The sequence below is a fragment of the Mastomys coucha genome, unplaced genomic scaffold, assembly GCF_008632895.1.
Source record: "Mastomys coucha isolate ucsf_1 unplaced genomic scaffold, UCSF_Mcou_1 pScaffold23, whole genome shotgun sequence".
Classification (NCBI taxonomy): Eukaryota; Metazoa; Chordata; class Mammalia; order Rodentia; family Muridae; genus Mastomys; species Mastomys coucha.
Genome location: NW_022196906.1, coordinates 82122219 through 82194307, shown reverse-complemented (window position 1 = coordinate 82194307; position 72089 = coordinate 82122219). Strand labels below are relative to the sequence as shown.

General features: G+C 41.7%; 2 protein-coding genes across 2 annotated transcripts; both read left to right on the top strand.

Moving 5' to 3' along the window:
- Positions 1-19225: 19225 nt before the first annotated feature.
- Positions 19226-21365, top strand: LOC116073145. Its single transcript, XM_031344833.1, has one exon. The coding sequence runs from the start codon at positions 19341-19343 to the stop codon at positions 19866-19868; it is 528 nt and encodes a 175-aa protein (XP_031200693.1). The 5' UTR covers positions 19226-19340; the 3' UTR covers positions 19869-21365.
- Positions 21366-27998: 6633 nt separating this feature from the next.
- Tbx18 (T-box transcription factor 18) lies at positions 27999-55787 on the top strand. The gene is made up of 8 exons (XM_031344056.1): positions 27999-28729; positions 29637-29841; positions 31848-31949; positions 34877-35048; positions 43000-43167; positions 45113-45177; positions 50852-50946; positions 52623-55787. The coding sequence occupies exons 1-8, from the start codon at positions 28420-28422 to the stop codon at positions 53345-53347; spliced, it is 1842 nt and encodes a 613-aa protein (XP_031199916.1). The 5' UTR covers positions 27999-28419; the 3' UTR covers positions 53348-55787.
- The last annotated feature ends 16302 nt before the right edge of the window (positions 55788-72089 follow it).

Genomic DNA, 72089 nt, shown 5'->3' with positions numbered 1-72089 from the left:
TTCTGAAGAAGATACATCTGATGGCCAATTGTGCAGGATCTGTACAAAGGTAAGGGAGACAGCTTAACCTGCAGCAACTAAAAGACAGAATGGTCTTCACACCCTGGGAGAAGCAGAGCAGTCAGCGTAGAAGTCACAACAGAGACTTTGGAATTATCGAGACAGTCTACCACTGTGACAGATCAGACTGGGAAGCCAGATAACAGCTGAGATCTGAGGGATAGAAAGTGTCAAGCAACCCAGGCACGAGGAAAACACTAGTCCTTGTGATTGTGACACCCAAGCTCATCTTTTACTGTAACTGATTTTTCATGTGAATTCACTTGAATTGCCAACTCCATCCACTCCACCCCTGCAACCCTCCCTAAACTCCAGGATAAGTACAAGTCTCATAAGTCTTATCCTTGAAAATAACAAGCAGTTGCAATCCTCTAAAGGTTTTCAGTGGGACTCCTGACTGGGACTGTAATGCCTGATGATCAAGTTAGTAGATCTCAGGTCCTTAACATTCCCCATTCTAGAATCCCCTCTTCCTTGAGCAGTATTATGTTAATTTAGTGGAATTGGATAAATTGTCATTCCTAAGGGCACTAAGACTCCAGCTTTGTAGTATTAACCCAACAACAACATAGATTGCTCATTGTAATTAAGGTTAATTACCTCAGCTTTTGTTATTTCACCAAGTTCAGGCAGATTATCATAGCAATTAAAACATAAGTTGACAGGACCTGGAATCACCAAGGAGATAACTTTTGTTGTACCTATAAGTGTTGTCTAGGTTAATTTAGCCTCTAGGCATACTTGTAGGGGGTTATTTTGATTACATTAACATGGGTGAAAAGACTCACCCACTCTAGGTGTCACCATTCCCTAGGCTATGATCCAAAACTTTTTAAAAAAAAATGGAGAAAATAACCAAATGTGGCACTTGCCTTTAATCCTAGCACTTAAGAGGCAGGCAGATCTCTGTAAGCTCAAGATGAGCCTGGTCTGTATAGTAAGTTTTTAGGAACACCAAGGAGAAAAAAAAAGGAAGGAAGGAAGGAAAAGTGGAAAAGAAAAGGAGAAAATGAGGTGAATGAAAACATTCACCCCTCTGCTTATTTTGACTGTAAACATGATATGACCAGTTCCCCAGTTCTGTGACTTTCCCACCATAACAGACTGCAAGCCTTAACTGTGAGACAAGATAAGCCTTTTCTCCCTTAAGTTGTTTTTGTCAGGATATTTTATTAGAGCAACAGGGGAAGACAAGGAGGCTGTTTACCTCTTGGCATCTGGGAAGCAAAACAATAAAGAAATGAAGGTGCTTGGGACACAAGGCAGTTCCTCTCAGCACGTAGACAGGGACTCACTCCCTTCAACTAAGGTCTCCCTCATTGGCCTCTCAACATCTAATTTTATAATGATCCGATAAGTGAATTAATTCATGGATGAGGTAGAGCCTTTATGATCCCGAAAGCCCACAGCTGGCAGTGATGTCTTACCTATACAACATTTGGGTATTTTAGATACAGACTATAGTAGTTATTATGGAATTCCAACATCCTCTTGATACTGGGGACATGGACTTCATGGTAAAATTTCTCCTTTCAGTAATTTCCTTCAAAGAACACTGCACCATGCTCCCCAAAGATAAAAGGGGAAACTATCACTAGGGTATTTCATACCAGGATATTTCTTATTACTGTTAGAAAGGGAGTGGGGAGTTTTGTTACCTCTCAGGATACACAGTCAGCTGTTTCACATTCTAATTCCATCCTAAGATTCCCACTGTGCTGAGCTTTCTATGCCTTTCCTTGGTATTATCTCAAAGTTCTGCTGTCAGTGTCTCAGGGACATGGGCAAGTTTCCAGGTTCCATCTCATCATGTTATAGACATACTCCCAGAACACTGAATTATTTGTTTGATCCTTTGAATTCTCTTATCCCACTCATATGCTATACCTCACTTCCTCAAAGCCCCACCCCACATATTCCCTGCTTGTATTTAGGTATGTGCTGTGTAACAAAACTTTTCCTGCGACATACATATCTAGTAATCTTAGGCAACACAGGTCAGACCCAGTCCTGTAAAAGTAAGTAAAATATAAGAATGAAAACACCCAAGTTCAACATGAGTGACAGCTCAGAGCCTCAGACTCCACAGCCTTCAGGTAGGTCAACAGATTGGAGAGTGTCCTTTCTAGGTATGTCAGCTGGTCTAAACCTCTTTCAGGGAGCTTGACTAGTTTCTGCTTATTACAGGCAACTGGTCTAGTCTCAGGGTCTTCTTTGCAGCTTTGCTTTAGCCAAAAGTCGTTTTTGCAGCTTGGCTTGTCTGAAAGTCAATAGTCTTTATTGCTTACTCTGGGAGGGAGGGAACTAGTGAATCTGGTCAGTTTCTGGGACTTCCTGAAGCTACTTGTTTATCTTCTGGCTTAAGAAGAGGAAATTACTACACAACAATATGTCCTGGTTCTAAAAAGATAATGTTTCTTTTTTTAGGAAGCTTTGAATTTCTCTGTTCAATCTGTGTAGAGATCTGACACAGGCTTATTGACTAGAAGCAATGAAAAGCAGCAAGGAAAGACCTTAACTCTCTATGTAGACGTTTCTGGTCTCAAGTCAATGATAAAAACTTGTTTCTGATGATCAAGGGCTTCTAAGAAATTAAGGATGAGTGGTTCTCAGTGCATTCCTACGTCTTAGCTTTTATCAGTGACTTCTAGATACATTACCAGATAGACCCAGTTTTTAGGCTGATCTACCAGCAGAAATCCTTATTTAGAAAGTATTATTGAGCCTTTGTATTTATTTTTCTTTTTTAGAGTTGCCCTATTATGGTCAGATTAAACATCTGCACTTTGACCCAGTTGATCCTGCAGATTCAGGAAATGTAAGTTTATTTTAAGCTGCCATGAAACAGCTTTGACTCATAGCATGACACAGGGTAAGACCTGCGGGAGTCTATACTGCTTTTGTGAGGCTTCTGATGATGTAAAAAGAAGAAAGTCTAAACTGCAGTTCTTACTATGGTCATTGCAACCATAATGTTCATGTATTGAAGGCCCATTTGTACCTAGGGAAATTACCCAAGGTAGATAGATGTTTTCATGAGATGCTATAGCACACCAGGAATTGCTACCAGAAGGTTCCAACATCAATGACCTTATCTTGTGTTTTCGGCAGCTTTGTAACAAGAATCGATTGATGAGCCTGTGATGTCAGGCTCATGTGGAAGCTTTTTGGAAACAGCCTCAGGTCCCGGCCCAAGAGATCTGAATCAGAATCTGTGTTTTATTGAATCTCCAGGTGATTATTGAGAATGTTAAATACCCTAAATAATTCTCAACATATGAGGATCTTAGCTCTAGAAAATATATCCTGAGGTAAACCTAATCTGTTGCCACATAGAGGAAGTACAATCCCAACCAGACTGGAGAAACTTCAACCTTAAAGAAGAATACACTGATGATTCATCACAAATACTCAAGAAAACGCTGTCTGGAAAACTAGTCATGTGATAGGTATCCAGAGATGAACAGGGAGTCATTGCATCTTGGAACAAAGTGCCATCGGGAGAGGCATGGGAAAGGAAATGAGGCATGTATTTGCTCCATCATCTACTTCTGTCTTGCTGGGTAAAAGATAAGCCCAAAGCATTAACTGCCCAGCACTCAGACGTATTACCTGGATCTTCCATACAACCATGAGGGAAACCATGGCTTCTTTGGATCTCCTTGTTTAACGTTGGGGTGCTGGAGCCATCAGCTAATGCCACGCACTCAAGAAAGCCCTTTTTTAAGAAAAATGGAGAATGAAGTAAGTAGATAAAATGATCACTTAGCGGAAATAATGTAGGAAGTCAAAGGGTTTCTAAATTCTAATAATAATGGCAGAAAAGATAGAGCAAATTACAGGGCATTACTGACTGTAGTATTAAATATTTCACTTGAAGCCATGATTCAATCATGTATCCTACAGCTAATTTTTCATCAGCATCTTTTATAGTGTTACCAGATATAACTTTGACACATGAAATATGTTACTCTTCTATGAGATAAGAGAGAGAGCACGAACTGGCAAAGCAAAACAGGAAGACTTTTAAGGAACATCTTCACAATGAAAATATCATGGCAGAAAAGAAAGCTAAATGGGGGATGATATTGAGACTCTCCAAGAAACATCAAAAAGAGAACACGGAGATCTGCCGAAGTAAAAGATAAGAATTACAATAAAACAACACAGTAAGAGGTCAGCTTGGGTCTACCAGTAAAACAAAAGGAGTCTTGAATAAAAGAATAAAAAGTTAATAGGGCAGGGAAAAATTGAGAAAATTTTATATGTGAAGGACTTAAGTTCATAAATTGAAAGAGCCCGTCTCATGTTTCACAAAATAAACAACAAACAGATGTCCGCCATCCACATCACCTTGACATTTCAGAACACCTAGGAAAAAGAAATTATGGAACTTCTGTTGGGAAAGAGCTCTACATGTCTGACTGGAAGAGTCAGACTTGCCTAGAATGACATGAAAACCTGAGGGGAGCAGAAAATGAATATAAAGGCTTTTAAGAGGAATTCTATAGCAGTCGACTTTTCAATCAAATATAATAATAAAAGAAATGTTAAAGCTTTGAAAAGATTTTCTTTGCATATGCACTTTAACTGTGGAACAGAACTCCAGTAAATCCCGGGGAAGGAGGAGATGCAGAAATGGGAAACTGAGTCCAGATGTCAAGAGACTGACACTGAGTAAGTAAATGGAAACTTTCATGTGTTCTTCAGATCCCCGGACAGGAGATGTCACTAAAGGACAATTAGGAAGGATGAGAAGGCTGGAGGGATGTGAACACTCTAGGAATGTTTATGTTTAGCTGGGCTGAGAGGTTGCCATTGACAGGTAAGCTATCTGGTGATAGCACTGGAGTCGCTGTGATAATGTAAGCAATAGAGGCAGCTCTCAGTACATTATAATTCAGCTTTTTTTCTGAGGAGGAAGATGGAAAGTGTTTGAGTAATGGTGATGAGGAAAGGGCGGGGAGAGGGAGAACTAATTGTTCCTCTTCCACATTAAATGTCAGTTAAAAACCAAACATATGAAACACGTGTGTTATGTGGTGTAGGCCTCATTGTTGGTCTTTATAGCCTTAATTATGTTGCTATTAATTGGCATCATCTGGACCTACCTTTTATTAATCACTAGATTGGAGCATTTGTACAATCATTTACGTTTAATTACTCAAAATTCTGGCATGCTTACCTCTCTCCTGGAATTCAATTATTTAAACAGAGTCTTCAACAGAATCCTCATGTTTAATTGGGAATATTGACAGTGCAATTCTGGCTTCCCATAAAGTTTCTTAGCATGCATTCACACTTTTTACTACAGGCAGCTTTTCATAGTGTTTCCTCAAACATGCTGTGTTGATTTATGCTCACTCATCACACTAATGAAAGACATGTTAAAAGATTAATTAAAATGTTTATTTTTAAAAGTGACCGGAGGGAAATACTTTGGGAGTCAGAACTGTCCTAAATGGCACATACAAAAAGCAGAAGAAGGGTTACTTTTTGTGTAATGTGGTATTAGTCTCACTGTCTCCAAAAATGACAAGCCTCTTTTCTTGGCTTATAGTCCGTAGACAGCATCAGAGTGACAATCATTTTTGGAGGGTTGCAGAAAGTTACAAAAAGACAATCATGATTACTATCACTAAATGAACCAATTCACCCAAGCTATTTTGCTGTTATATGAATATGGCATATACTCAAATTCAGCAATTATTTATTTGAGCATCACACTCTGATATGAATGCTGTCCCATCTCCATCATGTTGTTTCATTTTCTCCTAAGAACACTGTGTAGACATAGGTTTTTTTAAAAAGTCACTTTTAAAGGAAAAAGAAATTCAAAGAGATTATAAGTCTTGGCAAAAATCCTCAGCTTCAAAGTTTCTGAAATACCTACTCCACTCTGTTGCTCACATCGCTCAAGTCGGGTGTCTTTTCCCTCCAGCTGCCCTTCCTTTAGTCCCCTTGGACCCTTTTGGTCCCTAAACATTCCTGTTGTTTTCCAGATTCCAGGTTCCCAAGCAGTGTGGTTCTCCAAGCCTGAAGCAGCAAGACTAGAATTACTTGGAAACTGGTTACGTTTTAGATTGCTCACACCTGGATCCAAACGGGGAGCAGTGGGTGTGCCTAACAGGCCATTCTAAAGTTTGAGAATCTGACGTGACCCCCTCGACCAGCAAGAAGGACGCGACCCTTTGAGCTCTTCTTAAAGCAGGTTTATTCAGGATCCTTAAAACAATCTTCTGACCCTGGGGAAAAGCCCGCACAGGCTTAAGTACTCCTGCGCCAACCAACCCCTGCAGGCTACGTGGGAAAAGCAGATAGGCCACCAATGTGCAGAAGCAACCAGATCAGCAAGCTTAGCCAAATAAGGACATGTGATTCGAGAGCGCTCGCTTTCGGGCTAGCAGAAGGCGGGAGCCAGCGCCATCTTAGGGCACGGCACATCGCAGCTCTCCACAAGAATCTCCACACGTATTTGGAAACTGCTTCCTACAATTATTATTGTTAAAACCTTAATTCTAAAGTCATTGGCCTGTTTCCCAGGGTGGAATTTGCCGCTCTGGTTTAACTGACACTTCATGATTTCACCAGTGTCTCCCTCCTGAAACTGCCTTTTGTCATTTTGTGGGACATATTTTTGTCTGATCACCACTCTGAAGGGCCTTCCCTCGTTCTCCCCTCTTACTGCCTACTGTTCAGGTCATGTTTCTGCTGCTGTGGTGTGAAGGCACAGACCAAAGCAACTAGACAAGGAAAGGGCTTATTTTGTTTTACAGCTTATAGTCCATCAAGAAGGAAAGTCAAAGTAGGAACTCAAGGCAGGAACGGAAGCAGAGGCCATGGAGGAGTGCTGCTTACAGGCTTGCTCATCATGGCTGGCTCAGCCTGCTTTCTTATACAACCCAGGACCCCTGCTCAGGGGTAATAGGGCCATTATAGGCTATTCCATACTTCCATATCACTCATAAACAACAAAATGCCTCAATGAGTTCCCTACAGGTCAATCTGATGGAGATAGTTTCTCAAGTGAGATGCCCTCTTGGCTAGAGCTTATGTAAAATTGACAGCAAAACAAAACAAGATGCAACTAACCAGCCCATCCACAGAAAGAGAGTTGCTAAAATTTCTGAGTTCCCACAGCCTTAAGCATCATGTATGTACATCCCAGGCTTCCAAGTTCCTATCTTCTTCCCAGAAGGCTCACTTCCTTACTTTGCCGTTAACTCAGCCTGTATTTGCTACAAAGAAGCAGGCACAATCAAGCAGTGCGTGGGAGGTGGAGGGGTGGGGGGGCAGTGTGATGGTTTGAATATGCTCCGCCCAGGGAGTGCCACTATTAGAAGGTGTGGCCCTGTTGGAGTAGGTGTGTCACTGTGAGCTTTAAGACCTTCATCCTAACTTCCTGGAGGTCAGTTTTTGCTAGCAGTCTTCAGATGAAGATACAGAACTTTCAGCTCCTTTTGCACCGTGCCTGCCTGGATGCTGCCATACTTTCTCCTTGATGATAACAGACTGAACCTCTGCATCTGTAAACCAGCCCCAATTAAATGTTGTCCTTATAAGAGTTGCCTTGGTCATGGTGTCTGTTCACAGCAGTAAAACCCTCACCAATACAGGCAGTGTCTCAGAAGCTAGAGGAGAAAATACAAATGTCTTTAGAGCATTAACCCTTCATGTTCAAAGGTGTTATCTAGTGATGCTTTAGAAAAGTCATCCTTCTTCCCTGAGTTGAATGTCAGAGTATCATCACCATTAAAGGCTCTCCCCTTTTCCTTCATGGGACCAGCCCTCAGACCTTCATGCTTCTTTAATTTACATGCATCATCCATTCCTTGTGAGCTATGCTGTGGTGGATTCTTTTCTTATAGAAACAGTGGCAAGCTGCAGAACATACTATAACTACACTAACTAAAACCACTCTACCTGTTTCTTCTATTCCTCTCCTATCAAATACATTTTCACAGGGTTCTCTAATTTATTTCCCGAAGATCTGAGATCTTATCTCATCTTTGTTCTGCTTGAAATTCCTCAGATAAACAAGGGGCATACCCAAACCAGTTCCCCACTGCTTGTAGAGACCAAACTTTTACCCACAGCACTTAAAGTCCTAAATGCAGCTTTAAATTTGACTGCCCACACCACAGCCTCCCAGGCCTCCCTGCTGGGCCCCAACACTCCATGTCTTATCTGCTATGCTGTCCTGAGCTGTGTCTGTGGGAGTTAGGGGGAAACTTTGTAATACTTCTTCACCTGGAGCTGTCCCACATCTGGGCTAAGTTCTGACATCTCTTTTGTCTTCTCCTTTAACACTGCCCCAGAAACAGTAGCTTTCTCCTTTGGGCTCCTAGACTATTGTATAGATTTGAGTAATAAGCTCTGCTGTATTTCATATACCTTGAGAGGAATGTGTGTAAGCTTCCAACTTGCCTGGAGAGCCCTGATAACTCACTCAGTGCTTTGCACGTTAATAGATGTTTAAGAAACAGAGGTTGGCTCTCTGGTTTAATCCACTTGGTTTCTGGAGCGCAGCTATCTGGAAGCACGGCTTATTTAAGGAGGGGCAGTTTGTTTGGCATTCTAGACAGGCATATTGCAAGCCTGAGGTAAAGCTGACATGGCGAACAGCTACAAGCAGCATCCTCCCTGGAGCACAGTCTTGGGGAAGCCAGGCTGTTCTTTACAGGGCGCTCAGTCTTTGGGATTGGGGAATGCTTGTTTATTAAAAAAAAAAAAAAAAAAAAAAACTTACAACCCCCACCTTTTTTGGATTTGAGAAATGGCATGTTTTCTTAAATATTTTAATTAAAACATTTAAGGAATTTAAATTGGTATTTACACCATCTGTAACTGGTAAAGAAATTAGCACCAAGATAAATTGTTTTTAAAATACTGAGGGCCAAGTGAAGATAATACAGGTTAATATGGTCAGAGTACATGATACACTGGAATGAAGCAATCATTATAGAACTCATCACTTCATATGAAAATACTCCAATAAAAATTTTAAGGGCAGTGGTGGCACACGCCTTTAATTCCAGCACTTGGGAGGCAAAGGCAAGGAGGTTTCTGAGTTTGAGGCCAGCCTGGTCTACAAAGTGACTTCCAGGACAGCCAGGGCTACACAGAGAAACTCTGTCTCAAACCCCCCCCCCCAAAAAAAAATTAAGATACATAAAAACGTTGATGTTTTTTAACGAGGTTTTGTTTCTTTGTTAGTCTGCTTTGTTGTGTATGTATGTTTGTTTGTCTTTTGAGACAAGGTCTTTCTCTATATAGCTCTGGCTGTCCTGGAAGTCATTGTGTGTACTAGGCTGGTTTTGAACTCACAGAGATCTGCCTCCCAAGTTCTCAGATTCAAGGAATAGACTACCCGCCCTTAAAAAAAAAAAAAGGAATCTAATTGTTACACAGACTATGAGCCATAAAGGCAAAAAACCTGAGAATGAGCACTTAAAATTTCCAATAGTTTCACATCTCTGTGGCAGCCCAGGCCTTTCCCTGTGTACTGACTTCCTTGGACAAAGGACAGAGCAGCGCTGGTGTGATTTGATTTTCATAGTGGGTCATATGATGCACAAGCAATGTGAAGTCACCTGTACCTGCAGGGACCATGTGTCAGCTCAAAGCAGAAAGGAAAATTTTAAGTTATTTTAAAAATCATGTTTATTTTGTGCTCTCTTTCTCTTTCTTTCTCTCTCTGTATGTGTATGTGTTTGTACTCAAGTGTCCCTACACAGAGGAATTTGTATTCATTCCTCTTTCATTTGGTTCAGCAATCAACAGAGTCAGGCATAGTGATAGGTGTAAGCCAGTAATTCCAAAATTTGGGAGGTGAAAACAGTAGGATCAGGAGTTCAAGGCCAACCTTGGCTTAACGGCAAGTTAGAGGTAAGTTTGGATTACATGAAACTCTGTTTCAATATATAGTGAGTTAATGGGTTCCAGGCAAGCCTGCACTAAGAGTGAGACTATCTTAATCAATCAGTCAATCAATCAATCAATCAATCAATCAATAGGTGCATGCTAGGTGTGATGGGTGGGTGATAGTTCATGACTATTATTCCAGAACTCAAATCAAACAAACAAAAAAGGACACCTTATGTTTGACAGAGTTGTTGAATAGTCAATGGTTTGCCTTTTTCAAACATTCAGTTTTAATGCTTGCCCACATCAGACCTGCCGGATGATATGATGAGCAGCCCAGTCAGTTGACTCTCAGTATTCTGCGGAGTTCACACCACAGGTGCTGCAGTTCTTTTCAAGGCCTCTACTACATTCAAGATATGACTGGAAGAGCTTTCATTTGCTCATGCCTTCCCCTGGCTCTGCACTTCTGCAGGCTGCTCTCCTCATGGCTCTACCCTGCAGGAGGGGGAGGTTACTGGAACTCTTCTCCACCTTATAGACAAACGGCACACGCCCACCTGTGTCCTGGCATTTCTGCTTTGGCAAATGGCTTCTCAGAGAGATGCAGAACCATGACCATGTGTCACCTCTCCTGTAATTAAATCATGTTTCTCATCACAAAGAAAATGCTTTCAGCAAAGTTTGCAAGAGAAAACTGGTCTCTGACAAAATGACTATTTTTTTACATATGCTTATGGTGCCAAGGAACATTCCCCAAAGACCAAAGGAACTTTCCCTCCACCCAGTGAATTGTTTCCTGTTGGAGTCTTTCCTTGGGTTACAGTGAAGGATCACAGCAGCTTGTGGCTGGATATGAGTGTAGGTAATGGAGGGGACAAGGTAGAGAGGAGTCGGGGAAAGGATGGGGTGCAAGGTCTCTGCCTTCACCTTTACTTAGCACTTATTCATCTCAAAGGACTTTCAAGTGTGCAATTTCTTGCTGTGGTCACCATTAGTTAATGCATTTTCAGGGCCCATTTTACCCCCACCTTTTTTTGATGAAAGAAATTGAGGCTTATAAAAGTCGAAGAACTTCCTGTAAGTCATAGACTAGAAGCAGTGAGCAGAAGAATAGGTCCCAGAAACCACTTCTCAGCTTGGACTCCTTCTCTCGGCCCTGGCTCTTGCATGGTTGCTTTTTGACATTTTTGCCTGCAACAGTCCTGGCCGAATAGTCTCACCCACATTTCCTTTAGGTAATGAGTTTGCTTCTAGCCATGACTTCTCTGCTCTACTCGTATAGTTAAATGGCCTTTTAAAATTTTTCCACACAGCTCATTCGACTATAAAGTCCTAAAGGCAGAGGCCAGATCTTCTTCATGTTCCATACAGTTTATAATATGTGTCTTCTGGCACTCACAGGATTCCCACCACCACCACCCATTTAATTCTTCCTTTGGCTAGAGGGGCTTCCTTTGAGTGCTCGGAATATGGCCAGTGAACACCAGCCAATCACACCAACCTGCCACACAGTTCTGAGAGTCTGGCTGAACTTCCTAGACCCACACATAAGCTCAAGAATGAATACAATGTCAGACTATTTAAATAATGAATGTGATTGTTCTGAGAAGAGGTAGCACAGAGCTCATTCTAGTCTTTGCCTCATCACAGGCAGCTTGCAATGCCCATTGTCTGCCTTAGAAGTAGGAGACACCTTCTTGTGTTTTCCGCTGTACTGATCATCTGGAGAATTTGACAGTACCCTCCTGAACCTGTGCTCAACGCTATCACCGTACACTCTAAGCAAAAAGGTAAAACTCAAGACTGTGTTGAAAATAAACCTTAACAAGAAGGCTGCAACCACTTTACAAGTGTAAAACTCCTTCCATTGGGGAGTGGGGACCCTGAAATTTCTGCCAAAACACATGAAAATGACATCAGTGGTCTGTTCTCCCCCTCATAAATGAAGCAGACCTAGGCAGAGACATTCAAGCAATGTCCGTTCTTGTCAGGCCAATATAAGGTTTGACATCTGTTAAATCATTAAAGATACAAATGGAATGTTAACCAAGATGGAGGAGGGAAGTGTTGATGACATGTATGGAGACTAAGCGTGATAGGCCAGGGATGATTAATTCCTGGATTTGGAAATCCACTAAGCCCATTGCTAAACCTGCCCGGTTCTACATCACTGGTAACACACTCATAATAAAAAGACTATGGGAATCTGGAATAGGAAGCTTTGGGGGCTCTGACATAATGCAGAGGTTGTTTCCAGAACCAGTGGATATCACTTGGTCCCTCACACCCTCGTCTTCTTACAGGCAGGCCTGTTTCAGCTCCATGGAGTATAATTTACCCTGACCTTCAAGAGAACTTTGCCCTTGAAATTGCCCCATGGGAGCAAACCTGAACACTAGAGTACAGTTGCTCTAATCCTCCCTCCCATAGCTAAACAGGAGGTTCAACTTTCTCTGTCCTGTAGACATGCTGGCTTTAGAATTTCCTAAGCCTATGGCAAGGACAAAGCTAAGTAGTTATCGCATTCTTTTATTTTCCTGTACTGAAGAAAATACATACATTTCTCATGGTTCCTCTGCAGGCACACGGACATTGAAGTTCACTTCTCATCAGGAGAAACTGAACAAGCGTCACAGGAATCTATTTAGGACAGAGGTGATGGAGAAATGATGCTTTCTCCAAACACAGGTCCTCTTTCACAGGAAACTTAGAGCTCTAGCTCCAGGTGATACAGGTACAACAAGTTAACCTCCAGATGACTAAGTCAAGGAAAGATGCCCCCAAAGCCACCAGACCCACCTGGGATATGTGGCTACTCTTCAGGAACTGCTGGATACACCGTAGCAGTTAGTTTCATGACTCATGAAATACCTTTGGAATGTTGGCTTCTCATAAGTCATCAAGACTAAAGTTTATGTGGGAAGTGTACCATAAAAACAAAGAGATGGATGTGTATTCTAGGTGAGCTAAGAAAACCTCAGGGACCTGAGCAAGAATGGAGACCAACCTCCGTACATGGATTTATCTGGACTTCCTATAGCTAAAGGCAAGTATCCAGACAGCGAGTTAGGGGCTTTACTGAAGGACGGCCACAGTGCCCCAACTCCTGTGTTAGTTAATTTTCTGTTGTGATAAAATACCATTATGAAAAACAATGTAAGAGGAGTTTATTTTGGCTTACAAGTCCAGGAGAGTCCATAGTAGTGGGGAAAGCTCGGCACTAAGTTGCCCAGACTGGAAGCTGGCTGATTGCAGATTGTATTTGGTATCTACATAGTAATTCTAGTGGAGGTGACAAACAAGAAGTAAGGCAAGGCCATAAACTCTCAAAGCCCACCTCCAGAGACATACTTCCTCCAGCAAATCTGCAGCTCCTAAAAGTTCTGTGGCCTTCTAATCACCACCAACAACTGGGGACCAAGTGTTCAGAAAAAAATGTCCTGATGGGGGATATTTCTCAGTCAAACCACCACACTCTCTGAAAGGAACCTTCATGGCTCTTCTGAGAGTAGAGCTGAAAAAACCAGGATATCCACAGCAAGAGAAGAAGGCAGGAAAGCTGGACCTTGTGAATAGGCCTCCACTCAATATGAAAGACCCAACCTTGTGTTAGGTCCTAAAATGGATAGTTTTGCAAAGACGGTCTCAGTAGCAGAAGCAACATGTTAGCTAACACTCTAGATGTGTCAGTCTTCCAAGGAAGATGAACGTTAACACCAAACCAGCTAGCCCAGGCTGATGAACCCGGCTGATGACCTGGGCTGACCATGACATGAAAAGCTCCATTAAGTTAAGTACTGGGCACTGAGGCAGGGGTACAGCTGCAGCCCTAGCAGAACCAATATAGGAATTATTTTTAAAAAAATTCAGTGTGTTCTTCTTCCTTTGGGATGTTTCTAGAGAGTCCGTCTGTCTGTCTAGAGAGTCTGTCTAGAAAGTTTGTCTGGCGGTAGTCTTCTTTTATATTCTATTAGAAAAGAGGAGTCCAGAGACACACAGTGTCAGGGACCTTTTACTTCCCTTTCCTTGACAGAGCTGGAGCTTAGAAAAAAAAATGTCACAAGAACAACAGGCTTTTTGAATGTTCCTTTCTAGGACCTGGTAGACTCACTGCTGCCTACACAGCACACCTGAGACCAGAAAGGCATAGCTCAAGACCTGTTACCTACCCTCACGACTGGAAACTGCTCTCCATGGTGCCTCTACTCTCTGCCACCATCAAGCCTGTTCCTTTCCAGCTGCACCTGTGTCTGGGCTAAGCAATGGACCAGCCATCTGTCCTGGGTGATTCAACCTCTACTTGACCAAGAGAGACTTGCATCCCTACTGTCTTGCCCAATAATAGTACACTGTTAGTTTAACCCTCTTTTATATTAAAGTAGCTGGCATTGTTTTAAAAGACTACATTTTATTTCACGAACAATATTTTTCAAAGAGGGGACACACACACACACACACACACACACACACTAAGGAAGAAGGATCTGTTTTCTTTAAGGGCATGGCCCCCTGGAAGGTCAACCATAGTTGAGGGAGTAGCCCCACATTCAAAAGTATATGGGTAGTGCAGATTAGACGTGATGACTAGTAAAATGAAAAGAAAAGTGGGGCTAGTGAGATGGCTCAGCGGGTAAGAGCACTGACTGCTCTTCCAAAGGTCCTGAGTTCGGATCCCAGCATCCACATGGTGGCTCACAACCACATGTAATGAGATCGGACCCCCTCTTCTGGTGTGTCTGAAGACAGCTGCAGTAAATTACACCGGAGTGAGCGGGACCTGCAGAGGTCCTGAGATCAACAGCAGCCACACACATGATAGCTCACGGCCATCTGTATAGCTACAGTGTACTCATACACATAAAGTAAATACAAATAAATCTTAAAAAAAAAAGAAAAGAAAAGTGAACAAGAAGTTGGGAGGTGGGGAATAAGAGGGGGGTGATCTTGGAGGAATTAGCAGAGGATTGATGGGTGAATATGATCAAAATACAATGCATGCATGTATGAAATTCTCAAAGAATTAATAACATATTATACCAAATATTGAATAAATAAATATCAAAGTATTGACTACAATAGTGAAAACATGGATCAGAATTTTGAAGAGAATTGATATAAACCTTGTCTCAGGCTTCACAGGCTTATCTCTAATCATCAACCACCCAAAAGTTAATGTAGGGTGGGATTATTATATACCTGAAAAGGAAGAGCAAGCTGGGCATGGTGTGGCATATCCGTAATCTCAGCCCTTGGAAGGTAGTGATGGAAAGATCAGGAGTTCAAAGCCAGCTTAAGCTACACTGTGAGACTGTGGTCATCCTGAGCTATATGAATGCCCCTGTCTTAAGAAAAGCAGGTTGTAAGATATCATGAGAACATAGAAGATTTTTAAGTGTCAAATTAAAACAAAAATATGCCACACAAATTAATTCAGAAGAAAGCCCGACTACTCTCAGCTGGGGAGTGAATTTAATACCACAAAATGTTGGCGCTGCCTCGTACCACTGAGATCCCCTCATCTAAAGGTGTTTGATTATTTCTTGGGATCTTGGAGCCAGTGACAAAGCTAGCGTGCCTTGGTGCTCCACTGTCATTCCAAGCCCTTCCCACTTGCCTATCCCATCACACCTTCTGCCCGGAGCTGTCTGGAGCCAGTGGAAACAAATTATCTGCTGTTCTATATTCAGAAGATCAAGGCATACACATCACCAGGCTTCTGACCTCAGGGAGTTTGCAATCTATTGAAGAGGAAGTTATACATAACTTCCTTTAATTTGAAGGTTCAGTTAACCTTGGGAAACAGACTGAAATGTACTGGGTGGGTATCTAACCCACTCTTAACATGCAAGCTTTAGCAGGAGAAGGGAGAGAAGTGGGAGGGAGAGAGTGAGGGAGGCAGGGAAACAAGGAGGGAGAGAAGGAAAGACACTTGAAGAGTGGACCTTCCCAGTCAGTCTTAGAGGGTGGTTCCAGTACTGAGAACTTGTCTTCCTAAAACTCAACCTGCTTCTTGACTCAGCATTTCAAGGTGAGGAGACAGGTAAGCAAGAACAAGGGAAAAGAAACCCCACCTTCTTCTTCCCCAGGCTCCAAGTCTTCCATCCTTAGGGGAATACTGATGTTCCTGTAAAACCAGAGTGACTCTCTGACCTTCCAGAATACTCAGATGTATCTAGCCACTGTAGGAAACTCATACTACACAGGGGGACCCAGATCACTCCACAGGCTGCCACACAGGGGCCAGGTGGGCCTTCAGCTTCGGTACTGACAAGACTTGGAAGCCAAATCTTGTTCTTATTTGCTCTGGGGCACAGATATAGAAATGCCCTTAGAATCTAAGCTCCCAGAAAGAAAATTGGAAAGTAACAGTTGAGGGACATGAAGGACAGTCAAAAGGACAGGGACAATCCCATGCTTCTGAAGCCTTTTAGGCATGGTGTGATTGTCCAAGCCTATAATCCCAGCAGGGGGAGAAGTGGGCTGCAGGGAAGATCCTATTGGAGAGTCTTTAGGTGTCAGTCTCTGGAATGTCCTTTCTATAAACAAAAGGCCTCCATATTGTAAAGAGAATTTGGAGGGAGGGAAGGATGCAGGCAAGGAGGGAGGGAGGTTAAACCCATTGCCAGGGCTTGCAGCCTGTATTCTGTTTGAACCCTAAGAAGCCAGGGCTGAATTCAAGATTGATTCCTAAAGTCTCTAGATAAACTGCATTCCTATAGAAGGGCACCTTTGATTGTGTGCAGCAAAGTAAAACCACAGTCCAGGAAGTGTTGGGTGAGGGGGGAGGGCAGGTGATTCCCTAATGGAGCAGCATATAAGACACACCCTCCCTGCTGCTGCTGCTGCTGCTGCTGCTGCTGACCTCACCATCATTGTCAATTCGGGAACCATATCTCTTACTATAGAGAAATGATTTGACTTTTCCTTATATAAAGAGGGTCACGCATTTTACTACTTTCCCTTGCTGCTAGGAAGCTCAGAGGCAAATTTAAAGTTCTCCTTTAATAAACAGTGTATGGTCCCACATGCGCACCAGAGCTCTTGTTTTCTTCTCATCTTGGCTCTGGATTCTGATTTCGATTTTATGCAGCCTTAAATTTTTACACAGCATTTACATGCTTGTTGCAAGTGCTCTCACAAAGCATCCCCAAACCTTAGCAGACTAAAGTAAAGCATGCGTGACATTAAAAATAATAATAATAATTTACCTGGGATGAGCTTTCATCTCTTGCACCCATAGAGATTCTTTAGTGCTTTGAATTCTATTGCTTTAAAAAAAATCTGAAGAAAATTCAAGATACCATCTGGCTGTCTTTAGAAAGACAGAGGTAGTTTAGGTCTTTGATCTGCTCTGCACATGGGCTGAGAGAGGGAGAGAGGACCAATCTCCCTGACACAGACAATCGTTTGCTTTATTAAACAAGTGTCTTGTATTACACACAGAGAGCATGCATTATGCGGATGCACACGGGGAAGTCAGAATGAAAAGTAGATATTGAGGGGTAAGGAGACTCAGGTTTGAAATTCACATCCCAGCTGTTTCCAATAAAGTCCTCTAAATGCAAGCTTATTTCCACAACATACACTAATGCAACTGTAACTGCCCTGAAATGTTTTATTCTTAAAAAAAAAAAAAGTATCAGAAATAACTGTGCAATGGAGAGTTCATAAGAATTGCAAGTCACCGCCCTGTAGACAGGTCCCTTTACACTTTTAGTTGTTATCATTCAGGACCTAGGCAGTTTGTCACTGTTGACCTAGTGACAAACTGCCTAGGTCCTGATCATGAAAAAGAAGAAAGGGGTGGGGGAGACAGAAAACCTCAACTATTGAAAGAAACCAAAAAGGTCATTGGGAATTGCAAATGGAAATGATGGTGTGGCAAAGGGCTCTTTCCAGCTTACTGTGTGGGGAAGTGGGAACCAAATGGATTGAGGGAACTTCACCGGGAAGTATCCCTTAGCTGGAGGGGTCTGGGGTCTTGGTCAGGCTCAGTTAAGCCTGAGGTTAACCTCCACACCAGAGTTAGGAGCCCTTGTTAACATTTGTCCAGGTTCCCCTTTTAATTTCCCACCGTCTTCCTCTGTCCATGTGGAGGCTTCCGTTTCAACACAGCTTTACATTTTTGTAAAAAAGAAAAAAAGGGGGCTGGGGGGGGAAGAGGTGGAGATTCTCTTAATGGAGGTCAGATACAATAGTTTAAAGGTCAGGGCCTTCTCTGTTTGGGATGGTTCTCCATCCTGGCCAAAGGGAGCCATCTACAGAGCTTCACTTTCAGCGGGGCTTGGATTTCTGGGGCGTCTCAGGGCTGCAGCGGGCTGCGAAGTGAAGGGTTCTGAGGGCCACCCTGTACTGGACACAGGTAGAGCCTGTGTCTGCAGGCAGTGCCAGGCAACACTGCTTCCGCAAGAGTCGGGCTTACGACTATGCCAGCAACGGTCCCCAGAGGGCGCCCTGGGCCCGGACCCTGCTTTCAGGCCAGGCCCACCCACTTCCAGCAATAGGGATGGTAGGGGGACTCCAGCGGGAAGAGGCCGGATCCGTCACTGCTGCCCCAGGCCAGGGAGGGCTGGAAACAGCCACCCAGCAGGATAGTTGACAGACTCTGGGCCACCACTTCCTTACCCCCTACCTGGATATATTGTCTCCTCACCGCCCAGCCCGCCAGCCAGGCTGGGATTACTATTCAAGCTGTATGCAGAGATTGTGGCTGGGACGCCTTTGGGTCTGGCCATAAACCCTTGCTCGAACCGCGAAGCACGCGGAGGACAGGGCACTGTCCCCTCCAGCCATCCAGAAATGCTCTGGATTCCTTGCCTTGTGCTAAGGCCCACAGGCCAAGGTGTTTTGTTTGTGTCAGGCGGGAGCGGCGGCGTGCGGTAGGCGACGGCTAAGGCACGAAATTCCCTAGGCCGATCCGCAGCTGCCTAGCGAGGGCCAAGCTCTACGGTCTCAGCCACCGCCCTCCGCGGATGGAGCTGCGGACACGCAGCCCTAGACAGCGGCCCGAATACCAGTGGCCGTGTCGCCAGGGCCGACCAGTGGGACACTTCTCTTACAGGTTGAGTTTTTACTCAGTATTCTGAACCAATTTTTCATTTTTAGGGAATTCTTAGTTCAAATGTGCAAAAGGTTCAACAGTCCTCCTTTCCCGCCCTGAGCTTCCTTTCCTCGCTTTCCCCGAGGTCACTGAGGTTGATCTAAGTAGAATCCGCAACGGACCGCACGCTAGCCAAAGAGCTCTGTTTACTAAGTCACCTCTTAGGGTAAGGGACGCGCCTTCGCCCGATTCAGATCCTCCTGATGGTTTTGCCCAGCGCTGTGAGCTGCGCGCGCCCTTGCCATTGGGCTAGGGAGGCGCCGACCCCGCTCGGAAGTGTAACCCAGGGCTGGTTTTGCCGCTCAGCGGGCAGATGGGCGCTAGTGACACGCTGAGAAGGATGAAGCCTATATCCACCGAGCCCACTGTGCGCCGGGCGCCGAGATGGCCGCGACTCCCTGCGGCCTCCAAGAACCACAGGGTCCTCTCGAGCTCCCAGGCCCAGCTCGCCAACAGGTGCGCGGTTCAAGGCCAGGGGATCGGGACCACCCTCGGACCCAGCGGGTCAAACATCCGAGAGGCCAGAAGCCAGCTTCCAGCTCTGGGTGACGGGGTGCGGGCTAAGTGGGAGCCTGATTGCAGGGATGGGACGTGTGTGTATGTTCCGGAGTGGAGGCTCCAGCAGGCAGCTCAGAGAATGGCCGCACGGAGCTCAGCTCCCCAGATGGCCTCCCCAAGGCTACCCGGCAAAGAGCAAAGGATCAAGGGACAAGGCGCCAGCAGAGGGATCGGTGGAGAGTTCCCGCGGCATCCCTTCAACACTTCCCTCTCCTCAGCTCCCTTTCGAGCCGTTTTTTGGTTTTACACACACCACCTGGGAGAACTGTTAATGGCGAATTAGTTAGGGGTCGCTTAGGCGTGGCCAGAAGTTTCTTCCCTCCCCGCCCCCGCGCATCACGCCTCTTCCACGGATGACTTGAACTCTGCATCACGTCTGTCCGATCCCTATTTGGGCCGCGGCTTCCGAGCCGCGCTCACCGCCTAGGCGCGCTCCCAGCCGAGGCGCGGCTACAAGTGGGCGCACCGCGCGGACTCTGATTTATGAACCAGAGGCTCATGAGAACCCCAACGCTTTGGCTGGGTTAATTTTTGTCATTGTTCCTCATCAGGTTGAGATAGTTTGAAGTTTTGAGGCGGCTTTTATTTATCACCCCGCACATTTGAAATACAGTGGGACATAAAAATAACTGACTCTGGGACTCTGGCGCAATGTTGGAACCGTCGGGGAATAATTTGGCTAACTGACTTGGACGTTTCACCTTCTAAACAGAAACGCAGCTCTCAGTCAAACTGTAAATCAGAATGTCTTCAGCAGTGGCGGGGTTGGGGGCAGGGAGGGGAGGCACCAAGACCAGAAAGAACGGAAACCGTAATGAAAGAAAATGCAGATATTGACCCAAGCAACTCAGGCTTCAGAAAGCCGGGCTGGATTTTTAATTTCAGGTGTGGAACCTCATCGGAAATTTGAATTCGTAAATGTTTTGCCAGTGAGATCGGTCTCCAGAATTTTAGAATACCCCAGGAAATCAGACTTTTTTTTAAAAAAAAATCTTTTTGTCCGCTTTGTATCAATACCAAGCAATGAATGATAGTTTAAGAAACAAACCAACGGAGCACCCAGTTAAGCTTATTCTGGGTCTAAATTGAGGTTCCTTTCTAGAGTTGTAATTATAAACGGAAACAAAGAGGCAGGGGATGGCCTGGGATAGGATTGGGCGGGATCACAGCGACTTAAATTTTGATAAGGAGAAATTTCTCTTGCGATTCCCTTATTCCCAACTTGCACTGGGTCTTGGGAACGGAATCTGAGAGCCTTTTCCGCGCCTTGGGGATTCCTCTCTTCTATCTGCAAGTCCGCAGCATTAGATGCTCAATTTCTTATCCCCTCTTAGCACAGAGTGATCAAAAGCCCCCGCAAAGCGGGGTCAGGAACAGAACAGAAAACCAATGCAGGCAGCGAGCTACTCAACAACTAATCACAAAGGATGCAAAATACAACCAACTAAAACTTTCCAGAAAGGAAGCATATGTTATTATTTTGCATTGTGTCTCCCCCTACCCACTCGCCCTTACCGGCGATGAAATGTTTTTGGGTCTCCGGGCCTGGGCATGGAGAGCATCCTGGACATTTCTCTTCTACTATGGAAATACAAGTATGGTTTACATGCCGCTAACCTACAGCAATAGCACCTGTAAGCACCCGCTCCACTTTCAAGACATTTAAACATGTAAATATTTGTTTAAACTCATTTAAAACCAAAACCAGTCTCATAACTCCCTTACGAAATATCTTCAAATGAACTGGAATGAGAAATCCATGACTCTTTTTTAAAAAAATCCACGCAAGTAAATTGTAACTTAAAAGATAACACAGAGACTTCTGGTAGGGGGAAAAAACACAAAAGATCACTTTAAAGTAGCTTTGAAACTGTGCTAGAAGATCCCTTGGTAGTAATGGTACTTAGTGTCTGTTGATAGTATTTAATGCGCAATTTGAATTGTTATTGGAATCGAACCTTATTTCAAAGTCATTAAAAATAATTGAGATTAAAACACATTTTGAAAGGCAAAAGGTTGGCAAGATTTTTTTTTTTTGTTCCCCTTCACAAGCAAATTGATATTGGTGCAGTTTTGGCACTTGCAAGGCTGAATTCCTAATCTGATATTTAAAACAATATCAATTCCAACCTCGAGTTGCTCAAATTCATTTATCTGCTTCAGAACAGGAACTTAAAGAATGGCAGCTTCATCTACAGGGCATTTTTTTTTTTTCTGTGTTGTGAGTGATCTTTTGCCAGAGGATAACCTGAAGTCCTTTTCAGGATAACCAGCTGGGAAATCAAACAACATTGTTGTTTGTCTTTTCATACATTTATTTTTATTTGTTCGACTTTGCCCTCCTTTACTTCTACTGACTCACGAAGAAAATTTCTTTCTCTTAAGATTTAAAACCACAAATTTTTTTAAAAAACATGTATCTCAAGACTTAAACGTACAGATGTAATACGTACCGTGAACCCTATAAAATGCGTTTACAATGCTGACTTAAAAAAGAAATTTATAACTTTCATATGTACCTTCCATGTGCAATAGGCGACCACCATCTGTTTCCGACTTCCATAACTCAGTTTTCCTGGACATCTGTAGCAGGTAGTGAGTGCTTCTTAAAGTACATTTTGTGTAATTTGAGAAGGAACCACGCTGAAGACTAAAGGTGAATATAAAAAAAAATGAAGATTGTCTTTCTAGAAATGCTAGTTACTGTGAGCACGGCCTGTGATAAGTGTTTCTGCCTCCTTTATTAAAGAGACTGAATTTAGACTGTGACAGTTTGGAAACAAGGACAAGAGTGTGCTGGGGGTTCTCCCCAGTCACCTTGAAAGCACCTTGTAGCATTCCTATTGGTACTTATCTGCCACATTTTAGCCTTTTGCTCCAGGATTTTCATTGACTCTACCTGAAAATCCAATTTGGGAGCTGGAAAAATAGCTAGGCAGATTCCAGTACTGATGACAGGCAGTGCCCCTAACTTCATCTCCAGGAAACCCCACACCTCTGTCCTAGAGCACCTGCACTCACCTGTACATACACACACTCATAACTAAAAGTAATTTTAAAGATACTTTAAAAAAAAGAGAGACAATCCAATTTGAATATATATATTTCAGTATGGCTTTTAGATATTTTCCAAGTTTTATAGTGAAAAGAGAGAGGATACAATCTTTTCCATTTTTTGACTACTTAATTGTTCACATGCACTTCTTATACAATAGAAGGCTTTGTACAATTCAAAATGAAAACGGAATGAAAGATTATGTAGACGAGTTTTTGTTTTGGTCCAGTTTCTGTCTCGTGCTGAAGAACAGGAACCATTCCCAGGACTGCTTTTCAATGTCTTAATTTGCTTTCTACACAATTGTAATACTAGCTTTCAATTAATTTGTCAAAACTCCTGTTGTTCATGTAAAAGTGAATGTCTTTTTGCCTACATGAAATAGGAATAAAGTTCCCATCCACACTTTTTGTTGTTGGTACTTTCAATAGGTTATATGGATGGGCACAAACCCCAGGTCGCAGTAGAGCATGTAATTTTTATAGAAAGCCAAGTGTAGTGGATGAAGTGGAGTGGAGTGCTTCTCTGTGAGGCCATAGGCAGGAAGATCACTTGGGATCAAGTGTGGAGATCAGCCTAGATGAGCCCCCCCATCTCCAGACAAAACAAAACACAAAACCAAAGCAGCAAATATAGAATGCTTTTTTGTTGTTCTTGTTGTTTTCTGAGACAGGGTTTCTCTGTGTAGCCCTGGTTGTCCTGGAACTCACTCTGTAGACCAGACTGGCCTGGAACTCAGAAATCCGCCTGCCTCTGCCTCCCAAGTGCTGGGATCAATGGTGTGCACCACCACTGCCCGACTTAAACATACTCTTAAATGAGGCCTGTACATGGTTCTATTTTCAATCCATTTGTTAAACTGGCAGCCACAATGTTGGTAGCCTTTGCTTATAGGGAGAAATGAGATCAATGTAAATTTAAAAAAAAATAGTGAAACTGAGACTACTGCCCCGTGACCAGAAAGTATATATTATTTTTCAGGCTCCTTCTTTGTCTTTGGTCCAAATTATTACTACACTAGTGTTAGCAATGCCCAGTCACTCATTCCCTGGCACTAACTGTGTGACCTCCAACAAGCTGTGGTATTTTAGATCAGGTATAAAAAGATACAGGTATTTCACATCTTGTACCACTCTTCAAGGAGCGTGGTTCAATAAGTAAGATAGAAAGGGGACCCCTTCTGAAAATGCTGACTGAGTCAGAGCAGATATATCTGGACATAGTTTGAATGGGGATGAGAAAGGATGGTTATTTACTGGAGCTTGGATTTTCTTCTGGATATGTTGCAGGTTCCTGATCCCTTAGGGTGAGGGAGGGAAGAAGGAAGAGGGGCTTGTATTCATTTGACCCAGAAACCATATCTTTAGAGTACAGAGGGGGCACAAGCCTGTGTTGAGAAGTCAAGATTGGGGAGGAAATTCTGGGCCCAAACCCTTCTGAGCACTGGGGGTGGGGGGGTGTTCTGAATGTGTTGTCCGAGCAGAGCGGGTTCTTGGGTTCATTGATTGGAGTCTTTGTCTTAGCTCATTGGAACTGAGAGGAAACCCGTTGTTGGGAGACAGTAAAAGAAATGGGAGTTGGTGTGGGCTGAGAGTCAGTAACAGAAGCCAGCTGAAAGGAATCCCAGCTTTGGCTCTTTCTGCTCCCTCTGGGTTTGCAGCTGCATGGTAAGGAAGCAAGTCCTAAAACACAGCCTTATAGCCCAGCCAGCTCAGATTTACCGTTGGAAGCCTTGCTAAATTTATGCGGATTATGACTTGTTTTGCATTAATCCAGATTAGAGGAAGAAGCAAGAAAGCCTGTGCCCAGAATGAAGAAAGGCCAAGAGCGAGAAGCGATTGCTCTGCTCTGTAGCCTGGTAAATTGTGAGAGGTGTTGATGTCCACGGTCCTGAATTAAGAGCTAGCATCTCCTTCTGAGATCCAGTTACAAAGCACGAAGTAATCCATCTTTCTTGCTCTCGTGTTTTAACAGTGCTCACCCCACAGTCTCAGTCTCGCCTGTTTCTGCGTTTCTCACTCAGTTAATCTTTTCGTTAATATTAAAATATCTTTTTTACATGTGTAGAAAGGATCCAGGGACCACTGCAAGTGGACCTGAGTTCAGCTGACTGCTCACTTTTTAAAAAAAAAAAAAATCAGTATATTAGGTTTCTAGTGCAAGAAATCAAACATAAAGGTTAGTGTGCTTTACCGTGATTGTTAAGCGTGTGAAGGCTGACTAGTACACAATAAAGTCTGGACAGCTTGGTCTACTTTTAGAAAACCATCAGTTGTTTATAAAAAAATAGGTGTTTTATCAACTAGATAAAATGAAACAGCAAGTCACACCTACACAGAGAGAGAGAGAGGGAGGGAGAGAGAGAGAAAGAGAGAGAGAGAGAGAGAGAGAGAGAGAGAGAGAGAGGCATCATGGAGATGGAGAGAATGTTTTCTTCATTATTTTTCTTCTAAGGGGAATGTTTCAGAACTGCATCAGGAAAAGCAGAGAGCAGATATCCTTTTTTAAAAAGTCTACCCTTTCCTTCACGATGATCCCCTCCCCAGCATACATGCATCTTGGTTATTCCCTGGGACTCTGATTCCAGCTGTACATCATCCCTCTCCCCACCCCTAAAATCTGTACTCTCCAGGATTTTCTGCCCTTCCTTTAGTTACCAGTTCGCTCAGGCTTACTCCAACCCCAGAGTGACTTTTCAGTTAAAATAGCGGTTGACAAGTGAGGGGAGAGGCCCGACGGCAAACTCTTTCAGTTCTGATCCTTCTTTAATGTAAGTAATATAATGGGAAAAGAGATTTTTCTCTCCCTGAGTTATAGGCACACACTCCTACGTTTACATGTGCTCAGGTGGACACACACGTACCAATACACTTACGGGAGTTCACAGGGGCACACAGACAGAGTCTTGCAAATGAGACCTCAGGATTTGGAGGCACACAGTGGCTGTGCATTTTCGTAGCTCTCTTGATTGGAACAGCAGGATTTGGCCTTTCCTTAAGCTTGCAGCCCAGTGGGAAAAGGCCTTGGGAAACTAAGGTTCCTTGAAACCCCTTTCCTTCTTAGCCAACTGGGGTTTAATTTCGCTCTCCAGCCCAGGATGAGGTTCTCTGACAGTTTCCTGGGAACACAGGTCATGCTCTGTGCATCCCAAAGGGGAAACCTCGGTCCTGGAGCTGGAGCCCGATTTAAGCAGTCTAAGCCCAGTACTAAGGAAGCTAGCGCCCTCATTCTGCCTTGAGAGCTCAGCACATACTTGCACACATAGGGACTACTTTTATTTTTTTTGTTGTTGGTTTGTAATATTGCTTTCCAGTTTGCTTGTTGTATGAACCCAAGTCAATTTTGTAGCCCGAGGCTCCATCTACCAGGGGTATAGTCAGAAGAAGATGTAAAGGGACAGAACAGCGGGAGGACTTTGGGATCCTGTGATCCTCAGGGTAGCCCAGAAGGCCTGTTTTAACATCTCAAACCAGTTTGAACTGTGCGGCATTTAAAGGGACAAGATCATAACTACAAAGTAGGTTTCCGGTCTGGAAATCCCGGCGGGTTTCTTGAAACTAGCCGCTCAGCCTCCTCCTGTGGGCTGGTCGAGTATGCCAGAAACATTTTAGTGACTCCACCCCCGGGTCACAGAATTTATGAATCCCCTAGACTGCAAGCCGGGCTTGCTCGAAGAACCACTAGGGCCGGCGCTCTAGCTTAGCAGCGGGCGACTGAAGATTGCTTCACACACGCTCCTCCTGGAACTTCGCCCAGGGCCACGAGTTGCCTATGTAAACTCCATAGACATTTGAATCCCACTTCATCCTAGACTCTCCCTACCAACCCAAAACTTTCCAGGCCTCCTCTTCACGCTTTCTGGTTGGCTCCCGCTTTAGGCCAAACCAGGTTGAACTTATCCTTGAGGATAAAACATCATCCAGCACATTGCTGAATTTGCGAGGTTCTCCAGACAGTTCCAAGCCAGTAAGTGACACAGGCTCCCAATGCCCCAATTAAAGCAATGTCTTCCAATTGAAAACATTTCTTGGGCATTTAAAAATCTGCATCCGCAGCAAGGACATTACTAAGTCCTTTAGGGTCAGGGCCTTGCATGCGCTTCTAGGCGCCCCCTGCTTGGTTCTATCTCTTCCCAGCAGTCCAGCCCTGAAGGAACTGTTTCTCTCACTCTGATTTAAAAACAAAATACCGGTTCCAGGGGGCGACGCTATTTTCAGAGGCCTTTTCCCTGAATGTTAAAGAGAAGCCAGAAGAAAGCTGAGGGCGGCAGTGTTTAAATGAATAATGTTTAAATAAGGGAGGAAAAGCAAAATGAAACAAAACGAATAGTTCTTGGCGTATTTTTACTGAAGATTCGTGTACATAGTGAATTTTATTCTACAAGAGATTTTTTTGTTGTTGTTGTTCACGTCAAACCCATATCACGTTAATCCTGAGAAAATGTTGAGTCTAAACAACAGAACTGCACATACATGTTTGCGGTCGTTCAATTTTAAAGTTCTGCTTTCTTTCGAATTTATTTTAAAGAAACACACCGATTCTTAAAAACCCAATATGAATATGAAGCTACTTGAACATAAAGTATTTCAAAAAACATACAGAAATTCATAAAACATGGCTTACTTTGTGAAGTTTTGAAGTTAAGCCTGTATCATTAAAGACAAACGTGGGGAATTAAAATCCCAGGGCCTACATTTTAAAATAATTACGCCTAGATAAAAGGGCGTCTCTAGAAAGGAGACACCTTTCCTGAATCGTTTATATGGAGGACTGAGAGACAATATAATGATTAATTTTTAAATCTAAAAAAAAATCAAATATGCTTAAACTCATCTCACCTAAGAAAAATCTACAGAGTAAGATTCAAGCCCGTGGTCATTCTCTCTGTACGGTGGGCATCAATGGACTCAGGAATGTTTAAATGAGAAACGACAAACTGTTGGCTGTAAATTCTTGCCCCTTCCAAATGTACTTTGTAGCCCCATGTAGTCAGTCCCATGTGGGACGGGAGATTTAACCGCCCTTGAAAGATCCTCCATATTGCTAATTGTGGATCTCTTTTCTCGGTTAAACCCAGAGGCTCAGTCTTTCCTGGTCCTGATGAGAAAAGCCTGAGAGGCAGGGTCTGGACTGGGTTGATGGGTGTCAGCAAAAGAGGGTTCAACTTTCTAGAGGCTGGCACAGACGAGCCAGATGGCGGCGCTTTTCGGTCTGAGTTTTTCCGACCTTGTAAGGAAGTGGGCGCGGGCTGAGCGGAGTCAGATCCTTCTGATTGGTGAGCCGCTTCGGTGATGGACAGCTCCATAGGACCCGCCCCCGCCGCTTTATTGACACTAATGAGCAAGTTCTTCCCACCGCTCTCCTGCCTGGAAGTGCTGACAGATCAAGGCAACAAATTTCAATTACAATCCCTAATTTGTGTCCGCAGAGTGTTTTTTTTCCTTCCCCGTGTTAGTCCTCTCGGGCGCATCAGTCGAGGCAGATCTTGGAGCAGCCGGAGGAGGTGGAGGGCTTGGGAGTCAAGAAGTGCATCATTGTGAACTCGAGGGAGAGACAGGGAAGGAAACTTGGCGACCGCGTTCCTGCTTCCTCGGATCCCAACGCCAGAGAGAAAGAGGAAACAGCAAATTTTGGGTTTTGCCCGCAGCTAGGAAGGGGACAGATCTCGGGAGGCATCGGGAGCTGCGGAGCGTTTGGTGGGGGCCAGGAGGGCGAGCGCGTGCGTGCGCCCCAGCCGCGGGTATATGAGAGAGGGGCGAGCGGGCTCGGGGCGGCGGGGATGGCGGAGAAGCGGCGGGGCTCACCGTGCAGCATGCTAAGCCTCAAGGCGCACGCCTTCTCGGTGGAGGCACTGATCGGTGCCGAGAAGCAGCAACAGCTTCAAAAGAAGCGGAGAAAGCTGGCCACGGAAGAGGCGGCGGCGGCGGCGGCGGCGGCGGTGGACGACGACGCAGGCTGCAGCCGTGGCGGAGGCGCGGGCGAGCACGGCTGCTCCGAGGCCGACGAAGACGCGGCTGCCCCGCCGCCGGCTGCCCCGCCGCGGAGCTGCGCGGACGCGGAGCGGAGCTGTGGCTCCCGCGGAGCGGCGGGTGAGTCGATCCCTTCCCGCCCCGGAGGCTTCCCGGAGCGTCCCCGCCCGGCTCCCGCGAACCTGAGCTTCGGGGAGGCTGCGCTAGCAGCGCCCGCTCCTCCCCGGCCTCCGCCGCCGAGCCCCGGGGTCAGGCGCTGAGCCGTCGTCCATCCGCGGCTCTCAGCCCTGTCCCCGGGGGCTGCAGCGGTCATTCTCGCCTCTGCGCCGGGAGGGTTCGAGCCCAGGGGTACGGCTGCTTTACGCTTCTCTAAGTTTTAGGAGCCCCCGGGGGGCGCGTGCGGGAAGGCGCGGGCTAAAGCGTGGGGACCGGATCGGACGCCCCGAAGCCGGGTGCGCCCGCCGGGGAGGCGGCGGCGAGCTCGCCCACACTCTTTGCCCTTCTCAAGGCGGAGCGCTGCTCCGCCGGAGCCCAGGGCGCCCCAGGGCGGACTTTTCGTCCTCTTCTACCCGCTGAGCCGCGAGGCCCGGAGAGCCAGCAGCCGGGAGGGTTGGCCGATTGGCCGGAGCGGGGTTTGGGGAAGTTTCCAGAAGGTGCCTTGCGCGAGGCCCAGAGGCCCGGCGGCAGCCTGGGGCGGAAGGAGGAAGGGGTGACCGGAGTCGATCCGGGCGGCGGCGGTGGCGGTGGCGGTGGCGGCGGGATCTGCGCCCCGGGACAGTGCGCTCGGGACCCCGAGTCTCAGACCACGTAGCGTGTGTCGTGTCGCCCACAGGCGGGACGCGTGGGGAGTCCGGGGACCTGGCTCTGGGACATGGGGACTCGGTGGGACCCTGGAGGCCTCAAGGCGGTTCCGAACGCCCCGCGCGGCAGGACTGCGGGCAGCTGTCCTAGGGCCTGGACCTGAGATGATTCCCCAAAGCCGGCTTGCGCCCTCACTGCTTCCCCGTCTCTACCCTCTGCTGTCCAGGCAGCTGTGAGGACGGCTTCCTGCAGGGCGCCTCCCCGCTGGCGTCCCCCGGAGGTTCCCCGAAAGGGTCTCCCGTACCTGGCCTGGCACGGCCAGGGACCCCGCTGCCCGCACCGCAGGCCCCGAGAGTGGATCTGCAAGGAGCGGAGCTCTGGAAGCGCTTTCACGAGATCGGCACCGAGATGATCATCACCAAAGCCGGCAGGTAAGCTTGAGTCTCCGGGTGTCCTGGGACTCTGGCCTCACCCGACCCTGGCCTCAGCTGCGAGCCACCCAACAGGGCCCCAGACAGTAGCCCCTGTCTAAATCTTTATTGCTGTCTTTCCCGAAGCGCTGTCGATAAAGGGCGCATCCTGGGCCCAGTTTTGTTTAAGTCTGAGAGATCTTTGTCAAGATGGGTGCTAAAGCCTTAGCGATCGATCCATGTTTTGGGTGAGGGAGTGCGAAGGAATTACAGATACGTCATGTGCATCTTAGTCTGCGTTTATTTAGGCTCTACTTATCAGTCCTGAACTAGGTAACAGAGACCTCTCCTGCTTTAGTTATTTTTTATTTTAATAGTAATTTCTTAGCATACTCGGATTTCTTTTTTTAAAATTCAAAACTTCCAGATTAGTCCCAGCACCGTGAGCCCATGGTGTATTGTGTTATTCTGTTATTAGGCTACCATGAAAAGTCACTATGGCCATGTTTAATCATGTATTGCTATAAGAATCATTACTCTGATTTTTAAAACTGTAGACACCCCCCCACACACATACACACACACGAAATCAGCCCACTGCCTTAAATTTATAGAATACAAAAACGTTTGGAAAGAAGTTAATTTTTTTTTAGACTGTGTAATTTGCGTATGGTTCATTAGTCAAATAAATGGATTTGTTGGCCACATCATATTAATTTTAGGTCGCTGCAAGAAACTTGCACTTTCAAGTTTTCAGCTCATTTAGTGTAATGAAATCTAAGAATAATATGATCCCTTTAAAGGTTCTTTAAAAAGCACACACAACTCTTTCAGGGAGTACACATGGTAAAAACCTGGGTAGCATAAAAGTATCCAAACTTATTAGAAATTACAAAAACATATTTTATTGAATCCATATGCTACCTTCTGCATTCTCGGGCGTTTTTTATTAATGATCCAAATGTGTTCTTCACCAACACAAAGCAACAGTTGTCTTATAAAGGATGTAGTTAAAGACCTTTACTCTTTATCTTACAGGTGCACTGAAAGAACACTAAAACCGCCAGCATATTAAACTGCTCTCATGTTTAGTTAATACTTATGGACTTTCCTTTCGCTGGCAGCGGTCTTTAATAGCACTGTTGTAGAAAAATCGGTAAATAAATTTGTGTTATAAGGTTAAGTTAACAAAAATGAGATTAGTTGGAGGGTCCTAGACATAAATCTCTAAAAGAAAGTTTTTTTTTTTTTTAAAGGGCAAAACTGGTGTTATTTTTAATGCACGGTAATGCGCTGCTGTATTTCTTGCTTCTGTGCTCTTTTGAAAGGGATTATGTACGTTGACTTCAGCATCTCCTTTGATACATATATATCTGGGAAGTCAAGAGAAAATGGAATTTTCGTTTGCTTTAATTAGCAATAATTGTGGTTAGAAAAGAAAACATTTTTGGGTTGTGGTGGGGGGAGGAAATTCATAAATATGCGTTGTGTTTAGTTTCTGCTTCTAATAAAGAAGTTTTACTATACCTTTCAAATTTAGAGCGCCTTTTGCACTTTACCTTACCAGGCTGCAGACAGGAAGTCCTGTCTCAATAAAGAACATATTGTTTGGTTATAGCGTGGCACATTGGCTCCTTGTGGGTTTTTTATAACCCCCTTTAAAATTTCACATTATAATATATTTTATCGCTTTCAGCAATTTGAAGTTTGTATCATTTGATGCATTTCATCCTTTGTAGAAAGGTAAATAGGCTTGTTGGTTTTGTTTCAAAAGCAACGTTTCTTTCGTGTAAAAGTCCTTTCATGTTTAAGTTGTACTGCTATTTCGGTAAGCAGGGAACATGGATACACAGTACAGCAAATCATAGTTTTAAAGCTATAGGTTTGATATATCCTCTGTTCTGAAACTCAGAGTTATGTTATCAAAGTCAGTGTTAAGCTTGTCTACATTCAAAGTGGACATTTTGGGGTTTATTTGGTCCCTATTCTTAATCACAAACAAAACAAAACCCTTCCCTCACAAACAGGCGCATGTTTCCAGCGATGCGAGTGAAGATCTCGGGATTAGATCCTCACCAGCAATATTACATTGCCATGGATATTGTGCCGGTGGACAACAAAAGATACAGGTAGGACTGAGGACTACAAGCAGAGCAGTAGCAACACTGGGGCTCTGCAGGCTTGTGCCTGTCTCATCTAGCCACTGTGATCTTTGTTTCACAAAGTCTGTAGTATTCCCAGATTCATGATCTAAACACCCATGGGGTCCTTGCAGCTCAGTTGGTGCCTTGTCCCCCAGCATATGTAGACACTCAGTGTTTGCTTAGCTTTTAATAGGTAAAGAGATGTCTTTTGTCATTGAAACTTTGAGCAGGGGACAGTCTGGCATTGTTACATTGAGTGTATCTTTAATGCTGGTTACAATTTCAGTTGGAATTTTGGTAGGAAGTGTTTAATGCCAAATCTGCAGATACACATTACAGTAAATGTTATATTTTTCCTATTTTGATCTTTTGTTAATTTTCCTGTCATAGTAAAAGTCATATATATTTTAGACTTTCTTTTGAAAAATAGGCTTACAGGTTATAAAAATAAAATCTCATAATTCATTGCAACAAGAAATCATCGTTAAACTTGTAATGGATTGTTATCCCTAGCTTACTTTTCAGGTTGGAAATGGACAATTCTTTAAAGTTTTCTATATTAGGATTTTGAAACAGAATATTTTTGTTAGGCATCAAGTAGACTCTGAAAACATACATGTATTTTTTAATTTCAAACTGCCTTTGCTTTTATTTACACAAGAAAGAGAATTAGTGATTTTCAATGACAATGCCTTTTGTTTATCAGCAGAGTTTAAAATGCCAAACTGTTTAAAACACAAAGTTTGAGAGCTTGGGAGATCAGAAAAAGGATCTTTAATTTTTTTTTTTTGTCATTTAGTATATGTCTAAATGAAATTATTTGTTTTCTACCACTTTAAAAAAACTGGGTGCTTGTTTTGCTAAAAACAACTTTTTGATGTCAGAGTATCCAGTTCAAATTTGTGTATGAGTATATGGAATACTGAAAGTGTTAAATATAATAGCTTTATTTGTGTTTTCTATTTAAGCTGTAATACTTATTCTAATTACATAAGTCTATAGGAGTTTTGCTAGCATTGCCTACTAACTAGCAGAAAGCAAAAGGCTTCGAGCTTTTCCACTAAACACACATGATTTCAAGTCCATATTCTAGTTTGAGTTTTGTGTTGAGGAAGATAACATAATTCTTAATGAGTTTCTAACTTGCTCTTTTCTTTTTCAAGCTACTATTCTGTTTCTTCCTCCAGTTTTCCCCATATACTTTAGAGTTTTTCTTTTACACAATTATATATACTGTCACAGAAAGCAACGGAATTTACATCTTAAAAGATCAAACTATAAAACACAAAATTGCTTTCCGCCTCTGCTTCCTAGGAAACATTTAGTTTCACAAGGAATACTTATATGTACAGTTTATTTTCTTAGAGTGTGTTGGATTTTGAACTATTTGATACACATAATTTTGCAAGGTTTTGATAGAACATTTTTATTTATTTTGGTAGTAACTCAAGTCTTATCTGAAGTGCAGGTTTTTTTTTCCCATGAATCTCTAAGGTTCCCATTTATTTTCCCAACTTTTCCATCAGTATTAGAAATTATTTTTTGGCTTATTCTCTGTCAAAGAATGGTATTTGGTCCAAGTTAAAAGCATTATGAAAAATTAATAATCACCAAAGCTCATAGGAATTTATTTATTAAAACCATACCATGCCAATTAAAGTAAAGTTTTTTAAATTAATTTAAATGCTTTGCTCAAACATTTTGCTTCAAGGAAAGGAATTAAGATCTACAAGGGATATGAGTTTAAAATTGAGCTCCCTGAAATGTGTAATCATACCTAAGATAAAGAGCTTCACTAAATACGGATATAAGAAAACGTTTCATGCTATTTTAAAAAGATGTGCATTTGCCACACAGGTGTTTCTGACCTGAACGTTATCACCATAAATTTTGTGCAGTATCTTAACATGTGAACAGGAGGGCAACATATCTAAATGTATAATCTCCTGTCACCATTTCAGCATCCTATTTTCTATTTTCTTAGATTCACACTGACAGATAATAATCTGATTTATACACTTGAATTTTAAGATTTTATTTATTCCTGGACATTGTATTTGAATATTTTTCTTGCTGAGTCAATTTACTTGTAAATATTAAAAAACTACAATAAGGTATTGTGTTTTTTTAACTCTGGAAAAAAAACCTTAGTTGGCAGGGCTACACGAGTGTGCTCTGCACGTTGAGTATCGATAGTTGGAAATTAGTATTTGCTAACTGAAGTGATTTTCTTGGAAGGTCAAGAAAGAGACGCACAAAAGATTAATAAGTCTATATTTTATGATTCCCCCCAAAAATCTAAATTATCCTGAATTATCCTATTCTCTGCTTATAGTGTTAACAAATTGGGGGAAACAATCCTACATGTTAAAATGACAAACTTTTTATCCCCCCCGCAAAAAACAATGGGACAGTTTTCTCTCACCCCTCCACGTTTATCCCACCAGGCTGTACAGAGCCTAAGAAGGGAAGTTATCTCTCAGGAAGCAGAGCCCTTTAAAATAAGACACTGAAGTATTTTAGATTTACCCAGAGAAAATTTTCTCAGATTTAACAGAAAATTTACTCTCACAGTAACAGCTACATAGTGTCTTCATGTCATTTAACTCTTCAGACAAAAAAAAAAAATCAGCGTAAATTGTGTCTATTGCAAGTGTAATGCGTTAGAATCACAATACATGGCATTTATGGAGGAGACAGCCTGTATATTTTCACTAAGCCATCCAAAAGATGTTTACTCTGAATTACACAAGGTCCCATAGTACAAGCTCGAAAGTTCAAAAGGCTTCTTTTGCGTGTATAGAGAAATAAGTTTGCTTTAGACTTTTAGAAAAGGGTGCACGCTTGCTCTGAGTTGGTAATTCCAAGAAGTGCACGATGTGCATTCTGATAGTCTTGTCCTTGCCTCGTAGGTATGTTTACCATAGCTCTAAATGGATGGTGGCAGGAAATGCTGACTCCCCTGTGCCACCCAGAGTATACATTCATCCAGACTCACCGGCCTCTGGGGAGACTTGGATGAGACAAGTCATCAGCTTTGACAAGCTGAAGCTTACCAACAATGAGCTGGATGACCAAGGCCATGTAAGTAGACAACCCCTCTGGCATGAGCAGCCCCATGCCTAGCTAACGATTGCTAAGATTGTGACATTCCTTTCTGTTTGACCAGTGTGAGAACAATATACGCCAAATCAAGGTCGTGTTTGTATCAGAAGCCACGGCTATATCTTCAGATGTTCCATAAAGCATTTATTAAGTTTAAACCAGATACTTGTTTTGTATTGGAATAAAAGGAACCGAGGCAGAGACATTTAAAAAAAATTATGTGAAGTCCCATGAGGTGCTAATTATTATACTTGAACTGTGCTTGGAAGTTTGGTAACAGGGATGATTTATTATGACTTCAATGCATCCAACTCTTTTCCCAGATGAGGATCACTGCAGTAATGACCTGGGCTTACTCTGTTTGTGTGTTCCATCTGCAAGTTCCCAATTGTTTTGCAACGACATCTAATGTGTCGAAGTATGTTATAATTCCCTTTACTCTTAAAACTGCTGAAACTTGATACGCGGTTCAAGTCCAGCCACTCTAAGACAGTCATTGTTAGCAGCTTGCTGACTTTAGGCAGGGTTCTGCATGATTATTTTAATATCTCACAAACTGTGGATAATGCTGATTTCTGTTCAAAGCTAGCATTTCTGTTAGGTGAACTGTTGTTAGAGTTTTGATTAAGAAGAACTGAAGTACCTTTTGAATAACACATACAAGAGAGAGATACCAACTTCATTATTTCCCAGCCAAAGAAGACACACAGGTCATTTATAAACAAGTCACTTAAAGAAAAGCTGAAGTGAACATTAATTTAGTGCATATGCTGTGGCTTGCAGCTCTCTAGATATCTCATCACCTTGATGAGAACCTTGGGATGGTACCTGTCTGTGACAAATGCAGGGTTTGCCATATAAAGTCCAGATAATGAAGTGACAATCTGTGGCCACCTTTATGATTTTAAACTGAATCAGAGAAAGTAGACCCTTTGTTTCTTCATATATTTTAGTAAATAACTTCATTTTCTTCCTCTTTATTTTTTATAAACCCTCAATTGTTATAGCTATAGTTCATTTGATTAAATTGCTGAAAAATGTCAGTTTCCTCTGTCCGAGCTCTTCTGATGGTGTATCCTTCAGAACGGGTCTGTTTCCTGCCTTTTAGTAGGAAATCTAGACTAAAGGCTATTTGGTGTCACTTACTTTCAAAACCTAAAGTAAGTATCCTTCTGAATTCTAGAGCTTAAGAATATATTTTTAAAAAGATAATTGTGTCCTAAACCATAAGCTGATTAAGAATTTATATCAATATAATCATCTTACAGTTCTAATACTTTTAGTTAAGAGTACTGTCTTTAACATAGTTAGTATGTAACATAACAAATTTTATATATAGGTTTAGTAATCTGTGATTTTAGGTTTCTAATTTTAGTAGTTTTTATCTAAAAGAACATTCCCCAGAAAATATAATATGTATGTATGTGTATACATATGTGTATTATATGTATAATGTATAACACTATATACATACAGGAAAATAATTATGTATTTGTATGTGAGAGAGGAGTTAGAGAGAAGAAAGGGACTGAGGTAGGAGAGAGAGGAGAGAGGAGTCGGGGGAGGAGACAGAGAATGAGCATGAATATTGGTTCATGTGACTGTTGGATAGTTGGCCAGTTCCATCTTTTGGAGATGTAGGAAGAATTAAAGTTATGACTTGAATCTGAGGCTAGTCTGTTATCAGAATTTTATTTTCTTCCCGGGACCTTACTCTGTTTTCTCATAGGGCCTTCAACTGATTAGATGATGACCACTTACTGTTATAGAGACTAATCTGCTTTTCCCAAGTCTACTGATTAAATATTTATCTCTAAGCCACATTTTCACATATCTCTGGCTCTCTTTGGCTAAAAATTTGGATATTGTGTCCTGGCCAAGTTAACAGATTAAAAGTAACCATCACACAATATTTGTTTAAAACATAAAAGAATAGTTCCAAATCAAAGTTGAGTTACTTGGACCTAAATACAGAATCTCACTGTTAGAAAAAATTCTAAATGCAGCAAAGTACAAAAAAAAAAAATTAATGAAGTATTCTGGCTACTTGTGAAGTTTTCTTTTAAAGTTGTAACAAGATGTGCTGTTTAATCTAGGGATATAAAGTGTGTCCATGGGGATCAGGAGAGAACTGTGAACTCAAGAAGCGAGGGCAAGGGCATTGTATTGAGAGTATTGGTGCCTGTGCCCAGCTGGACTGTAGCGGGAAGCATCTTTTCACAGTATTCATTGAAAAAATGTGTTCTTGAACATGGTTAAGCATGATCAAGGACACTGAAGCTGGCTTTGTGAGCTTCTTGAGAGCCTGCAGATTGCTGCCTTGTCTGCTGCTCCTAGAGGTACAGATGCCCCAGTTCAGAAGAGGTAGGATACCCGAAGTCCTCTGCTGCCTGAACTCTATTAGATGGGCTCAAGTAAAAGCCAGTTAGAGACTGGGAAAGCACTTGTAGTTTGTGCGATTTGTGACTCTGTTTGTGGTCTATGAAGGCAGTGCTGTTGTGTCGTGGTGGCATGGTGGGATTTCAGCAGACACTCTTGGGGACTTTTGCTTTTGTAGCCTTTTCCTCTCTGTCATTCCACCAATTCTAAAAGAAGTCATTGTCACCTCTAACTAATAAAACTATACAAGGACAGAGTTTAATTTCCCAAATTCCCTTCTTATGTTTTAATCTCTCAGCTACCCCTGTCTCCAATTTACTGTGATAAATTTGCAGTTGTGTGACTGAAGCACCCTGTGGCGCTGGGAGTGTTACTAGGTTAGCATAAAGAAATCCCAGGAATCCAAGTCTTGTAGGCATTGACTAGACTTGCTACCACAAGAGATGATGTGATTTTTCCCAAAGTAACTTTGCAGCTTCTCAAATACTAGACTTGTTTCAGAAAAGAAAATTAAGGAAGATTCAGAGTGGTAGTGTCCCTCAGAGCCACAGCTAATCCTTGAATGTTGGGAAAACTTCATAGGTCCTTTTAACCCTTGGGGATTCTGGGTGGCCTTGTGTTAGCTCTGGTACAAACCAAGGGTGGCCTTTGGGCTTCCCTGGGACAGGAAGTTCCTATGCTTGGCTGATAGTTTCTCACCACATGCATGCATCCTTGTTTTCCTGGAATCTGGCTTCCGAGGAAAACATTTGCTTGAGCATCCCTGTAAAGAGGAGAAAGCGTTTGATGGTACATCTTGAGCTGCAGCAGCTTCATACCTACAGTGCCTGGATGCTTTGGAAATGGGTCCTGTCGGGTAGCCATCCATAGTCATAGGCTGGTAGGAGTGTGTGTGTCCTGACACACATGCCTACGCTCTCTTATGGTTTCTCCTTGAAAAATCAGATGGGGAAGCAAGATGGTGCAGGAGTGATAGCTGAGCTCTCTCATTGGGAAGCAAATTGAAGTGGTTGAGAAGGACTCAGCATCTGTGATCCCCTGCAAGTCGGCTCCATTCCTGTGGCCTTGTTTTCTCCTGGGTGATATTGGAATTAGAGGCACAAGGAAGCTGGCAAACATGAAAGTAGGTGTTTTAAGGAGGGCCTGAAACAGAGTACCACATAAGAACAAAAGAAAATCCTACTTTGTCTGTGACTGACTGATAAAGTTTCAACACTACTTAAACTGAGACATAGCTGGTGTTATAACTGGTAGGAACAAGGTGGGGAGTAGGAGTGAGGGGGTAGAGGTAGGGGGTAAGAGTGGGGCAATGGGGACGTGGGGAGTAGGGATGTGGGGAGGGGCATTGTTATCTGGTCCTTTCAGGTCCTTTGCTTGGCCTAATCCAATCTTGAGAGTTTGTCATCTAGAAAAAAAAAAATCAGTTATCCACAAGTTCCACTATCAAGCTAAGAAACAAGAAGCCCCATCTGTGAAACTATCAAGTTGTCAGATAAAGAAGTATGCTTCTTTTGATATATATCTATTTTATAATTAATTAATTATCAGTGTTAGAGGTTAAGCCTAGGGGAAAGTGCTTTACTACTGAGCCACATCCCCAGCCCCTCAAATCTAGTCTTTAAAGTAGAAAAGCATGTATAAGCCTATAAGTGAGATTACTCTGTGGATATCGGTCTATATGCCTTTGCTAATATTATAGTTTGTCCCCTGCTCAAATCCTGTCTAAACAGAACAGACAGTATAGAAAATACATGTAAAGTATGATTATTTAAGCTGTAATTATGGTCTCATTTTTTTTTAAATGGCTGGTGGTCCCATGTATGGTACTAAGTAAACAAACTATTGTTGGCTTGCTATTATTATAAATGGGACAGTTTCTTATGTTTATTTATTTGTGGGAATGGGTGGTTGTGGGCCACTGCATGTACAAGCCTGGAGGTCAGAGGACACCTTGCGAAAGTTCGTTCTCACCTTCCACCATATGGAGCCCAGAGACAGAACGCAGGTAGTCAGACTTGGTAGCAAGCACCATCCTCACTGAACTGTCTTGCCAGGTCTAGATTTGATAGCTCATTGAGAAGCAAATAATGATACTATTATAAAGAACTGAGCTTGCTTAGTTTAATTTCAAAAATTCCAGGGATACACTATGTTTTCTATAGACATCTAAAATAAATTACTTTATCAATTAATGTGTGCACATAGACTTTTTGTTTTGTTTTGTTTTTTGTTTTTCAAGACAGGGTTTCTCTGTATAGCCCTGGCTGTCCTGGAACTCATTCTGTAGACCAGGCTGGCCTCGAACTCAGAAATCCACCTGTCTCTGCCTCCCAAGTGCTGGGATTAAAGGCATGCGCCACCACTGCCTGGCCAAATTCACTTTTTTCAAACATGGTAAGGTTATATAAACAAATGAGCTTAACTTGTATAAAACTGAATGGAGACATGTCCTTGATAGAACAGTCTTCATAAAACAAGACTATAAAAAGAAAGAAACCTTCATTACCTCCATTCCAAATCATTTCGTTCCAATGCTCTGAAGTTGGCTATGCGCTCTTTGCTTAGTTGGATGAAATTCCTTGTCTTTTTTTCCTCTTCTGCTCTGGAAATTACTTTTCTCTCAGAGTTTGTAGATTCTGCTATTTGTGCGCTGGTGACATTTCGATTCTTTTTTGAAAATTAATTTATTTACTTTATGTGCATTGGTGTTTTGTCTATACGTATGTGCGTGTGAGGGGGTCAGAGCTCCTGAAACTGGAGTTACAGACAATTGTGAGCTTCCATGTGGGTGCTGGGAATTGAACCGGTGTCCTCTGGTAGAGCATCCAGTGCTCTTAACTGCTGAGCCATCTTTCCAGCCACCAACATTTTAATTCTTAGGTTGGAGAACAGGAAGAGTTTTCCCTCAAATTTTTCAACTCTGGAAGATACCTATTGCAAGACAATTTTCTAAAGAGAACTTTAGCTAAATAAAGGAGACAAAAGTTGATTTGACATTAAAGTTATTACATTAAAAGCGGCCATTTGCTATTTTATGCTAACATTGAAAAGAGTATGCTATTGCAATAGTAAATCATAGGAAAAGGACCAGGGCAGGTTTGCCGGTGGGACTGCAAGCTGGGACTCAATTAACTTGCATCTACAGGCTCAAAAATGTGTATTTCTTCTATTGGGCCTAACCCAGAGACTGTGCCTGCCCACATAGTATAAATTCATAATGAAGGCACGTAGACAGGAAGGGAAAACTGGCCCAGGGCCTAGGGAGCTCTGAGGACCCAGAAGTCTGTAGGTTTTGTAGAGTTTACTTTTAAAAAAACAATCTGTTGAGGTTTAGAAAGGTCATGCAGAACCCAAAATATACAACAGGCATGCTCCTACATGGAAGTCAGAAAGCAGACCTCGAGTCCTTTCCCTAGCATGGCTCAGAAAACAAAACAAACAAACAAGTATACTACAAACTCTGCAAGGGTATAAACTTTGCCAAAGATTGAAGCTTAGATTTTGATATGTTTTAAACGCGAAATTAGTGGATGTAATCTAGTAATAAGGAAATGCGCAAGAGACATTCCTCATCTTCTCAACATTCATTTACCAGCTGGGTGGTGATGGCACAGGCCTTTAACCCAGAACTCGGGAGGCAAAACCAGGCAGATTGAGGCCAGCTTGTTCTACAGAGTAATTTCCAGGACAGTCAGGACTACACAGAGAAACCTTGTCTGGGAAAAACCAAAAAAAGACAAAAAAAAAATTTACTAGACTATGCTAAGGGTTAGACTCTGAATACAATTTTGTTTCTGTGTTCTTTTATCCTGATTGACAGCAAGGCATAGCTTTCATATGATGGCAGGGCACACACCTACTTAAAGCAGAAACTATTTTGGAAAAAAAAAAGTACATATCTCTGGTCCAGGCAGCACATTGTTTACTCCTGTGTTTTGTCGCTTTTCTCATTTAAACATTTTCTGGTCAAAGATATTAATAGTTCACTCAAATTATTTCCTCTTCTTAGTTCTAGGAAGAGGCAGCAAGTTGCTGCCTGTGCTCTCTCAGGTGGTGATGAGGACCACTGCCTCCATTTGCAGTTTCTTGTATTCACACTGCCTCTGAGAGAGAGGCAGTGTAGTTGGCAAGGTCTTCAGATCTACTTCCTTCCGGTATCTCTTCCATTGGCACACAGAAAAAAAAACAAAAACAGAACCCCTGACTGCAGTGTTGGCTATCCCGAGAGTAAAGGCCTGTTCTGACAGCAGAAACGTCGTTCTCTGTTGTACGGGCCTGTTTGTGTTTGAGCTGACCAAAGGCACTGAAGTTGCCTGGTTAAACTGCCTGCATCTGGAACACCATGAAGCATGTTAAACACCACTTCCCATGACTTTTGTTTAGGTATTTTCCTTCTAGATTCATAATAACCAAGACCTTGATTTTAAAGCTTAGAGTTCAGAAAGTTTACATACTCGTCAGCTAAAGTTATTTATGACTATAGAACCTAAGAAACAAATTTAAAAAATCTGCTGTATATGAAAGTATTAAAACATAAAGATATCAAATGTGCCCACTATGCATGCACACAGACACACACAGACACACACACACACACACACGCACACACACGCACAATCTGTGATTCTATCATCAGAGGTGATCACTGTTCATATCTCTGTATGAGCCACCATACTCTGTTTTAGCAAGTCATAAAATGTATCTAAACAATTAGGTACTGTTTTATCATCTTAAGATTAAAAACCAGCATTTTATTGTATGATTAATTTGCCTAAACAGCATTAGCAACAGCTTTGTGACATCACATCTCAAGGTGTAGCTGTTCCTTGGTGACTAATCTAATGTTGGGCATGTAAGTGGCTTATAGTTCTTCCATTGTTACAGATTATGTGATGTCCATCTCTGTATATGAAATGCTTTTCTGAATATGAGTAAATCCTTAGGAAAAATCTGAGTGTGATCTTGGTACCTAGACGGGAAACTCTGGGCAGGGCAGGTTTTCCAGGCACCATCCTGAGATTTGAATAGGGTCTTTGGCACTATATTGTTCTGACAAATTACAGATTTTGTGGAACAAAGACAGGAGACAACCGAATGTCCTCAGTAGGTGTGCACAGACACCTAGGAAAGAGCAGTTCCCTTGGAGTTTGAAAATCTTGCATGTATATTTTAGAAGATGGATTTGGTGCAAAGTAAATGATCATGCCAATCTTTTTAGTTTCATTGGTATTGACTCTGCTTTTATTCAATTCATTATAAAAAAAAATCTTTATGACTATATTATTGTATTTTAAGCAATAGTAATTTATTGTTTATTTCATGTGGCTGTACAGAGGATTTTATTAAAGTGATTTGCATTTTTATATAAATGTTACAGATGTCTTCCCAGCCCTTCCATGCAGCTTTGCTGTATTTTGTTAAAGTAACTTCAGAAATTATCTTCAGAAACGTGACGCTCCTGCAAAGAGTTGCTTTCCATGTTACGTATTTGTTCATACCATCAAATTGTAGAATGGTTCCTATTTAATGTGGCTTTCCTCCCTTGATCTAGATCATTCTTCATTCTATGCACAAATACCAACCCCGTGTGCATGTCATCCGTAAAGACTGCGGGGATGATCTGTCTCCCATCAAGCCTGTTCCATCAGGAGAGGGGGTGAAGGCATTCTCCTTCCCAGAAACTGTCTTTACAACTGTCACTGCCTATCAGAATCAGCAGGTATTGTTTTCCGTGGCCCTCTTGCTAGACTCCTTAGGTGTGGAGAGAAAGCAGCTCTCTTATGGTTATATCCCAAGGCTAGGAATCACCCTAAAGCATTTGCTGTACATGGCACTTACTATATGCATGTGTGTTCACAGCGACATCTCTGAGACCACAAATTCCCAAGACGAGCTACTGAGCTGATGACTTCAGCTGATCACTTCTCTTGCAACTGGCAGTGTAGTTTTACTTTCCGTCTTGAGATACTGAATCATCACGTCATAATGAAAACTAGAAGGCATGTTGGTTACCTAGAGCAATAGACATGTAAAGTGTGAAAGGGTAGTTGTATCTTAGAACATGAGATCTGGCTTTAAAACTACATGCCCGCGAGTTATAAGAAATATTTCAGAAGGATTTATCCCACTTATTTTTAGATGTTTTTTTAGAGGGCTTTTTCTTTTAACTATGATTTAAACAATTTTGCAGGGCACTGATGTGCATTGTAGTCTAAAAGTTCAGCAATTTTAAAATGATGGCTTTTTATAATAGTTTAGACAGTTTGAGAAATGAAATGCTTCACTTCTATATAGGCAAATGGTTGTGTTTCTTTAAGGTTGGTTTATGTTGTCAAGAGAGTGAGTGTCAAGCCCTCTTATTGGTTGTCCAATGTAGAGTGGTCGGTTCTGAAACCATATGCACATTAAAATATAAAAAATGGATTTAGAAGCTTATACTTATATATATTTGTACATATACATTCATATAAACATGTGCACGTGTGTGTGTGTGTGTGTGTACACACACATGTAACAATATTGAAAGAAAAGGAGATTATCAACTTGAGAATGGACATGGGGGGAACTGGAAGGAAAACATGGAGGGAGGAAATGATGTGATTCTATTTCAATTTAAAACACAAAGATACCAAAAAAAAAAAAAAATCAAGAGAGAAGGAGAATTAATTGGGGGCAAAATGTTTAATCCATTCCATTTCAGCCACTTTTGTAAGAACTGGCTCTGTAGTGGTGGCTGATGTGATCTGTGTTAGGTTCTCTTCTTTTTAGTTTCATTCATTCATTCAACAGCCAGCCAGACTGTTTTAGGTTACTTCTTAGCCCCTGCGCACATCCACATCTCAGCGGCAGTATTGCTCTTTTGTCTCTTTTGTTGTTGCCCTTTCATAGAAAATGTAGGTCCCTCCCCTGGGCGCCTCTTTAGGACAGAGACTCAACACTTTTGCTCACCACTCCTGCCTTCCAGCCCAAGGACCCACCCTTTCCTGTTCCCATTGTTACTCTAGTACATAGAGGCTTTTATAGGAAGAAATATGCAAGTTAACCTTTTGAAGGCCTAGAGACATTTAGGATTATTAAAATATATTAGGGACAGAAAATATTCCTTCTCCTTGGGAAAAGTTAGTGCATGAGGAGAAAACAGCATGTGCTATAATAAACCCCAGTTCATTCTTTCCCCCTGTCTCTCTGTTACTTATGCAGAGGTTATCTGTGCCCTCTGACTTCCTCCTTCCTCTGGGCTACCTGGAGAGCAAGGCAAAGATCCTCCACCCCTAGAACTATTATGAGATAATCAATGCTAAAGGACATCCTGGAGTGGAGGGAGCAACTTCAGCTTGAGAGGATGGTCAGATAGAAAAAAATCAGCAGGGCACTATTCAGTTTCCTTCTTCATGAATATTCAAACCAAACCAAACCTTTATTCCTGTTCTTAGAAGGAAAATGAGTGAAGAACTTTGCCTTCACTGACCTTCTAGGTGACTTCTGAAATCTTTCAACCTTCACTATCAGGATACTAAAACACACAAGGAACACAGTAGAACCCTCTGTCTGTTAATTTTTGAGTTGTCTGAAGTTCTACAGTTCCCTAAGCTTTCAAATGATGTTCTTATGTAAGATTATATTGCTTATATAAGATTTGATGTGATTTCTTTTCTATTCTGCAGATTACTCGCCTTAAGATAGACAGGAATCCATTTGCCAAAGGCTTCCGAGACTCTGGGAGGAACAGGTAATTCCTAATGAGATCTTCTGGTTGCTCTAGTAAATATATTTGAAGTTTAAATGTGATTTTTCGATGACAAGCATAAAGGTTAACTTAACCAACATAGCTTGGAACCACATGTGATGACAGTTTGAATTGGTAAACGTTACTGGGTCTTGGAGGTGACAGAGTGGAGTCTTGTGGCCTGCCCTAAGGTGAACTTTATGCATGTGGTGGGGGTGAAGATATAAGCTCTTGGCATGTAGATAGCATGTTATTTCTGGAGGGGCGGTGGGGAAGTCTGCCCTTATGGCTCATGGGCTTCCATATTCCAGGAAATTGTCCTTTCTGCCTCTGCTTTTGGTTTAGAATGTCCTTAGTGATAACACACCGTCTATTGATTCTCTCTGGGGAGTATGCCAGAGTTTCTTGTTAACTCAGATTTCCAACTGGAATACGAAACCATTTTACATTGCCAAGGAACCCAGCTCTTCAGTTTCCAAATTTGTCTTGGCTCTACTGACAGTCACACACTTATTTATTTTTTCTGTGTTGTATTTTACAGTGTTTGCAGTAAAGGAGATAGCTCCAACAATTACTTCCACCCTATTACTTTTATCAAGGAAAAGATCATCCAGCCTGTTTGCTATAAATTTCTAAATTTATTGATAATGATTCTATTCTAGTACAGTTCAGTGTTATATTTTAAAAAGTAACTGTTTGTAATAGATGGCGAGAATAGAAAAACATTCTCTTAATGCCCTTTTGGGTAAGGCTTTGCTATGTACACTTCTAAAAACATCTTATAACAAGTGGCCTTTGAACTTCTTTATTACATCATTCCCCAAACTATTCTGATAGGTTTTGAAACTGGTATTAACTAGGTTTGTCTACATGAAGTGAAAATACTCAATTATCGAGAAACAATTTCACTTGAAATTTTAGAAAGGAAAGCAATCAGGTAATAGTGTAGATTTCTAGATTTCTCTTACCTCCAAGCTGATTAAATGGTCAAGATAGGTGACAGACGGGCCTCAAAATGTGCTCAGTTGCTCAAGTCTTTTTAGACTTGGTGCCATCCTCCTTCACAGTGGAATCACCTAAACCACACACAGTTTAAAGTACTAAAAACCAGTGAAGGCCCAATATTAGAGTGGGCTTCGGGTTAGTGTAGGGTGATCAACAAGACTGGCCAATAGGAGAGCTTCTTTTGAAGTTTAATGTAGGGGGATCAACAAGACTGGCCAATAGGAGAGCTTCTTTTGAAGTGTTTCACCCTATGGGGAGGCTTGCAGGTACTAACTCATCTATTTCCTGCATTGAAATTGCTTATGTTTTGTGGTGAAAAGTGGTGATTGTTGTGTCATGCTCCTGGTTATCTTGCTTTGCAGGGACATTTTTGAAAACTGAATGGAAAATCGTAGTTTAGTAGCCCACAAATGACGGGTGCAGAGGCTGAGGGGAACCTGGGAGGTGACTTTGTCTGCCTTGGCACATGCTTGGTTGAACCCTTCTTGTGACTTCGGTTATATCAGAACAACATTTTAGAGTCTTGTATTGGCTTCAGTTTCTTTGTTTCTTAAGTAGGAAAACAATGTATTAAAACTCTTGGACCTATAGGACGTCCACGCTGAGACTTGGAGAGTAAACACCAGAAACCATGTTCACACACTATTGATTAGTTTGGGAAAGACCTCACTGCCTCTGGCACTAGAGAGACATTCCTTTATGGGGCAGGGACTTGTGGACAGTCTTAAAATAGATTTTGGATAGAAAGTAATAATGAACGAACTTTTTATAAGAATCCAGATGTATGGGTTCATAGGATAAATCTTGAGGACGAATTCTAGATATGTAAGCACAGTGAAAAGATTTGGTTGTTTAAATCGTGTCATTGAAAATAATGAGCATCATGGGTGAAAACTAATCCTCCAACCCTGTTAACTGAGTTTTGAGGGCACAGGCTAGGTTTGACATGGGCTCCCTTTACTTTGGCTGTTTGGAAATATGTAGGCCTGTTGTCAGATGGTGCTCTGTGTAATTTCTTTTGATTCTAATAAAACCTGTAATGTGTTAAACCAACAGACAGAAATAATGAATTATATCTTAAGGCTCTGAATCTTGTTAAAATTCAATATTCTTATTTTGCTTCAAGTGATTGCCTTGTTCCAGGTGAAATGCGTTGTGTCTATGTTGAGAAGTGGGACTCACTCAACCCGTGGCTCACGAACCCTCTGGGGTCAAATGGCCCTTTCATAGGGGTTGCATATCAGATATTTACATTATGATCTATAGAGTAGCAAGATTAAAGTTATGAAATAGCAATGAAAATTGTAGCAAAACTACAGTTCTGAGGTAACAATGAAAATAACTTTATGGTTGGGGGTCACCACAACATGAAGAACTGTATTTATTACAGTGTTAGGAGGTTGAGAACCACTGGTGTAGAGCTTTCTAGTTAATGAAATAGTTTCTATCTTTTCTCATGATATATTGCTCTGTATTAAAAAAATCTGACCTTAACATTGTGAAATATTCTGTCAGTTTTAAACATTTCAAATTTATGTATTATTTTCCTGAAAACTAAAAAGGAACCCATGTAATATATGTGGATTTGTTGAAGGTATAGAGCTTTGAGGGCATAGAAGGTCATAATATTTTTTCATATATTAATAGAGAGGAAAGTCCATGAAAAAGTCCACAATATCCCTTTATTATCCCTGGCTCTGCTGCTCAGTTTTACTGCTTTTTAAAACAAAATTTTATTTTTATTTTCCTCATACATGAAGTAAACAAGGTGATCAAGACTCAAGATAAACACAGACACGTGATTGGCTCAATTTTATAAAAACGATTCTGTTTAATTAAACCATGTCCTTTCCTGGCTGCTTCTGGCTCTATAGCCTGTTTTTACAGGAGTCAGTAGCTTCAACCCTTGGAAGCCCTCCTGCAGGCATTTGCCATGTGAGAGTGAATTTATGTGCTGAGAATAGCCCCATTCCGCAGTTAGGCCTTAGGTTTGACCCTATAAAAGTTTTTACTCAGGAAGGTACAAAAATTTCTTCTCTTAAATACTTCAGGAAAAACATAACCATCTTACTAAATAAACTCGGCCATTTGATAGCATAAATGAGGGCAGTGGTAAATGTGGAGGTTGTTCAAAGGCACCTTGTATAAATTATCGCCTTGGCTACTCTCCTGCCGGAGGGGCCTTTCATCTTTCCTTTAACTAGATGGGAAAAGTCTCCATTACTGGAGAAAATGAAGGCTTTTTAACAAAAGTCCAGATTCAACTAGTAAATATTTTATAACTGTTTCCTGCAAAATATCTGAAATCCTTTGTGGAATTGGCAGTGTGAAGCAGAGCCTGGGGCAGCATCATCGTAGCTCCCCGTGAGAACACTTGTAGTAGATGTGTTCCCTGTAAGCTCTCTGCACAGGGCTATGCAGTTGCTATGCTCAGTGACTTCTCCCTATGAATTTGATTTGTGGATTTGAAACGTAATTCAGTCTACATTGCTAAAACATATAAAGCAGCAAAGCATATCTACTTAGTTCTACAAACTTCTGATTTTAATAAAACTCTTCCCTAGTTACATTGGTATCTTTACTATCAAAATCTGCCATTGTCAAAGTTCTGGGTAAGGATAAGAAAGTAAGTGGTTTGTTATTGCTGTTGTGGTTATTTTAATAAAGGTGTGTACTAATATTCTTTAATATAAAAGAAATATTTTTCTCTTGAGAGTAGTAAATATTTAGTATTGGTTTAAATGAGAGAGAGAGAGAGAGAGACCATCAAAGCATTATCCAACATTCGTTAGTCCAGTATTGAGTACATCTCACAGGTAACCCAGTATTGAGACAACTCAGGCCCCACAAACTACATAATAAATAAGCAAATAAATAACTAATAATAAATTCATAAATAAATAAATAATAAGAAGGATTATTTTACCATGTAGAAAATATTACTGGTTGGTATGATCTCAGAGATTTGGCTTACAGTTTTGCCATAGGTATGACATCTGATTTACAAAAATAATTAAGTAAATTAAAAACCAGGTAGAGTGAAATTAATTACAGCTACATATAATAGGGCTTCAAGCTTCCCAGTTCAGTCTTCATGTCTCAGGAAAGTGAGTTCAGGGAGGTCAAGTCAGGCAGTTAGCTAGAATGCCCTGGTGTCACAGTCTGGCTCTTCTGATCCAGGCTAGTATCTTTACCCAAAACAGTCCTCTCTGAGACAACAGTGGTGATGTCAGAAGTCAGACTCCATTCTACCCACCCACATAGCCCAGGAGAAACAATGGAGATGTTCTTCCTGTGATAGCCTGCGGTATGGGCTGGTGATGCCCCTCAGAAGCCTTCCCAGTCCTCCTCTGAGACTGAAGAAATGAGTGAGGTCCCCATGAGAGCTCACCACAAAAGGAGGTGTGAAACCTTAACCAGAAGGACAGCAATGGGAGATGTTCCCCATCCCCGGCAACCCCCACATACATTGTTCCTGTTCTTGAAGTCGCTTTTACTTTATTGGAGTAGTCATATGACTGGCTGGTGGTCTTCTCTAGCCTTAGTTCTTAGTTCGTGATTTGTGGGTACTGGAAGGCCATGAGCTGAGTTGAAGAGTAAGAAATATTACAGTTGCAGGAGATGTCCAGGTTGTATCTGACCCGGAAGAAGTTTGTTTTTTCTCTTTCTGTATGTAGTGCTGTGCATGAACCCAGTGCTTTGAGTATCCTAGATAAGTGATAAACTCCCAAGATACGCTCTGGCCCCTTCCGAGTTATCTTTTTAACAAGTTGCTTAGGATTGAAGTGGATGAAGATGGGAAGTGAGATCTCAGGCTGCCTGGAGAAAGGACAATTGAAGGAAAGTCTCAATCCCAGATCCCAGATTGTATTCCTTAGCCCCTGGATATAAGAGGGAGGAAGACTGACCCTACGTATAGTAGAAGTTATTTATGTTTGTGTTTACAATTGTTTTTGTTTTAAAATACACAGATGTAATATAAATAGTCTGCTACCAGGTTTAGCTCTTTACGTAGCAATCATTACTTATGTATGGCGAGGCTGTATAATAACGCATCTCTGCTAACTGCGCAGAGAATAGACAGCTCTGTCTAGAGTTTCCTGTAGAGACTAGACGACCTCCTACCCTCCTGTACGCTGTGCCAAGCTGAGCGAGCAGCCAGTGCTGCCCCCTCCTGGCCTACCTTGGTTGGTACTGGAGATTGTACCCCAGAGCAGAAGTTGGTTTTCTTGGAGGCGGTCTTCCTCTGAGCTAGCTTCTGAGGTACTGAATGATGAGCAGAAATGTCCCTTAGAAAAGAGATCTTGACCTAAGGATGCTTTTGCAACTCTATCCTGCTTTATCAGAGGGCAAACTCCTAAGACAAGGAGAGAACACCAAAGCACTACGGCCTTGGATTCACAGTAGCCAGCCAGGACGGGCTCAGCTCCTCAGGTCCATGGGTTAGCTTCAGGGTCCTAAGAATGTTGGCAGGCATCGTGGTAGGTTTCCATTCTCTACCTACACCCTGTCCAAAGCATTTCTCCTTTCCTGAGGCAATCCTCTAACACGCCACTAAATGTAGAAGGGATAGGGCATGGCCAGTACCTTGTCATTCACTCAAATGCTTACAACTGCCTGAAACCCCAGCTGTTCCTAACTAGACTCCACTTGTCCCCACTCTTCCATTTAGAATGGGTTTGGAAGCCCTGGTGGAGTCGTATGCATTCTGGAGGCCATCGCTACGGACTCTCACCTTTGAAGATATCCCTGGAATTCCAAAGCAAGGTAATTCAGGCTCCTGGGTCATGCATGCAGCCAGTCCCTGAGAAGTGGCAGTTATGTAAGAAATGCACACTTTGTTATTTATGCCCCGATGCCGAGTTTTTCACCAGCAATGTCCTACTCCAGGATCCATTTATTTTCTGTCTGAAGGGTGACAGGTCAGGAACGGTGACCATCCCGTGGTGTTAGGGGTTAAATCTTGCATGTTTTAGCTGCTTACTTCATAATTCTGACCTCCTCCTGACATCTCACATTGACACATGGGATGCTGAGCTCCAAAGCCAGGTGTATTGCATAAGAAATTGCCCATGCCTATTCCTTTCACTCCACTATTGTCTCTTCACAAGGTTTTCTTATTGGGTCTGTGATACATTCAGGCACACTGGATCAGACCAGTTTTGAGCCCATTTTTCACAAGCCCAGGGCACAAGCTGAGGGCTTGTGTCTGCTCCTCAGGAGGTAGACTCTCAAGTCACCCATCTAGGCAGATTTTACCAGGATCCTGCCAGTTCCTGGTGAGAATTTCACATACTTGGATTTAGGTTATTATCATTGCTTGCTTTGGGCTTTTAGATTATTTAAAGAAGTGGAATGAAATACTGTTGTTAGAATAATGAAGGTTTTACAGCCTGTCCAGCACTCTGGAATTCTCCATTCCTCTTAAGTTATGTCAAGTTTGCAAACATTAATCTGCCAGCAGATCCAGAGAAGGGAGTAGGCGACCATCATTGCTATCCCTTGGCTGCAGGGTCGAACAGCCCTCTCTTGGTTTCACAACATTGTTTATTTGTTAGACTTCAGGTCTTGTGTTGCCTGTGATTTACCAACCTGTTTTCTAACTGGGGTTGAGAGTTTTGAGGGACAAGGGATAGCACAACAGAGACTTGGGTGGTATAGTCAGTGATGCCCCCCACGCCTCAGTGAGAAGCTGCGGATGTATGAGAGGCGGGGCATCCTGGGCCAGCTTGGTGCTTTCCTCCCAGGACTTTTATTCCTCTGTAAGGAAGTATACTGTAAGAAAGAGAAGATGGTTGAGAGAAAGGGAATAACATAGGTAGAAAAAGACAGTTTATTACACTTTGGGGGCGAGAGGCAAAATTAGATGAAATTTAACTTTATAAAATTTCTGGTAAGTCGGGCATCTGTAATGTTTGTTTTTGTAAATAAGAAAATTCTGAGAAAGCAAATTGAGGGAGAACATAAAAATTTCATGTTAGAGTGTCTTACTGTTTTCTGTATTGTAAAACTTTATTACCAGGAGAGATAATTTGGATTAAAAGTAGTACTTTAAAATTCTACAACATTTATTTAAATTATTATTATTATTATTATTATTATTATTATTATTTCTTATTATTATTTGCTTGTGTGTGTCTGTGTGTTTGAATGTGTAACAGCACATGTTTAGAAGTCAGAGGACAACTTTGGGGGATTCATTTTCTTCTTTCACTTTGTGGGTCCTGAGGGTTGAACTCCGGTTTTCAAGCTTGGTTGCTTAGAGCCATTTTACCAGTCCTTGGTTTAAAAACATTAAGAAAAAAATGTATGTTTGCTTAAGTTACTCAATCTGAGTTCAGAATTCATTGAAAGCTAACTAACCTTATGTGCCGTACACTTACAACATTTAAAGGTAGATATGGTGGGTGGAGTCATTCTTTACATTGCAACTTCTTTTATAGGCAACACAAGTTCTTCAGCTCTGCTCCAAGGTACTGGGAATGGTGTTCCTGCTACACACCCTCACCTATTGTCTGGCTCCTCTTGTTCCTCTCCTGCCTTCCATCTGGGGCCGAACACCAGCCAGCTGTGTAGTCTGGCTCCAGCTGACTATTCTGCCTGTGCCCGTTCAGGCCTTGCCCTCAACCGATACAGCACATCCCTGGCAGAGACCTACAGCAGGCTCACCAACCAGAGTGGCGAAACCTTTGCCCCACCCAGGACTCCTTCCTACGTGAGTGTGAGCAGCAACCCGTCTGTGAACATGTCCATGGGTGGCACTGATGGGGACACCTTCAGCTGCCCACAGACCAGCCTGTCCATGCAGATTTCAGGAATGTCCCCTCAACTGCAGTACATCATGCCATCGCCGTCCACCAATGCCTTTGCTGCTAACCAGACCCACCAGGGTTCCTACAACACTTTCCGATTGCACAGTCCCTGTGCCTTGTATGGATATAACTTCTCCACATCCCCCAAACTGGCTGCCAGTCCTGAGAAAATTGTTTCTTCCCAAGGAAGTTTCTTGGGGTCCTCACCAAGTGGGACCATGACTGATCGTCAGATGTTGCCCCCTGTGGAAGGAGTGCACCTTCTTAGCAGTGGGGGCCAGCAGAGTTTCTTTGACTCCAGGACCCTAGGAAGCTTGACTCTGTCATCTTCTCAAGTGTCTGCACATATGGTCTGATGAGGCCTTCAACTTAAACGGCGGATCGTCCTTATTTTTTTAAAGCAATATGGGGAAAATGTACATATAGTAGAAAGGGAAGGCTCACTGAGTGTTTTTACTTTCTCATGGCAAGATTGTAATTATGGTATATGTGTATGCTGTATATATACATAGCATGGAGTATGCTGAAGCCTTCTCTCTGCCTTGTTTATTCAGTTCCACAGAGTATTGGTGACATGTACTATGTTTATCCAGAGTAATCAGACTCTAAAAGTAAAATGGTACACTTGAAAGTTGATAAGGATGCTACCAAAGACTTTTCTAATGCCCACATGCCAAATGGTGGGGTGTATTGCAGCAGTTTCATAAGTACCTAACCAAAGATTTGTAACTTCCTTTATCAGAAGAGTGCTCTGAGCTGTATGTATTCAAGTGTTGATAGCCTTGCGATCTCTTTTATCCTTGGACTTGATGTGAGAATGTTAAATGCAAAAGCCAGTTAAATCTTAGTAAATTTCTGAGGTATCTATAACAATAAAGGCTTAGCTTTACATTACTTCTTTTTTTGTTGTTTTTGTTTCTTTTTCTTTCTTTCTTTTTGTTTGTTTGTTTGTTTGTTTGAGACAGGGTTCTCTGTGTAACAGCTTTGCCTGTCCTGGAGCTCACTCTGTATACCAGGTTGGTCTCTAATGTACAGTTATCAGCCTGCCCCTGCCTCCCAAGTGCTGGGATTAAAGGTGTGTGCCCACACTTCCCAGCCATCCCGGGCAGTTTATCCTTATTTACTGAAGACCTTGGGTCCATAAAAACCCATAGCTTGTGATGATGGTTATTTTCTGAGAGAAGGTGGAGGACAGCCTTGTGATTTTTCACTTTCCAACAAATAGAAAATCTTATTTCCTGCAAAAAATAAAATAAAATACATCTCTGTTATTTTGAAATTGTTGTCCATTTTATTTAGTTTACTAAGAAGGCCATTAAAACTGTTCTGTAAACATTTTAAAATTCCAATTTTCACCAGGGGAGGGGGTTGGATTGTATGACATGAGAAATTGCAAAAAAAAAAAAAAAAAAAAAAAAGAAAAAAGGAAAAAGAAAAAGAAAAAAAAAAGCGTAGCTCTCAGATTCTTTTGTCCCAATGAGTCATGTTTATTTATTTATTTTCAATTAGAGTAATAGTGTCAAGCACTCCCTAGGCCTTTGTGTGGCTTAGTTTCTTAGATTATACTTTTTCATCTTTGAGCTGCTTAACCCCTGGTCTATGAGTTAGGAAAAGGCCTGTATGCCCCTTACTTATGTCTCATAACTCCTACAAATTGAAGTGTTTCCACTGCCTCGTCTTATCTCCCTGTCTGACTCTTTTCCAAAACAGACAGGTCTTGCCTTTATGGTGCTAGTGCTACAAGGAATTTCAGAGGGTTATCTCCAGCAATCTGTCTTGTGGTTGTAGTCAAAGGCCAAAGTCCATTACTAGAAAGGCCTCCTAGGAGGACCGAGGAGGAAGATACTCATTATGATAAGCGAGCTATAAAACTTTTAACCTCAGCAGCATTTTAACTCTGGAAGTGAAGAAATGAAAACAGCATTGATTTCTAAAAGTGCCTAAAATGAACGCATGGCTTAGGAGTTTAGAAGAGGGCCTTTGACAGCAGATTGTGAGATCTACAGGAAATTGTGAGGCATGCAGGATGGAACACCTCCTTTGACTGAGAAGCGAAAGGGATGTTTCTGCCCAGCTGCTCCATACATTTCACATTGAACAAAGGAAGAGAATGACTTTCCTTTTGTTTATCCACAGACTTGCACTAATGCGCCCCTAACTTGGACCTGAAGGATTCTCCATCCCACTTCCCTTGTTTACTGAACAGGATCGTTGCTAGATATTTAGGGGAATGTTCTGTTTAGACAGAATGCATTCTGGATTTGCCTCTGTTTATAGATTCTGACAAATTTCCCTGTGGATTCTGTAAGAAGGTCATCAAATGAATAACAATTTTAAAAATCTAAGATTAGTATAAAGGGGCATGAAATATTTGCAATAGGTAGATCTAGCTGAGGTTTTATTCATAGTATTATTAACTTGACAGAGATTTAGAGAGACGGTTTTGAGAACGAATCTAGCCTTTGTGCCATTCTTATGCAAGGAAGCTAGTTTTCCATCCTGAGAGAGAGCATCCCGTGGAACATTTCCCTTTTTGCTGTTGGTGATTGGAGATGACACCTTGATGTGATGAGACATTTTTATTAATCATTTTGGTAAAATCTAGCAATGCTGTACAAATGCTCTTTCTTTTAGGGTTTGCTGTAAATAATAATCACCCTGTCAGTCCAAAGACTAATAACCTTTTGTTGTTGTACCAAATGTTATACATGCATTGATAATTATAATTATCTATCTGTATTTTATAACAAACTGCTTAAAATTATATTAAAGTACATTACGGAACCCTTTTATGGTCTTGGAGGGTAATTATTTTAATTGTTCATAAATATATATATATATATTTACATAAAGACACTCAGACACAAATTCTGTACCTCTCAACTACAAAGCAGGGAGAAATGGGCCTGATGTTTATTTTTCTTGGTTTCAATGTAATTTCTTGCTGTAGTGATCAAGTCATTGGAGGTGAAGGCCCCCTGTGACAATTTGGATGTGAATGGAGAAGGTGGAATAGAATGCTTTGTTCAGGTCCAGAGAGAAAGGCAAGGATGCCCGAATGATCTGTCTGAGCCACTAAGCAGTGATGACAGATCCCTTCTAGGCCTCTTGACTGGAAAACATTCCAGAACACATGGAGATGGGATGAGGGTGTTGTTATCAAGACCAGTCACATTCTGAAAATTAATACTTGCTTCCATACAAGCCCCCTCCCAGAGGTCAACAGCTTTTCACAAGCGGGGCACACTGTTGCTGACCTCTGATTTCTGGAATGTAGGGGGTCAGGAGACCTTCATGCCTTCCAGAGGAGGCACAGTTTGGCCTGTATAAGGAAGGACTCACTCTTTATGTCAATTCATGAAAAGGTGAGAGATAAAGAAACCATTTAAAATGCAAGTTGGTCTTCATTGCTCTCTCCCCCAAGTTTAAACTTAAAATTGTATAGTAAATAGCAGCTTTGTGAGATAACTGGATGTTTGATTACAAGAAGAAAAAAAAAACTGACTAATTTTTGCAGCAAGTTCTATCTGGGAAATGTTGGGGGAAGGAAAAGATACAAAAAGAGATGCCTCGTGAAATCACAGATTCCCCTGGAGTCTAGTGGAGAATCATTAAAGGAGCCATTCCATGAGACTGGGGCATCATGAAATCACAGATTCCCCTGGGGTCTAGTGGAGAATCATTAAAGGAGCCATTCCATGAGACTGGGGCATCATGGCAGAGTTGCTGAATGCCACACTGGGTCTAGCTAGATGTTTGTAGAGATTGCTTTATTTCAGTGTGCCTTTCCTTATAAGAATTTGCTGGCTCATCTATATGAGTTATATCCCAACATTGCATTGTCAACTAGGTTTTCATTAAATGATTACCATGTTGTATTTTAATCTCATCATCCTTTCTGAAAAGAAATGATAAGTTGAGAATGGAGTTAAATACATGAGCAGTTACATGGCTGTCCATAATTTTGACAGGTTAACATCAATACAATCAGTGTCAGAACGGAAGTAGTCGAAGTATAGAAACCTCTGACAGATGTTAAGCTTGGTATTTTTTGCAGGTATATTTGTAGGTAAGTTGTTATTTTTGACTGAAAACATGATTGTCTTGGTGAATAGTGAAGTTGGTTGCACACTATAGATTTCTCAATCAAGATTTTGTACAAAAAATCACTTTGAGACTCAGTTTGTTAGTGTTTAAGAAGTATAGTTAGAATATGAATCTTGAAATTTTCAAGTTTAAATTCATGTGATACCTATTTATTAATACTTAACCTAATATTAGTAAGCTTATTCTTTTGAAATGTTTTATATATATATATATGACTATATGTACAGACATATATGTGTGTATATTTATCTCTGTAATCTTACAAAGAACATAGCAGTATCAGAATTAGTTTCAATGTACTGGTTTAATTAAAGATGACTTTTAAAATAGAATGGAGCTTTACTTGGTTACAACATATATGACAATTTTGGTGCTTTCATATTTGAATAAAGCTATATTTAGTAATTTATTTGATACTACATAGTATACAAAATATGTTAATAAAATTTCCCTTTCATATTGCTCTTAATTGCATGGCCTAATCATCACATGGGACAAAGGTAGAAATCTTGCTAAGTATCTAGATATCTTTTTAAGTCCATTCAGATCCTTGAGAAGACAAACTTGTCTTTCTGAAGTTTCATTCATGCTGAGACTCTGATGTGGTAATATCAAGAAGTTTATTAACTGTGCTGTTGACTGAGTTTGTACAAGACTAGACAGATCCACACAGACATTCCATATCCATGTTTGAATCCTATTATTGTGGTCACTAGAATGACTTACTATTAATACCAAGACATTTTTCTTTACCAAGACATACACGCATGCACAAGCACATGCACACACACCCACACAGAGTGGAATATTATTCAACCTTTCAAAGGAAGGAAATTCTTGCAAATATTTTAAAGTGTCTGAAAGTTGAGGGCATTTTGTGCAGTGAAAAAAGCCTTCCATTAAAAAGACAATGCTATATGATTGCACTTCCATAAAGCAGTTGGGGTCTCAAAATCACACCAACAGAAGATAGAATGGAAGTTACGTGGAGCTAAAGAGGAAGGATAGATTAAACAATGTTTAATCAGTGTGAAATTTCAGTTTTATTAGATAAAAAGAACTCCAGAGATAGATTGCAATAGTTGCACAACATGAAACAAGATTTAATACTTCTGATTTACATATTTTATAGCATATGATAGTAAATTTTGAGGTATGTACATATCTTACAATAAAAAGTATTATATCATACAAAAAGGGCAACATGAGCATAAATAACCTGATACAAGAGTGGGAGAGATGGCTCAGTGGTCAAGGGCACCATCTACACTTCCAGAGGACCCAGGTTCAAGTCCTAGCACCAAAATGATGGTTCACAGCCCTCTGTAACTCCAGTTGCAGGGGTTTTTAGGTTCTCTTCTGGCCTCCATGGACGGGAGACACACAAATGGTGCACAGTTATAGATGATGGCAACACACTCATGCACACTGAATGATAAATAAATAGACAAATAAGAATTTAAAAAATAAGAATTGTCAAACTAGCTGGGCGGTGGTGGCGCACGCCTTTAGTCCTAGCTCTTGGGAGGCAGAGGCAGGAGGATTTCTGAGTTCCAGGCCAGCCTGGTCTACAGAGTAAGTTCCAGGACAGCCAAGGCTACACAGAGAAACCCTGTCTTGAAAACAAACAAACAAACAAACAAACAAAAAAGAATTGTCAAACTATCACCATCATTAGTTCTAGAACAAACGTGGGATAATAACCTGTCTATCTCTGCCTCCCAAGGGCTAAAATTGCAGAAGTGAACTAACATGCTCAGCCCATTTTTACTTTTTTTTTTTTTTTTTTTTTTTTTTTTCGAGACAGGGTTTCTCTGTGTAGCCCTGGCTGTCCTGGAACTCACTTTGTAGACCAGGCTGGCCTCGAACTCAGAAATCCACCTGCCTCTGCCTCCCAAGTGCTGGGATTAAAGGCGTGCGCCACCACCGCCCGGCTCCCATTTTTACTTTTAACTATCATGAATAATGCTGTTGTAAACACTGAAGATATTGTTGTGAGGACAAGAGAAACACACCTTTGTTTCTCTTGGGTATATACCTGGGGGTGGAGCTATGTGATGCTGAAATATTCTTTTACTGTCTTCAAAAGCCCATTTCTCATGCTTGTTAGCAATGCAAAGTTTTCCCCTTACCCTCTCTGACCTCATTATTATCAGTCTTCTGCAATGCCATCGTACTATGGTTGCATTTTCATTTTTTCACAAGGATAATACTGAACATCATTTTTCTTTACTTTATTAAGCCATTTGTGTATCTTCTTTTGAGGAAAAGCCATACATATTACTTGCTCACTTTTTAACTAGGTTGTCTTTTTAAAAAAAATACTATTACGGTATACTTTTATATATATATGCATATACATATATAAAATATATACATTTTATATATACATATATATACATATACATGTATATATACATATACATATATATAAACTAAGTATATATATATATGTATATATATATATATATATAAACTAAGTCCATGCCCCTTCTAAGATATATGATCTGCAAATATTTTCTCTCATCCTGTGTGCCATCTTTCAGCTTTCTTAATGGTGTCCTTTGCAGCACAAAAACTTTTAATTTGGGGGAGGTCTTGTTTATTTTTCTTTTCTCAATAGTGCTTTGGATGTGAAAAACCAAGATATTTTGATAAACTCTTTTAATCTGATGTTTTATTATTATTATTATTATTAGTGCTATTGTCATCCTTAATAGTAGCAGTAGTGATAACTGATATGCATTTTGAAAGTGCTTTTAAAGTATGTAAATTTAATTGTACTTGATAAATTGCCTCTCCTCCCAATCAATCTGTAATGTCTTAAGGAAATAAATCATCCCTTCAGGATCTCAACAAAAGGATCCTAACGCATCCTGAACTTTTTATTACCATAGAAAACGGTCAGCATTTTCAATATGTATCCAGTCAGTGACTACTTATTAAGCCTTAACTATTTACCCAGCATTATTCTAGGCACGGGCAGCAGTGAATGACACACCATTGGTGCCTCCAGTGCCTTGTAAAAATGGTTTCTGAAGAACACAAAAACTCTTCAGGAAGCAGTCTATCAGAGCTGGCAGGAAGAATGTAATTGCCCCCTTGCCTTTTCAACGAGTTGATGCCGTCGCTCTTATTATGACATCACATATCCCAGATGGTCACATGCTTGCTCATGGGCTAAGGTACAAATGGGGTGCATTATCGCCTTGACTCTGAGTTTGTCTTGTGGTTTTCTTTGGAAATCCTAACATCATTTAAAATTCATTTTCCCAATTGACTTTATTTACAGAACAGTAATAAGACATTTCTCCATTATTAGCAGGAAAGGAAAAAAAATGCTTATTTAGGGTTTTGGAAAACTGCACATTTTTCTGAAAGGCATTTGGTGGAATGGATTGCAGGGATTTACAGATTCCTTTTTCTTAATTTGCCTAATTGAGTTTCAAGGCAAAAAGAGTTGAACCACATGTCTTCTTCATACGCAATAGAAGCTCTCACTGTGCAACAGGAAAGGAATTCTTTAAAGAGGCTGCCACAGAGAAATGCAAAGTGCTGGGAGGCCTTGCGATGAATGAATATAATTTGGAACCCTCTTAAGCCTTTGCCCATTTGTTTTCCTAAGTCTGATAACCTTGGTGTGTGGAACTATGATGTAACTTATGTCTGAATGTTTGCTACCTATTCAGATTTACCATGAGGTCACTGAGAAGGCAAGAAACACTCAAAAGTTCTTGTTTGGAAGACCCTTAAGAGAGAGATGCATTGTGGGTCACTGCGACAAATACTAGAGAGCTCCTGAGCAACTGTCCTTGATAGCTTCTGTTTTAGGGTTCCTATTGCTGTGAAGGGACACCATGGCCATGGCAACACTTAAAAGGAAACAATTTAATTGGGGTTGGCTTACAGTTTCCAAAGTTCAGTTTATCATCATCATAGCAGGAAGCAGTGTGCAGGCAGACTTGGTGCTGGAGGAGAAGTTGAGAGTTTTACTTCTTTTTCTTTTTTTAAAAAGATTATCACTTGGTTTTAGCTTTTATTTATGTATTTATTTATGTATTTATGTATTTATTTATTTATTTAATCATTCCATTCATTTACATCTCAAATGATATTCCCCTTCCCAGTTACCCTACCACATCCCATCTACCCTCTTTCCCCTCCCCTTTGCTTCTATAAGGGTGCTCCCCCACCCACCCACCCACTCCTGCTCCACCACTCCAGCATCCCCGTACACTGGGGCATCAAACCTTCCTCAGGACCAAGGGCCTCCTTCCCCATTGATGTTTTAAACAAGGCCATCCTCTGCTACATATGTATCTGGAATCATGGATCCCTCCCTGTACATTCTTTGGTTGGTGGTCTAGTCCCTGGGAGCACTGGGTAGTTCTTCCCATGGGGTTGCAATCCCCCTCTGTTCCTCTAGTCCTTCTGCCAGCTCCCCGACCAGGACCCTCAGCTCAGTCTGATGGTTGGCTATGAGCAATCACATCTGCATGGATTAGGCACTGGCAGAACCTCCCAGGGAACAGCCACACCAGGTTCCTGTCAGCAAGCGCCTCTTGGCAACAGCAACCGTGTAGGGTTTGGTGTCTTTCCACGCCATTCTCTTTGTTCTGAATGTCCTTCCCCATCTGCCTTCTCAGTTTATAGCACTTCCTCAGGGACTTCTCTCCTCAGTAAAGTCTTCCCAATTTCCATTCCTTCCACCAGACTCCATCATCTTTTCCAGTGAAGCATTGCAGCAGCACTCTGTCTTCTTGCCCCTCTGTGTTTTTTGACTCACTCTGTGTATGTGTTCTTTGGTGAAGGTTAGAAGACGACATTAGGAGCAGATGCTCCCTTTCTCCTTCCACACGTAGGCTTCAGGGATTGAACTCAAATCGCAAGGCTGAGGGGCAAGCACTCTTATGTGCTTGAGCCAATTTACTTGCCCTGCATACTACTCTTAAAGTGTATACATATTTTAATGTGTTCTTTCCTTGTAGGCCAACTGGCCCACCTATAATTGGAACCCACAGTGAATTGACATGTATTTTTGCCTCAGCACCTAGTACTAAGTAACAGGCAGGCAGAGATTAAAAAAAGAAAAAGTCATCGGCAGAGTTAAGTATTAAAAATTTCTATTATAGTTAGAATGTGAAGTATCCTCCCAAACGGTACATGTTTTGGAGACCTGGTCCCAGCTTGTGATACCAAACACTGAGAGGTGCTTGGGTTGTGACAGGTTAATCCACTGGTAGAGTCATTATGATGTGACTTTGGATGATAGTGGGAATTGGAGGTAGGACTTAGATGGAGGACGTAGAACCTCAGAGCTTACCTTCAAAGGGTAGGTTGTGTCAAAGAATCTTCTGTGGTTCTGGATCTCTGGATTACATTCCTCATGTCAGGGCCTGCCTTCTCTGCTAAGGACACATTCCCATTGAATTCCTTTCTCCTTAGTCCATGTTCATTCACCTTAAAGAGCACTAGACAGACATGTGTCTATTATTTTAAAATCCTCTTCCCATGTCAAGCCAGATCAATCTTCTGCTTGTGGATGTAATTGTTTCTCTTGCTTTATATTGTTAAAGATAATTCCTTACAGAAAAGTTAGGGGGCGGGAAACCAGTGTTGAGTCTTCCTGTACTAGACAGAAAAGCAGCTGAACTTGCAGAGTGATAGTGCATAAAACATTGTTTTATTTAACATTTTTTAACAACTGTGGGAGGTGTTTTTGCCCATTCTTTACTGATAGAGAAACTAAAGACCATAGGAGTTAAAGACTCGACTTTAATCATTTGAATATTAATGGCAAGTTGGGATGAACCCCAGTTGTCTGATGCCTAAATGATGTGTGATAGCAAGCAAGAAAAGTAGATTGGAGTAGTGATAACGGCTCAGGAAATAATCTTGATGGAGGGAAGAGGGAGAACGAACAGAATTAAAAAGGCCGAAGATGCTCTTTGCTGGTATCTTTTTCTCTCTGTTAGAGAAAGGTCAGTGGATAGTTGATGATTTAGCAGCTGATATCCTCTTAGATCTTAGGGGTGAAGTTCATGTTGAGGACAGCCATTGGTTGATGGTCTGCAGTATATTTCCTTCAACACAATGTTTTCTGTTTGTTACCTGTCTTCAGTGAATACCTTCCTTTGAATGGGCAGCTGAGGAATTCGAAATTGGGATAGGGCCACTAGGAAGTTTGCATGGAGCTAAGAGCTTATTAAGAGTTTGGAAAGGAGAAAGGAAAGGAAAGGTCACAGGAGTTAAGGACACGACTTTAACCATTTGAGTATTAAAAAGAGGAAGCTTCTTAACTATGAGGCTGAGTGCTTTGGGTTGTAAATGTGCTGCTACTTAGGGAGCCATCTCTTTAGCCTCATAAAGGAATAAAATTCTGATATGTGTTACTACAACATGGGTGGACCTTTGAAAATGTGTTAAGGTGAAATATGTATAGGCAAATGACAAATATTTGTGGTCCCACTTATATAGTGTACCTAGAAAAATCAAATGCATAGAAACAAAAAGTGGAATAGTTGTGGCAAGAGCTGCAAGATGGGAATGGAGAATTCTAAGTTTCAGTTTGAGAAGGTGTGATGGGTAGTTTTATGTCAACTCGACACAAGCTAGAGTCATCTGGGAAGAGGAAACCTCAACTGAGAACATACCCCCACCAGACTGTCCTGGCAGCTAGCCTATGGTATATATTTTTGGTTGGTGATAGACATGGTACCTGTAGATGGTACCATTCTTGGGCTTGTGTTCCTCCATGCCATAAGAAAACAGGCTGAGGAAGCCATGGGGAGTAAGTCAGTCAGTAGCAGTCCTGCATGGCTTCTATATCAGTTCTGCCTCCAGGTTCCTGTCTTCAGTTCCTTCCCTAACCTTCTTCAGTGATGGACTATGATGTAGAACTGTCAGTTTCAAAAAAATCTTTCCTTCCCAAGTTACTTTTGGTCATTTTGTCCAAACCTTGATTAAGACAGAAGGTGAACGTTTCTGGAGATCGAGGGGGTAGGGTGGTGATTTCACATCAGGTAAATCCACGAACTATAACACTTAAACAAAAATCATGTAAGGGGGTTGACATGTTTCAGCAGTTAAGAGGACCAGAATTTGGTTCTCAGACCCAATGGTTGGCTCATAATGACCACCTAATTCCAGCTCTGAGAGATCTGATTCCCTCTTCATGATTCTGAAAGCACACACACACACACACACACACACACACACACACACACACACACATACACACACACACACGCACATGCACATGCACACAAGTGGGAGAGACATATTCAAAATAAATGATAGATCTTAATGAATCATCTACAAGGTGAATTTTATGATATATATGTACTATATATATATATATATATATATATACACACACACACACACATACTTTACAATAAAAATGAAGAAAAAAACCCATTGTGCTAGCATACTCACAATGTTATAACAATTATAGGAAGAAAACCTAATCTTCATGGATTTCAGTAACTAAATCAAGCCATTATTTATCCATTCATTTCATCTTTAATATATGTGTTAAGCTCTAAATCAGGTATAATTCTAAATGCTGGGGAAGCGTGGCAAAGGAGACACAGGATTTCTACACACAGCATGTGAAATCTATTAGAGAAACAGAATAATCATACATCGACTCAAATAAATATGAACTTACTGCAGAGTATTTTCTGTAAAAAGGCATTGATGAGCTGTGGTAGTGTACACTCTGAAAGGGTGTCATTGAACACAGGGTTTCAGTGTTTGACACTATGCAGAATCTCCCAAGTACACCCTTGAGTTCTAGACACATTGAGGTGGTCCTACCATAGCTAGGGACACAGTGGCCTCCCAAGTCCTCTTTCTGGAAGCAAAGGACACTGGGGATAATGTTCTACCTGTCAGGCATGGTGATGTATTCCCATAATCCCAGCACTCATAGGCTGAGGTTCAGGAGCTCACAATCAAACTGGCATATGTAGCTACACCTTGTCTCAAGAAGAAAGCAAGCCATAACTAAAAAGAAAGGGTGGGAAATATTTCTTATGTGAACATAAGAAGCCTGTCTCAAATAAAATTGAGGTTTCCTTCTTTTTCTGTTTGGTCCCATCTGGCACTGAACTGCTGTTTTATAAGAAACTCTGCAATGCATGCATGTGACTCCTCCCACGATAACTATTTACTTCCCTACTGTCAACATCATGCCCTCCTATTCACTTCTGATGTATCTTTTCTTCACACGCACATGCCTTTGTTTCAATGCTATGTCCTCATGTAAACTTTTTTTATTTGTTAGTTAAATTCAGGCTTTGTGATAATTGTGCAAAGAAGTCAATAAAACTTTGAGCTGCAGGCTTCCCATCCTACAGTGTTTGCGAGCTGCTGTCTCTAAGACTCTGCATTTCTGTTCGGGAGAGTTTTTTTTTTTTTTTTCTTTTTGACTGTGAAAAAAAGGAAAAAACCCACATAGCTGCAGACCTTTGAACTTTGGCACATTATAAGTTACTCAAAATGTTTTATGGAATACTTGTGGAAAGTTGTACCATGATTGAAAGCTAAGTGTCAATGAAATTCATGTGCTGTCCGATCCCACGCTGGTCCACCTCCACACTCCCTTCAGTTTCACAGGCTTTTCTTTCCTGAGGGAGCAGAGGTCTGGAAGGCACCTCTGAGGCGTTGTCATGAACTTAAACCTGGTGTCCAGATTCTTGGCTAGGCTCGGCTAGAGACACCTCAATAAATACTGAACAGCTTTTCTTCCGCCCGATCTGCGGACACTTGGCAGAAGCGTTGATGACAGTTGCAAGAACATGATGCACAGCAGTGTTCTTTACAGCCATTTAATCTGTGTCATCAGATCCCCAGAAACCATGATTAATAGCAGCACTTGAGTTCATCCTCAAGTTGTATATTTGGCAATGGTGAACTTTGATCTGCGTCTTCACTTTAAAGAATCATTGTGACACAAACTTTTCCTATAGTCCTTCTATCTCATTAAGGCCGTCACAAATACCAGAGGGGAGGATGTTTAAAATACTATTTCTGCTAGTTATGTGTTTATTGCACCATTTTAAGTCCTTTGGTAAGGGGTGGGGAGCACATCTTGTCCAGACAGTGAGCAATCAGTCTTTCAGAGAACAATCTCATCCTGGAGGTTGCCAGGATTGGCTTCCCAAGGTCAGTTTTGATGAAGGAAGAATGAAAGACTAGGTCTGTAGGGAATTATGGGTCTGTGATTTAGTCTCAAATGAGATTAATCTTCTAACATATAGTTATCTGGGCTAAATAAGTATTTTCTGATTTTTATCCATTCTCTGTCCTTTATATTTCAATATAAAGGATATGTTATTTTCTTCTTTTAATTCTCTCTCTAGAGTACTATTACTCATTTACTATAGAAAATGAACCACACACATAATTTTACATTTCCTGATGGCCATATTAAAAAAAAGGGAAAGAGGTGCAATAAATTTTAGCAGTATATTTATCCAAGTATATTCAAATTTAATTAGTGTAAAACATATTAATGAGAGATTTTTTTTACATAGTTTTACTTTTTTGTATTGAAAAATTTGTAGTTTGAATTCCAGGCACACTTGCAACATAGTCAGTTTGAATAATAAATTTCAACATAGTCCCTTTTACTCAGTAAAGTTGTATTTATTAAGCAAAACAATTTACATTGTCAATTCTTTAATATTTGAATTTAACTTAATTAAGATTGAGTAAAAGTGGGCTGGAGAGATGGCTCATCAGTTAAGAGGACTGACTGCTTTTTCAGAGGTCCTGAGTTTAAATCCCAGCAACCTCATGGTAGTTCACAACCATTCATAAAGAGATCTGACACCCTCTTCTGGTGTGTCTGAAGACAGCTACTTACACATACTTACATATAATAATAAATAAATCTTTAAAAAATGGTTTAAAAGATTGAGTAAAAGCAAGAATCAAATTCTGTCATTACACATTTTAAGTACTCAGTAACCTTATGGCTACCATGTTGGGTAATACAGCAATAGGGTCTAACCTTTAATTTCCTGGAGACAGCCAAGGGAAAAAGCAATGGTTCATTTGGTTTGGGGGGGGGTGTCTCTTGGACTTCCTCGATCAACAGCTTATAAGGAGTTTTTCCATGTCTGGAATGGTTTTTCATTTAAATGTTTACGTAAATATAGCATATATACACATACAACTTGGACTTGAATGGAAGAATTCTCACAAGACTTCATTCATAAAAGAAGAGTTACAGGCAATTAATGGTTGCTGAGAAAGAAAAAAAAAAAATCAGACTTCTCCAGGAATGAGCTCCTTAATAAGTTAACTAATCCTTAATAGTCAGCAAGTGAGCAACACTAACGGATCTTAGTAGGTGAGTATGTGTGTGTGTGCGTATCTGAAAAATAAAAGGTCATAAACTTGAGAGGAACATGGCAGGAATCAGAAGGAGGAGAAGGAAGGGGAGAATGATTGAAATACATTATTTATGTATGAAATTCTCAAAAATTAAATTTAAAAAATGTAAAAAGAAAAATGCACTAGAAGAGGGCATCAGATCTCATCATGGATGGTCGTGAGCCACCATGTGGTTGCTGGGATCCAAACTCAGGACCCTTGGAAGAGCAGTCAGTGCTCTTACCCGCTGAGCCATCTCACCATCCTGCCCATGGGGTTTTAGATGCAATCCAGGCTCTGCAAGAAAGCCCCATACCAAGGCTTCTAGACTAGAGGACAAGACAACTTCTGATGGAAGTATGCCTGGCTTGCATGATGCAATGATTTAATTAATGATGTTCAAAGTACTAAACTACCATAAGCCCTAACAGTTACAGGAACTGAGGCTCCAAGAAGAGAATTGAAGTAATGGAAATCCAATAAAAAACAAAGTCGAGTTGGCTTAGATAGGGGGAAGAGGGAGATATCAAAGAGAAGGCTGGGCTTGTCTGTTTAGTTGACCGGCTATAAACTTCAAGAAAAATCTGCTGGGCCCCAACACTATCTTTCATCCTGAATCGAAAAAAGGCTGGATGAGGAAGATTATCACTGTGGCTTCTAGAGACCATGATTTGTTTCTGCTGTTACTGAGTTTATAAAAAGAAAGCTGTACGCTCCCAAATGACTCATTTATGGGCTTCCACATTGGGGTTCTTCTCTAAGAATTTACAGCATGTGAACTTAAAATGTCCCATCAGGATGACTGTCACTTTTAGGGACTGAGTAAAATGTAAGATCTCATGAAGATCATGACCACACTGAAGTTATTTTTGATATCATTTGTTCTGTTGGTATATTTAGCTGCATTTTTAGGTACAGAGATTATTGATGTGAAAAATGAGTATCTTTTTCTTTGGGTAACTTGGAATTTGGTGTTCATCTGAGCTCTCTTATAGGCAAGTGTCTTTCCTGAATGAACATCCTGAGGTTTCTTGCTGACCTATTAGAAATGAGGGTAGGCACTTGGAGACTGTTAAGCACCCACGGATTGAACTGAAAAGTGTCACAGAGCTGGGAGGTCCCCTCACTTCCATCTTGGTGCTAGTCTTCCCCATCCATAGATCTGAGCAGAGGCTGGGACTCACTGAACTGCTCATGTACAGGCTCCACTTTGTCTTACAGGGTAGGAGAAGAGGAAGAAGTAGGGGTGGAAATGGAGTGAAGTCGCGGGGCCTCGTTTCTCCCACTCTGGTTGTGATTTGTCAAAGCTGCTGTATGAGAGGCATGTGACAGTTAATAGTCAGTGAGAGTCTAAAAATGCCTGCCATCCCATCCCACCAACCTCTTCTATTCAGAGTCGTTTCTCCACACCTTCATTCTGAGGACTAAATCCAGGGCCCCATGGATGCTAGGCAAATGCTCTTCCGCAAAGCTGCACCCCGGCCCTTTCTCTCCCTTTCTTTAAGTTACAGGGACTACAACAGCACCTGCTGTTGGGTGCTCCTTGGGTTTTGGAAATACACAAACTTAACCTATATACAAGAAAATGAAAGTGAAGAATAGTTTCATTCATTAAAATACAACAAAAATTTTGGAGAAACAAAAGAACCAGGAAATCTGTGAGAGAGTTTGGCTTAGGGAAAGTAGAGGGAAAAGCCTATGAAATGAAAGAGGAAAATTTGTTTTCAAATTCTGATGGCTTGTGTTGTGAGCTAACACCTTTCAGGTGAGGTACAGGGAGAGTGGCTTTAAAAGAACATAAATATAAAGCTGTGTGTCAAGTACAGACACTTTTTCCCCCCCAACAAGCCTCTAAAATGGATTCTATTGTTTTGCTACTTGTCATATGTGTGCAGGCATTGAGCATCACAGAGAGATTAAGGTACCTAAGGTCACATAGCCAACAAAGATTTGAACCCAAGGGTCTGGCTTTAGAGTCCAAGCACCTTGTCATCGCTCTTCTGACCTATGACCTTCACCATGTTATAAGGTTCTGAGGCTCCAGAGCCTGTCAGCAGTCAGTGAGACTCAGTAGTTGGTGGGCTGCAGCACTGTGTCCTTTCTCTGTCACGGACACTTGAATCTGTGTTCATTTATGTATTCAATTAAAGAAAACATTCTAGAGAGGAGACAGGGAGCTACTTGAGCACTGCGCTGCTAGCAACAGATACTCTTTTTTGTTTTGCTTTGTTTTGTTTTGTTTTGTTTTGTTTTGTTTTGTTTTGTTTTGTCTTTTCAAGACAGGGTTTCTCTGTGTAGCCCTGGCTGTCCTGGAACTCACTCTGTAGACCAGGCTGGCCTCAAACTCAAAATCTGCCTGCCTCTACCTCCCAAGTGCTGGGATTAAAGGCATGTGCCACCACTGCCTGGCCAACAGATACTCTTAATTTTCATGTGTGGTATGTAGCATTCTCTCTCTCTCTCTCTCTCTCTCTCTCTCTCTCTCTCTCTTACCCCCCCTCTCTCTCTCTCACACACACACACACACACACACACAATTAGTTTCCAACTTGCATTTTTCCCCAAACTAATGGGCCTTAAGTTCTTATGGACATACATTCCTTTGGTATTTCTTGCTGGGGAGGAACATGCACAGTTTTCACAGCTTTATGTCGACATTCCTTAGTTTACCCTCTTTGCAGCAATTGCCTATTCAGACCTTGGCACAACCCCACAGAGACAGCCCTGTGGATAGAGAAAGACTGTCCTGGAGTGTCCATCCAATTCTGCAGCTGAGCACGGCCCTCCGCAGTGACTGAGGAGAGAGCATGTGAACTAAAACACATGCGCTCTTGAGTGCAGCCCGTTTCCCCCCTGCCTCAGCTCTGTGGAATCAAAGTTTGAGGCACCACGGGAGCTCTTTTAAAATGTCCTGGCCAGCTTTGCTGCAGCCCAGATGTTGTTCCAGTCCTCCGCTGCAAGCTCCCATCATCGCATGACCCGACCGTGCGCCTGCAGACCCGCCCCCTCCACTGGCACTGCTCTGTCCATGTTGCAGATGCCACAGTTCATTTCTTTGAAGTCTGTATGTTTTTTTAAAAAACACCCCTTTCGACAGTTTTGGCCCCGCTTCTTATTGTATAAGCTGATCTGTTGGAACATCTGTCACTGTGTGGCTTCGGCTCCCATCCTCCACCGAAGTGTAATAACTTGACGTTAATAAATAATGAGGCAGTGGTGAGTTTAACACATATATTATGAGGCACTGAGGCTAAAATGGCAGACTTTCATCTTCCAGGAAGACCAGCTTAGATTAAACAAACAAGGGGAATACAGCTAGGGTCCAGATGAAGACTTCAGCCATTGCTCACTTACAAAATTATAATGTACCTTACATAAGTGATGCTCTCTTTGTGTACAGCTTTCCACAGTGCCAATGAGAAAGGCCGAGTCCTCATGGTGGAAGATAGATTAACACAATAATTCTCATTCTGTACCTTCTGGGCTACCAGTTCTTTGAACTCACTCTTCCTTCCAGAGAAAGTATTTTCTTAGTCGTCTCATGTTGCCTCCTTCATGAAGAATAAACGCTACCATAATGTTATAAGCTTCGGTAACTGGCACCTGAGACTCTCCCTGGCACTGCAACTATTGGCACATTATTCCTCTGTAGAGTTCCTGTGAGTATCTGGTATGTGGATATGCTTGGCTGGATGCTAGTGAATGCCCTTTGGGAAAACAGAAAGAGAGGTAGAATCTGGTTATTTCTTGGAACGAAACCCAATATTTTTGAAATTCAAATTTATTTCCATTTATTTGTGTCCAAAGATAATCTAAAATCAAGGCAAACACACCCAGAGAAACGGTAAGTGGAATGTGTTCCGGGCTTTTGTTCTTCAGTCTCCAGACACAAAGATTGCACACTCTGGCCCTTATTTATGTACCCTAGACTGCCTATCTTCCACATCATAAATGCTCTCTTAAGTTAGGGACAGCTTTGTCTGGTTTAGCCGGTACAATCCAGCTTTGTGTCATGCATCCTGAAGCTTAATAAATATTTAATGGGAGAGGAAACAGTGCTGGAAGTGAGGTGGGATGGTATTATTTCCCATTCAGAAATGAGAGAGTGAAGGAAGAGAAAAGCTTCCCGAAGCCTGTTGCAGAGGATGGCTGAGTTCCTGGACCGTGCCTGCTTTCTTTGGCTTAGGGCACTAGGACTCAGGCACTGACTTCTGGGAGCATACATTTTAAGGTATAAAAGTCAAAAGTAATAATCAAAAAAAAAAAAAAAATGAGGAGATCAGCCCGAGTCAGTAGGTACTCGTGGCAATGTGAAAAATGAGAGTCGGGGCACTTCTCTACAGGAAGTTAAGCCCAGCGATTCCTTTGCTGGTCCCTTTAGGGAGTGCTTCTGCAATGGCTGACTGAGGTTACGGGAAAACTCACTTCATCCTCTTGGCAACAGTTCTACACATTCTGGCAAGTTCTTAAATATAAAGACTATGATGTATCACGAACTTGATCAGAAAAACAACTTCTCTTGCCCGCTCATATTGCCACAGTTGACCTGTGTGAAGAGAACACATACACATCCTTTATCTTCACAGAGATGACTTCCCTATATCT

What these genes read in the sequence shown, in the direction of transcription:
- Tbx18 (XM_031344056.1), top strand. Translation starts at nt 28,420, where the DNA reads ATGGCGGAGAAGCGGCGGGGCTCACCGTGCAGCATGCTAAGCCTCAAG. An exon ending in ATCATCACCAAAGCCGGCAG is followed by an intron (nt 29,842 to 31,847) that starts GTAAGCTTGAGT and finishes CCTCACAAACAG; the next exon opens with GCGCATGTTTCCAGCGATGC. An exon ending in CTGCCTATCAGAATCAGCAG is followed by an intron (nt 43,168 to 45,112) that starts GTATTGTTTTCC and finishes TCTATTCTGCAG; the next exon opens with ATTACTCGCCTTAAGATAGA.
- LOC116073145 (XM_031344833.1), top strand. Translation starts at nt 19,341, where the DNA reads ATGGGCGCTAGTGACACGCTGAGAAGGATGAAGCCTATATCCACCGAG.